General features: G+C 46.5%; 2 long non-coding RNA genes across 2 annotated transcripts; both read left to right on the top strand.

Annotated features, from left to right (window-relative positions):
• The first annotated feature begins 10,531 nt into the window (after positions 1–10,531).
• Positions 10,532–12,822, top strand: LOC111589265 (uncharacterized). The gene is made up of 3 exons (XR_002748262.2): positions 10,532–10,853; positions 11,827–11,871; positions 12,505–12,822. It is a non-coding gene; the product is annotated as an uncharacterized lncRNA (long non-coding RNA).
• Positions 12,823–15,008: 2,186 nt separating this feature from the next.
• Positions 15,009–19,436, top strand: LOC109939473 (uncharacterized). The gene is made up of 3 exons (XR_002748261.2): positions 15,009–17,486; positions 18,461–18,505; positions 19,139–19,436. It is a non-coding gene; the product is annotated as an uncharacterized lncRNA (long non-coding RNA).
• Positions 19,437–71,261: the final 51,825 nt, after the last annotated feature.

The raw sequence follows: 71,261 nt of genomic DNA, 5'->3' as shown, positions 1-71,261 counted from the left end.
CTAGTGCAAGTTTACATATGCAAGGGTTAAGTGCTACATATGTCGTGTGGTTGGAGATCCCCAACTAGGTATTAATCCATTCGGATTGCTGTTACTTTTCGGATATGAAGACTAGATCTTCGACCCTCATCATAGATTACAACTAAAACAAAACTCTAAGTTAAAATAAAGCTAGATTAGGCCAAGTGAATGAGCTAGAATATACCAATCTAGAGAAAGGTAATAACTTAACTTGAAAAGTAAAAGCTAGCCTAAGGATCAAGTGATAGTACGCTCTTATGCAAAACTTGAGTCATTGAACATTGATGACCTTTACCTTGACTCCCAAATCAGCTAGCTTTCCTTGAGAGTCTTTTCTTTAGTCGGGTCAGTCTTGCTGAGTGATTGTGTACTCAGGGTTTTATTCCCTATGTTGTTGCAGGAGAGGTTATTAACACGTTTGAATTCTGTTATGCTCACCATGGAGACCTTTTACTTATGTTTCGTTTGTATGTGTGCTTGTGGGAAGATGGCATCTTCCGAAGTGATGTAATAAGTTAGCACTTTGACTCTACCTTGGGCATGTAATAATAAACACTACTTGGTTTGTAAACTTAAAAGTTTGCTAATGTCTATTATCTTATTGTAAAGTCTTTCGCTCAAGTCCTATGTTTATGGTTGATGTTCATATTTTTATGTTGTATGATTATTGTAATGTTCACAATCACGGGTGAATGATCCTTGGAAATGAATGAGTTCATCAAAACTCGACACCTTGAGTAAGTTATCTGATTCACTTACATATCCATCTGAGGCCTTGAAGGCAAGCATTGGTGTACGTGGGCCCAATAATTTGGTTGGTTGTGACAGCTGGCATCGGAGCATTCACCCATTTTGTGAATAGTAAAATAATCTTTTGAACATTTCTTCAAAAGAATTTGAGTCCAAATGATTTTTGAAAAACATAAACTTGATTACATGCCTGGTAGTAGGAGTGGAAATAGTACTATGGTTAAGCTAAGGACTATTAGGTGGCTTAGCTTAAGATACTAACCACTAACCCACAATTAGGAAGGGCAATGCATACATGTGTAATGTTATTTTTGGAGACATTCAGTTTTGGATGAATCGACGACCAAGGTAAGGCGAGTTGTGAGAGCATGACCGAACAAACGTCGGTCTAGGGGAGTGCTTAATTACGGCGCTTGACTATATACATATTTTCATTTGTGTATATATGAAGGTTGCGATATGGAGTATTTACTTTTCTGGGGATCAGTACCCCATGGATGTGAATGGGTACAGATATGGGACTACTGAGAAGTGTAAATGTACTTGCAACAACACACCTACGCTCAGGTAAGAAGGTGAGTTACCACAATGAGTTGTCATGTGGTTAAAGTGTGGCAGCAGCGTCTATGCGTGGCTCAGCACTTAATGAGGAGTTGGCCTCCATATAGAGATATATGGAGTATAAACTATGACCAAGTGTGTGACTTGCAATCATGGGGAAATGGGATGTAATGAAATCTTTTATAGGTACACTGACCAAACTCTAGGAGATTGTGATTAGTTAACCTCGGAGTGAGTAGGACTGCCACCGCCATAACACGTGATAGCCCTATATGTTGGCAATAGTTGAGAGGCGAATAGGAAACGAAACATGCATCATGACATTCACTTCTTTAACAAATTTCCCCCCTTAAATTAGATGGTTACTAGGATATATGTGGGTTCAAAATTATTCTTATTAATCTTACTAATCCTTTGATCTCTTCTTTTATCATTATTCCTTAAAACCTAGAATGGTTCCTCCCAAGCAGACGCCCTGTATGCATACTGGACCACAAGGTGTGCCCAAGCATTAGATGGTTTCCCGTATGGTTGAGTCAGGCAGCAGCAGTCATGTGCCACCGTCGTAGGTGGAGCAGCTGCAGCAGTGCCTAGATGTGTCCTTCAATGAGCGATGTCTCAACATAGCCCATATTTCTGAGCTGCTAACAGAGAATAAACAACTTCAGAAGGAAGTAGCTGAGCAGAAGGGGTGCTTGGCAGCAAAACTGCGGTCAAGAGAGGCATCTTTTGCCCACGAGAACCACTTGATGGGCCATTTTCAAGACTTGGTGATAGCCTATAATGATCTCAAGGATTATGACCATGAACTGCATGAGTAGGTTCATCAACTTTACTACCAACTACACCCTAATGATGTGCCCGAAGCCACGGATGCAGTAGGTGGTGTGGTGTTAGCTGATGGGGGTGAGCCCGATGCAGACTTAGATATAGAAGCAACCCCTATGCTTATGCTGGTGGTGAGTACCTAGGTGGTAGTGATGTTTCTGAGGTAGCACTGATACAAAGGGTTAGTGTGGCATGTGTGAGGATGTTGTGACCTCTGTTGTAGGCATAGGGTTGTAAGCTATGCCAATTTTGGTATTGTAATGAATAATACTCCATGTACTAGTTTTATGTAATATATTTCGCGGTTATGGATGTATATTCATGAGCTTAGTTTTGCCTCAGATGCCTATGTGTACTCGAGGTTCGGATGGGGCCAGAACATCGCACGATGATGCAGAAACTAATCTCAATCCTCCACCGCCACCAGTTCCGCTTACGCTGGCAGACGTCATTGTTGCCCTGGTGAATGCCACTGCGGATAATGCTAGGGTCCTACGAGAACTTGCCCATAACCAAAACAATCTAGATGGGGTTCGTATCCACCAGAATCAGCAAAGGAATGCTACATACATGGAGTTCATGGAGACCCGTCCCCCAGTATTTGCAAAAGCGAAAGAACCTCTTGAAGCAAATAAATGGTTGCAAGTGATCGAGTAGAATTTTGGTCTTATTCAGTGCATGGAGGTGCAAAAGTCGTTGTTTGCAGCGCAACAACTTCGTGGGGTTGCCAGTACCTAGTGGTCAAATTTTGTTGCCATACAGCCCCCGAATCACCAAATTACATGGAATGGATTTAAAGAAGCTTTCCGAGCTCACCATATCCCAGAGGGAATTCTGCAAATGAAACTTGAAGAATTTCTGAGACTTAGGGAAGGGGCAGACACGGTGATGCAATATATTGGGAAATTTAATCACCTCTCTCAGTATGCTATAGAGCATGTCAACACTGATATCAAGAAGAGAGATTGCTTTATGAGGGGCATCAACTCAAAGCTGCAAAAGAAGATGGCCACTTGCTATGATCTTACCTTCAATCGAGAAGTAAGTGTGGCTATAGCTGTGGAGGAGAAAGCTCGGGTGCATCAGAATGTGAAGCGGGAATGGAAAGGTTCAAGTTCAGGGTTTTCTCAAGGATCGGCTAAACGCTAGAAGGTGGTGATCAGGACCGCTGGTCCTATAAATGCTTCTTATCGCTCACCTACCTATCTATTAGAACTCCCATTTACATCCACCCCACCAATATGCCAAACCAACTTCCACCAGCAAATAACCAAATTCCTAGCTTGCCTGCTCCCACTGGTTCAAAATATCCTTGTTATAACTGTTGGAAGGCGAGGCACTTTATCAAAGATTGTCCCTATCCACGATAGAGCAACTCCAACTTTCCAAAGTCAGTAGGGAATAATTCTCAGAATCAGAACAAGAATGCTCCTGCAAACAATACAAAAGGAAATGATAATAGGAGGACTGGAAGGGTATTCTATATGCAAGTTGATGTGACTCTTGAAGGACACCCTATACTTATGGGTACATTCTCCGTTGTCCACCATCCTGCTAAAGTACTTTTTGGTACAGGTGAGAGCACCTAGAGGGGGGGTGAATAGGTGATCCTGTGAAACTTAAACTTAATGCCACAAAACTTGGTTAAGCGTTAGCACAATAATTGCCAAGTGGCTAGAGAGGAGTCTCAACAAAACACAATAACCACTAAGATATCAATCACATAGATGGCACGGTGGTTATCCCGTGGTTCGGCCAAGACCAACGCTTGCCTACTCCACGTTGTGGCGTCCCAACGGACGAGGGTTGCAATCAACCCCTTTCAAGCGGTCCAAAGACCCACTTGAATACCACGGTGTTTTGCTTTGCTTTTCTTAATCCCGTTTGCGAGGAATCTCCACAACTTGGAGCCTCTCGCCCTTACACTTGAAGTTCATAAAGAAGCACGGAGTAAGGGAGGGATTAGCAACTCACACAAGACACAAAGATCACAGCAAATATGCACACACAAGACCCAGACTTAAGCTCAAATGACTAGCACACTAGAACGGAGCTCAAATCACTAGAATGTCGAACAAGTGCGCAAGAATGATGTGTGAGTGATCAACAATGCTCAAAGGATGCTTGGTGTTCTCCTCCATGCGCCTAGGAGTCCCTTTTATAGCCCCAAGGTAGCTAGGAGCCGTTGAGAGCATTTTAGGAAGGCTGATCTTGCCTTCTGTCGACTGGCGCACCGGACAGTCCGGTGCACACCGGACACTGTCCGGTGCCCGATTTCCTTCCAAAAGTGGCGCAGTCGACCGTTGGCAGCCTGAGAGCCGTTGGCGCACCGGACAGTTCGGTGCCCCCTTCTAGCCGTTGGCTCGGCCACGTGTCCCGCGCAGATCGCGCGGCCGACCGTTGGCTCACCGGACAGTCCGGTGCACACCGGACAGTCCGGTGAATTATAGCCGTACGTCGCCGATGAATTCCCGAGAGCGGCCAGTTCGCTCGTGCAAGCCTGGCGCACCGGACACTGTCCGGTGCACCACCGGACAGTCCGGTGCTCCCAGACTAAGCAGAGTCTTGGCTGCTCGAGCCAAGATATTTCCAATTGGATTTTTCCTGTTTCCAGCACTTAGACACAATACATTAGTCCATAAAACAATGTACTAAGTCTGAGAAACATACCTTTATCCTTGATTTGTACTTTGTCCACCATTTTACACTTAGGCACTTGTGTTGGACACTAAATCACCAAAATACTTAGAAATGGCCCAAGGGCACATTTCCCTTTCAATCTCCCCCTTTTTGGTGATTTATGCCAACACAACATAAAGCAAGTAGAACAAGTACAAAATCAATTCAAATAAAAACTCAAAATTGTTTTGATTCAATTTTGACATATATGGATCATCCTTTGCCACCACTTGGTTTGTTTTTGCAAATCAAACTCAAATTTCTATCTCTAAGTCAAACATACTTGTTAAAACATAAAGAGAGTCATTACAAGAGAAATTGATTCAAGATTTCAAAAACTCCCCCTTTTTCACATAATCAACATTTCTCCCCACAAGAAGCCAACTTTTGACAAGAGAGACAATAAAAGAGTTTTGACAAACCAAAAAGCTCTATTCTACTATTTTCAAAATCCCTCAAGTGGTAGCTGATCCATTTATCGCTTTGGCCTTTATTTTCTCCCCCTTTGGCATCAAGAACCAAAACGGGATCAATCTTGGCCCTTTAACCCCATTGCCTCACCAAAATCTTCAACTAAGAGCAAATAGGCAATAAGAGTATAAGGATGAACTTGGAAAAGTTACTCTTTTCATCGGAGTGCAATGGAAGTCTTGCATGGTCCAAGTCCACCTTTTCCCTTTCAATCCTCCTTTGAGACTAAAAGAAACTCAAGCACATGGTTAGTTTCAAAGGGTCAAGTTGTAACACACCTTCCCCTAAATATGTGCATCACTTGCACAAGGACTTGTGAGATCCGGGGAGTGCTTGTACAACTTGAGCACCACAATAAGCAAGAAAATGCAGAATGAACATGATCAGAGGCATAAACACATGTATGCTACAATTCAATCCAAGTTCCGCGAATCTAAGACATTTAGCTCACTACGCAGCCTGCAAAAGGTCTTCTCATCTAGAGGCTTGGTAAAGATATCGGCTAGCTGGTTCTCGGTGCTAACATGAAACACTTCGATATCTCCCTTTTGCTGGTGGTCTCTCAAAAAGTGATGTCGGATGTCTATGTGCTTTGTGCGGCTGTGCTCAACAGGATTTTCCGCCATACGGATAGCACTCTCATTATCACATAGGAGTGGGACTTTGCTCAGATTGTAGCCAAAGTCCCTGAGGGTTTGCCTCATCCAAAGTAGTTGCGCGCAACACTGTCCTGCGACAACATACTCGGCCTCAGCGGTGGATAGGGCAACGGAAATTTGTTTCTTAGAATTCCATGACACCAGGGACCTTCCTAAGAATTGGCACGTCCCCGATGTACTCTTCCTATCGACCTTACATCCAGCATAGTCGGAATCTGAATATCCAATCAAGTCAAAGGTAGACCCCTTTAGATACCAGATCCCGAAGCAAGGTGTAGCCACTAAATATCTAAGAATTCGCTTCACCGCCACTAAGTGACACTCCTTAGGATCGGATTGAAATCTAGCACACATGCATACGCTAAGCATAATATCCGGTCTACTAGCACATAAATAAAGTAAAGACCCTATCATGGACCGGTATGCCTTTTGATCAACGGACTTACCTCCTTTGTTGAGGTCGGTGTGTCCGTCGGTCCCCATCGGAGTCTTTGCGGGCTTGGCGTCCTTCATCCCAAACCGCTTTAGCAAGTCTTGCGTGTACTTTGTTTGGGAGATGAAGATGTCGTCCTTGAGTTGCTTCACTTGGAACCCAAGGAAGTAGTTAAACTCGCCCATCATCGACATCTCGAATTTCTGCGTCATCACCCTGCTAAACTCTTCACAAGACTTTTGGTTAGTAGAACCAAATATTATGTCATCGACATAAATTTGGCACACAAACAAATCACCATCGCAAGTCTTAGTGAAAAGAGTTGGATCGACTTTCCCAACCTTGAAAGCATTAGCAATTAAAAAATCTCTAAGGCATTCATACCATGCTCTTGGGGCTTGCTTAAGTCCATAGAGCGCCTTAGAGAGCTTACACACGTGGTCGGGGTACCGTTCATCCTCGAAGCCAGGGGGTTGCTCCACATACACCTCCTCCTTGATTGGCCCGTTGAGGAAAGCGCTCTTCACATCCATTTGGAATAACCTGAAAGAATGGTGAGCGGCATATGCTAGCAAGATACGAATAGACTCTAGCCTAGCCACAGGAGCAAAAGTCTCCTCAAAGTCCAAACCTGCGACTTGGGCATAACCTTTTGCCACAAGTCGAGCCTTGTTTCTTGTCACCACCCCGTGCTCGTCTTGTTTGTTGCGGAACACCCACTTGGTTCCCACAACATTTTGCTTAGGACGAGGCACCAGCGTCCAAACTTCATTCCTCTTGAAGTTGTTGAGCTCCTCTTGCATGGCCAACACCCAGTCCAGATCTAGCAAGGCCTCCTCTACCCTGAAAGGCTCAATAGAAGAGACAAAGGAGTAATGCTCACAAAAATTAACTAATCGAGATCGAGTAGTTACTCCCTTGCTAATATCACCCAGAATTTGGTCGACGGGATGATCCCTTTGAATCATCGCTTGAACTTGGGTTGGAGGTCCCGGTTGCGCTTCTTCCTCCATCATATGATCATCTTGTGCTCCCCCTTGATCACACGCCTCATGTTGATGAACCTGTTCATCGTCTTGAGTTGGGGGATGCACCATAGTTGAGGAAGAAGGTTGATCTTGTTCATTTTGTTCTTGTGGCCGTACCTCTCCAATCACCATGGTGCGTATTGCGGCCGTTGGAACGTCTTCTTCATCTACATCATCAAGATCAACAACTTGCTCTCTTGGAGAGCCATTAGTCTCATCAAATACAACGTCGCTAGAGACTTCAACCAAACCCGATGATTTGTTGAAGACTCTTTACGCCTTTGTATTTGAGTCATAACCTAACAAAAACCCTTCTACAGCTTTGGGAGCAAATTTGGAATTCCTACCCTTCTTCGCTAGAATGTAGCATTTACTCCCAAATACACGAAAGTACGATACATTGGGTTTGTTACCGGTTAGCAGCTCATACGACGTCTTCTTGAAGAGACGATGAAGGTAGACCCTGTTGATGGCGTGGCAAGCCGTGTTCACGGCTTCCGACCAAAAGCACTCGGGGGTCTTGAACTCTCCTAGCATCGTCCTCGCCATATCGATGAGTGTCCTGTTCTTCCTCTCTACCACACCATTTTGTTGTGGTGTGTAGGGAGCGGAGAACTCGTGCTTGATCCCTTCCTCCTCAAGGAACTCCTCCACTTGAAGGTTCTTGAACTCGGACCCATTGTCGCTTCTTATCTGCTTCACCTTGAGCTCAAACTCATTTTGAGCTCTCCTTAGGAAGCGCTTGAGGGTCCCTTGGGTTTCAGACTTATCCTGCAAAAAGAACACCCAAGTGAAGCGGGAAAAGTCATCAACAATAACTAGACCATACTTACTTCCTCCTATGCTTAGATAGGTGACGGGTCTGAAAAGGTCCATATGCAACAGCTCCAGGGGTCTTGATGTGGTCATCACATTCTTGCTGTGATGCGCTCCTCCCACTTGTTTACCTGCTTGACAAGCTGCACAAGGTCTATCTTTTTCGAAATGTACGTTAGTTAAACCTATCACATGTTCTCCTTTTAGAAGCTTGTGAAGGTTCTTCATCCCCACATGTGCTAAACGGCGATGCCACAACCAGCCCATGCAAGTCTTAGCAATTAAGCATGCATCTAGACCGGCCTCCTCTTTTGCAAAATCAACTAAATAAAGTTTGTCGTCTAATACACCCTTAAAAGCTAATGAACCATCACTTCTTCTAAAGACAGACACATCTATATTTGTAAATAGACAATTATATCCCATATTACATAATTGACTAACAGATAGTAAATTATATCCAAGAGACTCAACTAAAAACACATTAGAGATAGAGTGCTCATTTGATATTGCAATCTTGCCTAAGCCTTTCACCTTGCCTTGGTTCCCATCACCGAATATGATTGAATCTTGGGAATCCTTATTCTTGACGTAGGAGGTGAACATCTTCTTCTCCCCCGTCATATGGTTTGTGCATCCGCTGTCGATAATCCAGCTTGAACCCCCGGATGCATAAACCTGCAAGGCAAATTTAGGCTTGGGTCTTAGGTACCCAACTCTTGTTGGGTCCTACAAGGTTAGTCACAATTGTCTTAGGGACCCAAATGCAAGTTTTATCACCCTTGCATTTTGCCCCTAATTTCCTAGCAACTATCTTCCTATCCTTTCTACAAATAGCAAAGGAAGCATTTAAAGCATGATAAATTGTAGAGGGTCCATTCATAACTTTCCTAGGAACATGAACAATATTCTTCCTAGGCATATCTCTACCATGCATATAGGAAGAACTAGAAGCAAACATAGCATAAGAATCATAGGCATGTGAATCAAAAGCATTACAACTCCTATGAGACTGTCTTCTATCATTGTACATAAAAGCATGGTTCTTTTTAGTACTACTTGCCATAGGGGCCTTCCCTTTCTCCTTGACGGAGATGGGAGCCTTACGGCTTGTTAAGTTCTTGGCTTCCCTCTTGAAGCCAAGCCCATCCTTAATTGAGGGGTGTCTACCAACCGTGTAGGCATCCCTAGCAAATTTTAGTTTATCAAAATCACTTTTGCTAGCCTTAAGTTGGGCATTAAGACTAGCCATTTCATCATTTAACTTTGCAATAGAAGCTATGTGTTCACTACACGCATCAATATCAAAATCTTTACATCTATTGCAAATAACAACATTTTCTACACAAGTTGTTGATTTACTAGCTATTTCTAACTTAGCATTCAAATCATCATTAATACTCCTTAAGCTAGAAATTGTCTCATGGCAAGAAGATAATTCACAAGAAAGCATTTCATTTCTTTTAACTTCTAAAGCATGAGATTTTTGTGCTGCTACAAATTTGTCATGTTCTTCATACAGCAAATCCTCTTGTTTTTCTAAAAGCCTATTCTTATCATTCAAGGCATTAATCAATTCATTAATTTTATCTACCTTGGTTCTATCTAGGCCCTTAAATAAACATGAATAATCTATTTCATCCTCATCACTAGATTCGTCCTCACTTGAAGAAGCATAAGTAGAGTTTCGAGTACATACCTTCTTCTCCCTTGCCATAAGGCATGTGTGACGCTCGTTGGGGAAGAGGGATGACTTGTTGAAGGCGGTGGCGGTGAGTCCTTCATTGTCGGAGTCGGACGAGGAGCAATCTGAATCCCACTCCTTTCCAAGGTGTGCCTCACCCTTCGCCTTCTTATAGTTTTTCTTCTTTTCCCACCTTCCATTCTTCTTTTCCTGGTCACTATCATTGTCAGGACAATTAGCTATAAAATGACCAATCTTACCACATTTGAAGCAGGAGCGCTTCCCCTTCATCTTGTTCTTGTTGGGGTGCTCCTTGCGACCTTTCAGCGCCGTCTTGAATCTCTTGATGATGAGGGCCATCTCTTCATCATTAAGTCCGGCCGCCTCAATTTGTGCCACCTTGCTAGGTAGTGTCTCCTTGCTTCTTGTTGCCTTGAGAGCAAGAGGTTGAGTGTGATACCCAGTTTGCAAAGAAGAGAAGTTGGAGTTTATTCTTTCTTGTTTTTTTTGCTTCTCCTTTGGGTAGTGCACTTTTGGAGTTTGGAATTGTTGGGTAGCATTCGCTAGTAAAACAATAGAATTTTGGTTAGACTTGTGCGCCGGGGTCGGGAGTTGACGCGTGAGCGAGTTGGGTCGTGGTTCTTGATCCGGCCCACTAACCCCCCCTAACCCTAGCCGCCCCTTCCCCTAATTCCCTTCCCCTTGTGCAGCCGCCCCCCCTCTCTAGCCTTTGGCCTCCATCCCCTCCCCCTAATTCCCTCTCTCTTGTGCAGCAGCCCCCATTCCCTCAACCCTAGCCGCCACCCCCCTCCCATCTCCTCCTCTCCAAGTGATGTCCTTCCTCGCCGGATCTTCTTCGTGTGGGTGCAAGTTCCGATTGGAGAATTGGTGGGAGGAAGGAAGGAGGAAAGGAGGAACCCAAGGTGATTTTGTGATTAACTCTTGTTTATTTGTGCTGCAATTCAATCGATTAGATGTTTACGTATGCGAATTGGTAGAGGTGCTGTCCAGAAATTTTGTGGGTGCGCGAACAGCAGTAGTTCTAGCAGATTCTGGGAATTTTTCGTGGGTAATTAGTGGGAATCAGTGGGAGAATCATTTAGAGCTTTGTCATACCTTTCCAACGAGTACTTATGCGCTCGATTCGGAGTTATAATTTAGGAGATATCGTTGTTTGAATCCGGGTATGTTGCTGTCCAAAAAAACAGATTTTTCAGGTGGGTGAACAGCAGTAGTATTAGCAGTTTCTGGGAATTTTTCGTGGGTAATTAGTATTAACCAGTATTATAATCATGTAGGGCTTTGTCTTATCTTTCCAATGAGTACTTATGTGCTTGATTTGGAATTATATTTTAAAAGATATCGCTGTTTGAATCCGGGTATGTTGCTGTAAAAAAAACAGATTTTTCAGGTGGGTGAACAGCAGTAGTATTAGCAATTTCTGGGAATTTTTCGTGGTTAATTAGTGCTAACCAGTATGATAATCATGTATGGCTTTGTCTTATCTTTCCAATGAGTACTTATGCGCTTGAATTGGAATTATATTTTAAAAGATATAGCTGTTTGAATCCGGGTATGTCGCTGTCCAAAAGAGAAAAAAACAGATTACAGGGTTCATCTTATGAACTGTTTTGGGCTAATTAGATGTTGGAATTTAATTATAAATTGTATACAAAACTTGTGGGGAATTTTATGTAGATGCCTCTGAAGTTTTTGTTTGTTACCAATGCTGTCATAATTTTGAAGTTATGAAATTATTAAGCAGCGCCGCTGCAGTTTGGTGGGTGTGGGGAGAGATGTAACCCGCGGGCGGGGTTTGAGTTTGTGCGTAGGTGCGGCGTCGTTTATGAGCCTGGTTATGTGAAATTGGTGCACTAAGTTGTGTGTCAAAAACAGGTGGTGGACTTCCGGATCGTACTTAGGGATTTGCCCAAACTTCCGGTAAAGGCAACTAAATACAGTGGTGGTTGCTACCGTTTGGTTTGCATCCTATGCCTTGTCATTGAGTATGCATAAGTATTTTCTATGATGAAGTTTATTTGTTCGAAAGAATTAATTCTCAATTGTCTAATATTGAGGATGATCATGATTTGGGAATGATATATGTGGTTGATTCCCATCTTGGATGAAGTTGAAGTATCTTTTTGAATCATGTTGTATGAAGTGTTGTAGGCATGTCATGCACATCGCATAATCCATATTGCATTTTGAAGTTATGTCGTGATCTTATGGTCCGACCGTACCGGTACACTTTTAGCATCGTACGTTGCCCGAGGAGGGGTACGATGCGGCTTCATATCCTTAGAGGTATGAAGGCAGAAGTCATCCTTGCATTTGCAGACATTTGCACTCATGAGGTATATATGAAGTGTGACATTACTATGTTACTATTGTGGTTTCTACCTGCGAGGTGTGGTAGCTAGGTGTGTTGTACGTTGTATTCGTGCTGCACCTTCATAATAAGAAGGTTGCGAAATCAAATGGTGGTAAAACAATGTTCTTATGCGGTTAAACAGTTTGTTATTATTTTACTTGCTGAGATGTGTCATCTCACTCTTGCATTACTCAATGCAGGTACTTGATATATGTTGGGAATGAGGGGAGTAGCAGCACGTCCACTTTCACTCTCATATTAAGGCTGCCCAAGCGCATCCATGATTTAATTAGAAACTTGATGTCAAAGGATGTTTGTTTTTTTTACTAGTCATGCGCATTGGTTAATTCAGTTCATGTCGTATGTTTAACTTTCCTTTGCTAGCCGTTTAATAATACTTAGTATGTTTTTTGTCATGATACATGTTTATACACTGTTGCCCCCTCCTTTATGCTATTTTGCAAAGGAGATGTTGTCGAAATTTTATATACGGATGTCAGAAGTGTAGTTCAGTAGCATTCCGGGGTGTTTGTGGATTCCGGGATGTTACAGTTGGTATCAGAGGATAGGCTTTAGATTCTACGCAATTTGAAGATAAATTTGACACACTTGCACATATAGGAAGGGTATGGGTTCGTATATCTTTCATATTAGTATTTTATTGTATAGATGACTAGAACTTCCTTACTCCAAATTCCTTTATGGTTTGATGGGGTACGTCATTAATGACGTAATGCTTGATATGATATGTTATTTCTATTTAATATTGGTTTCTTGATGTGGTTGTTATTGAAGATATTATGCAAGTGAAGCTACTACTGTACTTGTTTTATATACATATTGTCATGATGTTTTTTTTTGATGCAATGTTTTCAAATCTCTGAGCTATTACTATCATATATTTCTATATGCTTGACTGTGGATGTTTTTTTCCAAAAGGATTCTTGGGTTCTAGTACTTGTAGGACCGATTGTTTATTGAGCTTGTCTATAGTGGGTCTAATCCGACTTGGTGTAGTGTGAAAACACTATATAATGTAGTTTTATGGTGTTGTTGAGTTTGATTGACTGTTGGGTTACAACCCAACTTATCAATGTAATATTTCCATGGGTGCAATGCTTTGCGCCTCACTTTTTTGGCTAGTGTGGCTACTTGCTAACTTGATCTTAGTATAAAATTGGTTTGTCTCTATAGAGTAAAGGCAACATTGTAATGTCTATGAAACCTTGAGACTGGTAGAACTCAAGTGAATTTGTAAGATGACGTGGATAGATAAGTTCAACCATGTTTACATGATAGGTTTTCTTATTGTGTGCAACCTTAGCAATAAATAGGGTGATTTCAAGTGGATTTTATGTCTATATTATAGTTGAAGAGGCATGCATGTTTTCCTTCCATGGTTTGTTTCTATAGCCATAAAGGTTATGCATATTTTTTTAGTTGTTGGAGGCTAGTCATGTGGACGATATGGACAACCCATTTTATATATATTTGTAATCGCCGACGATATATGGTAGTTTTATTTTTTTGATCTGTTCTTTACGCATGCTTGTTGAATTATTATTTGGACCGCTTTATCTTAAACAAAGTCAATGCTTAACTGGAAGTTGCTTATGTTTGTTAGTCATCTATCTCTATAATGATGTGGTTGTTGCACCAGATGGAGATTTTTTTTTCATATGAATGATGGTTTGATAGATCATGTATGTCTACTACTTTGAATTCATCCTATGACATCACGAGGTAGAAATTGTTCAAGTGCAATAATAGGAGGTATTGTTGTATGTGAGGTTAATCAAGGTAGTTTGATTAGGTGGATTGTCTTATTGAAGTCCAATTACTCCTGTTGAGCATAGTATCGTGTTATTATTTTAGTGTTGAAAGTAATATTTATGAAGCTTTTGCATGAGTCTGTATCAAGAAGATCATTAGTTTTTCTTGTTGTTATCCCTCCATTGCTTTATGAGTGTTGCACATTTTATCTCTTTTGAGAGGAGAAAAAAAGATGTTATATGTCATGAGCACCATTTGCTTCACGTCAACAAAATAGTTTTGGAGATTTCTATTAGTTGGATTCTAGTGTAATAACAACCATGTTTTATAGTGCTTGAGATGGGTATGTCAGGTGTTCCATACATTGTCGATACATGAATGTTTGACCTTAGTGGCGTTAACAAACGAGGATGTTGAATTTGTTGATTGTTGTGCTTAGTGTTCTAACCTATTTGGTAGAGTTTTATTTAAAGACTTTGTGGAGTTGCATCCCAATTTGGTAGTGGAAAATCCTAGTGTTGATTGCACCTGCCAGTGCCTTGGGTTTCATTTTATATTGTTTTTTTATTGTTGTTAATGTGTTGTTTGGTTTTGGGAGGCATTTTAAATTAGTTGGATGCTGAATCAGGCTTCACTTGTCTAGAATGTTTTGTAGTATGTTTTTTCATCTTTCCATAGGATGCTTAATCACCCGGTTTGGTCCAAACATTTGAGAGTTATGGGTTTCCTAAAACATCCTTATTGGTGTCTCTGGCAGAATGAGTCTTTAATTTTGAACGGAAGAGTAGACATTGAAGACAATATAATTTGGTCTTTGTTGGATTATGAAAGTTTTAGCAATTTTATGGTCTTTCCAACGAGTATTGGTTTGTAATTCTCATTGCATATAATTGGAGTTAGGTTGCTCTGAAGTTGTTGCACCGTTGTGTCTGAACTTTAGTTGTCGTTATAACCACCAATAAATCGACCACGTTTTGATAGTTTCATAGCCCAAAGTTGGGAATTCTCTTTAAGCAAAACTTTTAGTTCTTCTCAGTACCTTTTAAATGGGCATTTACTTGTAATTGTCTGTTAAATAGATTGGTAGAGGTGGTTGTCCGATTATAAGTCGAATCTCTAATGTGCAGTATCTCAGGCTGAGTTTAGCTGTAGGTCATGCATAGTTGAGGGCTATAAAGATAAATTTGGGTGCAACTTTATTGCAAAAGTCGTGGACAATTTTCAAAACTTTTCCAACGCGTGTTCGTTGTAGTTTAAGTTGAGTATAGCAGGAGTTATAGGTTTTTGAATTTTAGTTGTCCATTGTTTCAATCCTATCAGTTTTGCAACAAAAGTGTTGCATTGTTTTATCGGTTTGGAAACCAAATTCGAGACACTCATTATAATAAAAGTTTTAGGGAATGTTATAATCTTTTCAATGAGTTTATATTTGCAAAATTTTGTTAGCTGTAGGGAGTTATGATATAGTGTATAGAATGTGCTTGGATAAATATGTGGGCAGGCATAACATGCTTAAATTGATTCTTGTTTGCATGATGTGAGATTAGGCTTAAATGATTTAAAAAGTTATCATATTGCTTCTATACTTATATTTGTTCTAAGTGTCTCGTAATGAAGAACCTAAAATTATTAGTCTTTCGATGAACGATGAACGCTTTATCTTAGAAGAGTAATGAACCTCATAAAATCTATTGCTTGTTGTTGGGACTGCATGACCAGTTTTAGTTATGCAGCTAGTTCAATAAAGTAAACCATCTTTTCTGTAGAGATGTTATATATAAAAGTTGTAGCCAACTTCTTTATCTTATTTGTGTAAAAATTTCATGACCATAGGTCTAGTAGTTTGGGAGTTATGATTTTCTCAAGTCCAGTCTTGGAATCTGTCCAGATTTTGTACAGACTTCGAAACTGACCTCGTTTGCCCAATTTAAACTTCGAATAAGTTCTTATAAATTATAAATAAGTTGTAGTACTTTTCTTAATCTTTTCAACAAATTTTGGATCACCTTTTTTGGAGATCTATAAGTTAAGTTACAGCTGTTTTAAGTGTGATCTTTGAATCTGTCCAAATTTGGACAGCAGAGCCTTTCTCATGTCTTTTTGACCTTGATATGCATTGAATTAACATGATATGTTATAAATGAATTATAGACAATTCTATTAGATTTCTAAAAAGTCTAGGAGCACCTGAATTGGATGACTGAGACTCCAATTAGGGATTTTTTGAATTGAGTAGTTGAATTCTGTCCAAGTCTGGACAGAATTTACGTTTAGCATTGTTTGACCTTTCTATGTGTCAAATCTTGTTGTGATGATAATACCAAGGGTATAGTGGACTTTATAAGATTTCCATAAAGTCCTAGTCTACTATTTTGGATGCATATTTTGTGAGTTATGAGCAAAACAATTAACCACTGTGCTGCTGTCCAGAAATATGCAAGCATTAAGTTGCTCTCTTGAAGTTGCTCTTGTTTGGCTAAGTTTGGTTTAGGCTATAGGAACACTATATGCATTGCATTCATATATACATTCCTTGAAGTACTTGCATATGTCAATGTTGATTTGGTGTCAGGAAAGCTTTGTCCGAGGTATATAGGACTGTCTACTATCTTAGCCGAGTTGGCAGCTGGGCTTAGTACATACAATTGTCGGAATCTATAATCATAGTACACCATGTATTCCATGTCTTTATGTTGAGGAAGTATTTGAGGAATCCAGACCATCAAATCGAGCTAGAGTCGATTCCCTGTGTAGCAAGACCAGACTCTAGAGTGTCGTCTGCTGCGTATCTTAGAATCCTAGGAGCTTGAGGAGCTGATGTGGCAGAAGTACCCGAACTTTTCATTATGTGTGAGTTTTGTTGATTCATTAATCTTGCTTTTGTCGTTCCGATAAAAGCGTCAGAATTCGAGGTCGAATTCTTTTTAAGGGGGGTAGAGTGTGATACCCAGTTTGCAAAGAAGAGAAGTTGGAGTTTATTCTTTCTTGTTTTTTTGCTTCTCCTTTGGGTAGTGCACTTTTGGAGTTTGGAATTGTTGGGTAGCATTCGCTAGTAAAACAATAGAATTTTGGTTAGACTTGTGCGCCGGGGTCGGGAGTTGACGCGTGAGCGAGTTGGGCCGTGGTTCTTGATCCGGCCCACTAACCCCCCTAACCCTAGCCGCCCCTTCCCCTAATTCCCTTCCCCTTGTGCAGCCGCCCCCCCCTCTCTAGCCTTTGGCCTCCATCCCCTCCCCCTAATTCCCTCTCTCTTGTGCAGCAGCCCCCATTCCCTCAACCCTAGCCGCCACCCCCCTCCCATCTCCTCCTCTCCAAGTGATGTCCTTCCTCGCCGGATCTTCTTCGTGTGGGTGCAAGTTCCGATTGGAGAATTGGTGGGAGGAAGGAAGGAGGAAAGGAGGAACCCAAGGTGATTTTGTGATTAACTCTTGTTTATTTGTGCTGCAATTCAATCGATTAGATGTTTACGTATGCGAATTGGTAGAGGTGCTGTCCAGAAATTTTGTGGGTGCGCGAACAGCAGTAGTTCTAGCAGATTCTGGGAATTTTTCGTGGGTAATTAGTGGGAATCAGTGGGAGAATCATTTAGAGCTTTGTCATACCTTTCCAACGAGTACTTATGCGCTCGATTCGGAGTTATAATTTAGGAGATATCGTTGTTTGAATCCGGGTATGTTGCTGTCCAAAAAAACAGATTTTTCAGGTGGGTGAACAGCAGTAGTATTAGCAGTTTCTGGGAATTTTTCGTGGGTAATTAGTATTAACCAGTATTATAATCATGTAGGGCTTTGTCTTATCTTTCCAATGAGTACTTATGTGCTTGATTTGGAATTATATTTTAAAAGATATCGCTGTTTGAATCCGGGTATGTTGCTGTAAAAAAAAACAGATTTTTCAGGTGGGTGAACAGCAGTAGTATTAGCAATTTCTGGGAATTTTTCGTGGTTAATTAGTGCTAACCAGTATGATAATCATGTATGGCTTTGTCTTATCTTTCCAATGAGTACTTATGCGCTTGAATTGGAATTATATTTTAAAAGATATAGCTGTTTGAATCCGGGTATGTCGCTGTCCAAAAGAGAAAAAAACAGATTACAGGGTTCATCTTATGAACTGTTTTGGGCTAATTAGATGTTGGAATTTAATTATAAATTGTATACAAAACTTGTGGGGAATTTTATGTAGATGCCTCTGAAGTTTTTGTTTGTTACCAATGCTGTCATAATTTTGAAGTTATGAAATTATTAAGCAGCGCCGCTGCAGTTTGGTGGGTGTGGGGAGAGATGTAACCCGCGGGCGGGGTTTGAGTTTGTGCGTAGGTGCGGCGTCGTTTATGAGTCTGGTTATGTGAAATTGGTGCACTAAGTTGTGTGTCAAAAACAGGTGGTGGACTTCCGGATCGTACTTAGGGATTTGCCCAAACTTCCGGTAAAGGCAAGTAAATACAGTGGTGGTTGCTACCGTTTGGTTTGCATCCTATGCCTTGTCATTGAGTATGCATAAGTATTTTCTATGATGAAGTTTATTTGTTCGAAAGAATTAATTCTCAATTGTCTAATATTGAGGATGATCATGATTTGGGAATGATATATGTGGTTGATTCCCATCTTGGATGAAGTTGAAGTATCTTTTTGAATCATGTTGTATGAAGTGTTGTAGGCATGTCATGCACATCGCATAATCCATATTGCATTTTGAAGTTATGTCGTGATCTTATGGTCCGACCGTACCGGTACACTTTTAGCATCGTACGTTGCCCGAGGAGGGGTACGATGCGGCTTCATATCCTTAGAGGTATGAAGGCAGAAGTCATCCTTGCATTTGCAGACATTTGCACTCATGAGGTATATATGAAGTGTGACATTACTATGTTACTATTGTGGTTTCTACCTGCGAGGTGTGGTAGCTAGGTGTGTTGTACGTTGTATTCGTGCTGCACCTTCATAATAAGAAGGTTGCGAAATCAAATGGTGGTAAAACAATGTTCTTATGCGGTTAAACAGTTTGTTATTATTTTACTTGCTGAGATGTGTCATCTCACTCTTGCATTACTCAATGCAGGTACTTGATATATGTTGGGAATGAGGGGAGTAGCAGCACGTCCACTTTCACTCTCATATTAAGGCTGCCCAAGCGCATCCATGATTTAATTAGAAACTTGATGTCAAAGGATGTTTGTTTTTTTACTAGTCATGCGCATTGGTTAATTCAGTTCATGTCGTATGTTTAACTTTCCTTTGCTAGCCGTTTAATAATACTTAGTATGTTTTTTGTCATGATACATGTTTATACACTGTTGCCCCCTCCTTTATGCTATTTTGCAAAGGAGATGTTGTCGAAATTTTATATATGGATGTCAGAAGTGTAGTTCAGTAGCATTCCGGGGTGTTTGTGGATTCCGGGATGTTACATTGAGGCTCATTGATTGGACCATTCAATGCGTCGTCCACGTATCTTGCTTCCTTGATCATCATTCGCCCGCTCACGAACTTTCCAAGTATCTCCTCGGGTGTCATCTTGGTGTACCTAGGATTCTCACGAATATTGTTCACAAGATGAGGATCAAGGACAGTAAAAGACCTTAGCATTAGGCGGACGATGTCGTGGTCCGTCCATCGCGTGCTTCCATAGCTTCTTATCTTGTTGACAAGGGTCTTGAGCCGGTTGTACGTTTGGGTTGGCTCTTCTCCCCTTATCATTGCGAATCTCCCGAGTTCGCCCTCCACCAACTCCATCTTGGTGAGCATTGTGACGTCGTTCCCCTCATGAGAGATCTTGAGGGTGTCCCAAATTTGCTTGGCGTTATCCAAGCCACTCACTTTGTGGTATTCATCCCTGCATAATGAAGCTAGAAGAACAGTAGTAGCTTGTGCATTTTTATGAATTTGTTCATTAATGAACATGGGACTATCCGTACTATCAAAGTGCATTCCACTCTCTACAATCTCCCATATACTAGGATGGAGAGAGAACAAGTGACTACGCATTTTGTGACTCCAAAATCCGTAGTCCTCTCCATCAAAATGAGGAGGTTTACCAAGTGGAATAGATAATAAATGAGCATTTGTACTTTGAGAAATACGAGAGTAATCAAAAGAAAAGTTCGAATTGACCGTTTTCTTTTTCTCGTAGTCGTCGTCGTCCTTTTGGGAAGAAGAGGACTCATCGCTGTCGTCGTAGTAGACGATCTCCTTGATGCGTCTTGTCTTCTTCTTCTTCCCATCTTTGCGCTTGTGGCCCGAGCCCGAGTCGGTAGGCTTGTCATCCTTCGGCTCGTTGAAGATAGACTCCTTCTCGTTGTTGTTGACCACCATCCCCTTTCCCTTAGGATCCATCTCTTCGGGCGATTAGTCCTTTCTTGAAGAGAACGGCTCTGATACCAATTGAGAGCACCTAGAGGGGGGTGAATAGGTGATCCTGTGAAACTTAAACTTAATGCCACAAAACTTGGTTAAGCGTTAGCACAATAATTGCCAAGTGGCTAGAGAGGAGTCTCAACAAAACACAATAACCACAAAGATATCAATCACATAGATGGCATGGTGGTTATCCCGTGGTTCGGCTAAGACCAACGCTTGCCTACTCCACGTTGTGGCGTCCCAACGGACGAGGGTTGCAATCAACCCCTTTCAAGCGGTCCAAAGACCCACTTGAATACCATGGTGTTTTGCTTTGCTTTTCTTAATCCCGTTTGCGAGGAATCTCCACAACTTGGAGCCTCTCGCCCTTACACTTGAAGTTCACAAAGAAGCACGGAGTAAGGGAGGGATTAGCAACTCACACAAGACACAAAGATCACAGCAAATACGCACACACAAGACCCAGACTTAAGCTCAAATGACTAGCACACTAGAACGGAGCTCAAATCACTAGAATGTCGAACAAGTGCGCAAGAATGATGTGTGAGTGATCAACAATGCTCAAAGGATGCTTGGTGTTCTCCTCCATGCGCCTAGGGGTCCCTTTTATAGCCCCAAGGCAGCTAGGAGCCGTTGAGAGCATTTTAGGAAGGCTGATCTTGCCTTCTGTCGACTGGCGCACCGGACAGTCCGGTGCCCGATTTCCTTCCAAAAGTGGCGCAGTCGACCGTTGGCAGCCTGAGAGCCGTTGGCGCACCGGACATGTCCGGTGCACACCGGACAGTCCGGTGCCCCCTTCTAGCCGTTGGCTCGGCCACGTGTCCCGCGCAGATCGCGCGGCCGACCGTTGGCTCACCGGACAGTCCGGTGCACACCAGACAGTCCGGTGAATTATAGCCGTACGTCGCCGATGAATTCCCGAGAGCGGCCAGTTCGCTCGAGCAAGCCTGGCGCACCGGACACTGTCCGGTGCACCACCGGACAGTCCGGTGCTCCCAAACTGAGCAGAGTCTTGGCTGCTCGAGCCAAGACATTTCCAATTGGATTTTTCCTGTTTCCAGCACTTAGACACAATACATTAGTCCATAAAACAATGTACTAAGTCTGAGAAACATACCTTTATCCTTGATTTGTACTTTGTCCACCATTTTACACTTAGGCACTTGTGTTGGACACTAAATCACCAAAATACTTAGAAATGGCCCAAGGGCACATTTCCCTTTCAACAGGTGCATCCCATACATTCTGATGGAGATAGAATACGAGGCCTGATCTTCCGTGAGGTATGCTAACTTGATTGGGTGGAGATCTCAATGTTGATGATCTAAGGCTCCAAACGAATGACTCCTTGCAATCACTACACCACTGCTCTGATGGTTATCACCCGTGACACACGAGTGACCTCACCACAAAGGCTTATCCCTACAAGCACAATCAAGAACACAAGCAAGAACAGGTAGAACGCAACCAAAACTGAGTTGGGGTCTCACAAATTGATGAACGACGATACTGTTCGATGACATATATCATCTAAGAAAAACCCAAACCCTAATGTAGCGGTGGCTGCTGTTAAAATAAAGGTTAGGGGCGTGCACAACCCCTAGAGGTACCCCTAATGGGCTCTGTTGGTCACTTGTCCTCAAATGTTGTGAATCAAGAACAAGGCAACATAATTGTTAAGGATTAAGGACCTTCGTCCTTCGAAACATTATCTCCTTCCGGATATAATGATCTTCAAACGAAGGTTATGAAGGACAGACCTTCATCATTTTATGAGAAAAGAATTTATGGAGATAATAAATCTCATTCATCCATTCATATATTTATTTCATAAGATATGTACATGAACCTTAACAAAATTTATATTACATTGATACCTTTGGCTTGATTCGAAGGTGTTGACGCGAGAACAATTACAATCCAACGTGAACAGTACGGGGGTACTGTTCACCTATTTATAGGCACGGGACGTAGCCCGAGAAAAATACATTTATGACCTTTACATGTACTCATAATTGTAACATAAATCATTAGGGACTGACTAGTCTTTTCCTCTTCTGCTCGGCATCAAACTTGATCTTCGTCGTTACTTTAAGCCAAAGTTGTTGCTCTTCAGCTATAGCTTCGGTATTCATCGTTGTCGTTATCAGGCAATGTCTTCGTCTTAAGGGCCTTCGGCGGAGAAGAAGACTCCTATCACGAACCTTTACGACGAAGCTACTGTAGTATTTAATAGTACACTAGAAACAAATGATTAGCTATGTTTTTTAATACCTTCGGAGGAGGAAGGCCCCCAACAGTAGCCCCTCGTAGTATTATTTTGTTTCTTTGTAGCAAATTCAGACTGTGAAATGAACGAAGGCCTTTAGTCGAAGATTCGAAAAAACACCTTCCCTTAGCTAGAATAGTGAATCATTCTGTATCATGGGCCCCACCGCTCAGTGGTGCTTTGTGTATATATACAGGGGCTTGCACTGAGAATATTTTTCGTGCTATCTAGCTTTTGTGTTGTGATTGTCGTTTTAGCTTTCTTCTTTTGTGAGCGCAATTGTTTTTTGAGCTTCAGCTTCCTGGTGTGATCATCACCGAAATGGCCGATAAGAAAGCATAGACTCCGCGCTCGATGGTTTCTACGAGGCCATGGAGAGAATCAACATTGAGAAGATCACAGATGAAATGCTAGCTGGACTATCTAGGGATTCCAGCAACAGCGAGAGCTTTGATGTTGAAAGTGAGAACGAAGATGCCGAAGATCGGCCATGGAGGCCAAGCCATGTTGTTTTCGGGAAATCAACTGTCAGACAAGGGCAAATTGAGGCGATAAAGGGCAGATATTTTCATGATATATCCATACTGAGAGCTAGAGGGGAAAGCGTTGTTCCTCTTCCTGAAGTAGATGAAGTGGTAGTGTTTAAAAGTTTTATGAAGGCTGGACTTCATTTTCCCTTGCACAACGTGCTGGTTGAAGTGCTAAAGACATTTGAGATATACCTTCATTAGCTTACTCCCGAAGCCTTAATTAAAGTTGGAGTTTTTATTTGGGCTATGAGAAGCCAAGGGATGGAGCCAAATGCCAAGTGCTTCTACAATATTCATGAATTATCCTACCAGACAAAGGCAATTGGGAAGGAGCAGTATCATAATAACTTCGGATGTTACAACTTTGTGCACCGTTCTGATGTGAGGTATCTTGTGCCAACATTCCGAAAGAAATGGTCGGGCTCTTGGATGAAGCAATGGTTTTATGTCAAGAATGATCTGAATGAGAGGGAAGATGTGAGGGGTGTAATCCAGAGCCCTATACGGTCACACTTCGGCATCAGAAGGCCATCTATCGTGAGTGGGAACAAAGTGCAAGCATGCTTGATGGAGTTCAACATGATGTCTACTTACATTGGCACCAGAGATTTAGTTGAAGAGCATATTGCCTATAAGGTGTGGTTGCTTGTTAATGACTGGTAGATGCCGAAGGAGACTGTTGCTGGCTCCAGCGAAGGTGGTCTGGTTTATCTAAGATACACCTATCGATATAGAAGTCAATTTGACGAGCCGAATGATGAGTGGCTTGAGGCTGTTGAAGCTACCAGTGACGAGTTGTTGGGAGCTTATACGAAGGCAGAGGACAAAGCCATGACCACTGCCTTCGGCGCTCGCGGCAAGAGGAGGCTAAACAGAGTTTTTGATGTAATTGGATTTTTTATCTTGATTACTGCTTTCCTACCTGAAAACAAGGGTCAAAAAGAAAAATAGCAACTTCATCTTCTTCTGTCGCGCTTAAGTCGAAGAGAGCTAAGGTTTTGACTCGTAGGTCGAGGCCACATTCTTTAGAAAGGATAGCTGCAATGCTTGATACAGAGAAGATGGAGATTGCTAAACAGGCTAAAGCTATCCCCTTAGCTTCGAAGACAATTCTTGTTGTGACAGTTGAAGCTAGTGTCGATCCGGTAGAGGAGATAGAAGCAAAGAGCTCAAAGGTAGAAGAGCATCCGAAACTACTAAGTCCCCCAACCACGATGGGGTTGCCGAAGCTAACAACTGCTACAACAACGACTCCTAGGAAAAGGAGGGTGGCCAGTGTTTTGGATGTTGTTTTGAAATCTACGAAGAGGCCAACTCATGTTACTATTGAAGCTTCCAAGGACAAAATTGAGGATCTAAGAGAAGTGACTGCTGCAAGCGCTTCTCCTATTCACGTTGAAGCAGGACCTTCGGGAACTAAGCCAGTAGAGATGGCAAAGGAAAGTCTTTCGGAAAAGCCAACATCACCTATACCCGAAGCATCTTCTCAAGGTGATTTAGAATATATTGTTTGACATGCTTCAGGGAAACAACTATCGGAAGAGCAAATTGCTGAAGTACAACATTATGCAAAGGACCTAAAATACCCCCGAGGGTCCTTGGTATATGGAGGAAATGATGAAGATGACTTCCTTTACTATCTACCAAAAAGCAAGGAGATAAATATTTGTCGGGAGATGATGGACAACATGGGATATCCGAAGCTTGAGCTTGGCTTATCTACAATGATGAAGGACCAACTTGCAGACAACCTTGCTTATAATAGCTTGAAGGTTTGTATATTTTTGTTTCTGCATTTACTAATTTTTGTTAGGCGAGTTTTTAGCAAATGATTTGTGGTAATACTTATTAATATTTGTATTTTTTTTGTTTGTGAGGGTCTTATCTTGAGCAAAGCTTTGAAAGCCCAGAAGGAAGCAGAGGACGAAAGCACTCATATAGCTTTTGGAAACCTACGTTCGGAAGTTATAACGCTTAGGAATGAAGCTCTTAAGAAGGATAAAATCCTACTCTCCATGGTTGAGAGGTTAAAGTCTAGCGACGCTAGACTGTCTAGTCTTTCCAAAGCAGATCAGAAAATCAAGGAGTTTGAAAAGAAGCAAGAGAAAGATGCGAAGCACATTGCTGACTTAGAATATGCACTATCTATTTAGGTGGGACTGCATAGATCTGAAGTGCAAGGATTGGAGAAGAAGCTCGATGAATTGACTGAAAATTTTAATGTCGAGCAAACAAAATGCGAAATATCTGATACTGAACAGTTAAGGGTTCAGAAAAATGTCGAGGAGCTTCGTGAAGCGAAAGAGGAATGCTACAATGTCGCTATGGACTGTTGCAATAAGTTGAAAAATAGTTTTGCCAAAGTTGGCGCCTTCTCTATGGAACATAATTTTATTCGTGGTGATCCTGACGGGGTTATCCGGTGGATTAGCGGCGAAGCCGAAGCTTTTGATGAGATTCTTAGTGATAGAGGAGATTTTTGTGCCTTCGTCGGTTTTCGAGGAGCCGTTTCACTTCTTGAGAAAGCTGGCTATGAGCATGCAAAGACTATTATTCTGTCATAATTCTCGATCTCAACCAATGACATTAAGAACCCTTCAACCAAAGCCACTGCGCTGAGCGGAAAATTTTATTTCAAAGTCTGGTTGGGAGGTGGCCGAGAGATAGCCAACTAAGCTATTAGAAAAAATGAGAAAGAGTCTCATGCTGCCTTGGAAGAGGCAAGGAAAGTTGAAGAAGCTGTAGAGCGTGAAAGACTTATAGGTATTGTTGGGGGCCTTCCTCTTCCGAAGGTCCTCAAAAACATGACTAACCATGTGTTTTCAACAAGATATGGATTATTACAGGGAGCTTCGGCTTCAGGATGGAAGTTTTCTCCCATGGCAAAGGCATACGGGTGAAGATATAACCCGAAGATGATAAAGATGAACGCCGAAGCTATGGCCGAAGAGTAATAGCTTTGGCTTAAAATAGTGATGAAGAGCAAACATGATGCTGACCAGAAGGGAAAAGGACTAGCTAGTCCTTAATAATTTATGTTATGATCATAAGTAAATTTCAAGGACACAAATGTACTTTTACCCGGGCTGTGTCCCGTGCTTATAAATAGATGAATAGTACCACCGTCCTATTCACGCTAGATTGTAATCACTCTCGCGTCAGCTCCTTCGAACAAGCCGAAGGTATCAATGTAATATTAACTTTGTTAATGTGCATGTGTATATCATGAAATATAAATGTGAATGAATCAATGAATTATCTTCATCATCTTTATGTATCCTTATTTATTCATGAAATGATGAAGGCATGTCCTTCATGACCTTCGGAGGACGAAGGTACTTAATACTTAACAATTGTGTTGCCTTGTTCTTGATTCACAGCATTTGAGAACAAGTGAACAAGATTGGCACCCACCTCCGATGAACTCACTTCCACAACCTTCGGCAAGCATTCACCTTCGTCATGCCACTGAAGAAGGCAATAGCGCTAGGGGCTGCCCTGCAACCACTGGATACCAATCAAGAGACACTCTCGCTGAGAGAAGCTCGGATCCAGAAAAGGAAGGCTACCAACCCAACACCACATGAAGGGGAGTTGGACCAATAAATCAGAGACCTGGAAGCCATACATCAACAAGTGCAGAGGAAGAGAGAGAAGATGCTTCGGCTAGCCGAACTTCAGAGGAAGATTGACGAAGCTACTGAAGAAATGTGCCACATCACCCAAGATGACCAAGAACGAAGGCCTCAACAGAGAGAGCTTCGTCAAGAAAGTCCAATCAATGATGATGAATGGTATGATGACTTTCATCATGGTAACTTCGCTTTTGATGACGCTTCTCCTCTAGCAGCAGAGTTGTAGGCTACCCTATGGCCACCATCTTACAAGCCACTTCAGCTTCCCATGTACGATGGGCACTCGGATCTGAAGCAGTTTCTCATGAGCTACGAAGCAACCATATCCTCATATGGGGGCAACATGGCTGTCATGGTGAAATCCTTTGTCATGGCGGTCAGGAGTGTAGCTCAGACGTGGTATTCTTCCCTTCGCCCGAGAATGATCATGTCATGGCAAAAGATAAAGGATATGCTGGTAACTAGCTTCCAGGGTTTCCAGACAAAACCAGTAACTGCCCAAGCATTGTTCAAGTGTACGCAAGACCATTGCCACCGTCTGAAGGTTTCCCTTCAGCTGCTGCATCTCCTCCTCCCACAGGTCTGCCCCTGCCTTCAGACGGCGGACTTCGTCCGCCAGCAGACGCACGTTCGCGTGATCAGTCGCGCCCTCTTCTTTCAGCCCCGCACATCGGGACGTCAAGTCCGCCAACTCGGTGCTTCTCAGTGCCAGCTACTCGTTGGAACAAAGCAGCGCGGCCTAAATGCCCCATTCATGGCAAATAAAGATGGACTTGGCCATCAATCTCGTCATGACCTCCTGCAGAAAGAGAAACTCTCATCATCACACTACAAAGGGCAAAGAATTCCTAACTAGGAAAGCAACGCCCTTACCTGGGTCACCACCCTCAGCTCCTCCCACATCTCCCGCTCCTCGGTGTCATCGAGGACGAAGTACAGGTCACCCCCGATAGACATCCATGTCAGGGTCGGCCCTCCCCATATCGAGGGGTCCAGCGCGGCGCGAACAAGGTCACCACTACCCCCTGAGAGAGGAGGCTGGATGATGATCTCCTCGAACGACCCCCTGGGTGGCTCCGAAGGACTGGCCTCCTCGGTGACCCTTGCCCCCAAGCTTCGAGGATGGCGCGTAGGAGGTCGGAGATCGTGGGTGACGCCGCGCCCGGCGCCGTATCGTCCGCCTCCATCTCCTCCCCGGAGGAGATGGTGATGGCCTCCGTCGGTGACGCGGGGAGCGCAGGAACCACCTCGGCCGTGACGGTGCCGGGCTCAACCGGCGCCCAAGGAGCGGGCTGGACCACCTCAGTGCCCTTCTGGGTGGTCTCCTAGGCAGAATGGTGCCAGGACGAAGCCCCCACAGACGCACCGGCACCGCGCTTCACTGCCTTGATGACTGTGAAGGACAGTGCACGGGCTCGGCGCTTGGTGCCGAGAACAAGTCGATCTTGTACTCCCATAACTCTAGATCTTGTTCACCAGGGTCTTGAGCCTGTTGTACGTTTCGGTTGGCTCCTCTCCCCTTTTTATGGCGAATCTCCAAAGCTCACTTTCCACCAGTTCCATCTTTGTAATCATGCTGGCGTCATTTCCCTCAAGAGAGATCTTGAGGGTGTCCCATATTTGCTTGGCATTGTCCAAGCCGCTGACTTTATTGTACTCATCCCTACATAGAGATGCTAGCAACACAGTAGTAGCCTGGGCATTCTTATGAATTTGCTCATGAACAAATACGAGATTATCACAACTATCAAAATGCATTCCATTTTCAACTATTTCCCAAATGGAGAGAGAATAAACGACTACGCATTTTATGACTCCAAAAAGAGTAGTCATCTCCATCAAAGTGGGGGGTTACCTAGTGGAATAGACGATAAATGTGCATTTGAATTGTATGGCATGCGAGAATAATCAAATGAATAATTTTGATTAACCTTTTTCTTTTTCATGGACAAGTCGTTGTCATCGTCATCCCTTGGTGAAGAAGAGGAGGCTTTGCTCTCATAGTAGATGATCTTCTTGAAGCGCCTCTTCTTCTTCCCATCTTTCTTCTTGTTGTTTGAGCCTGAGTCGGTGGGCTTGTCACCTTTTAGCTCATCAACATAGAGAGTCTCCTTCTCCTTGTCGTTGATCACCATTCCCTTGTCTTTATGATCCATCTCTTCAAACGGTTAGTCCCTGAATGAAGAGTACGGCTCCGATACCAATTGAGAGCACCTAGAGGGGGGTGAATAGGTGATCCTGTAAAAATCAAGTCTAAACAACACAAACTTTGTTTATAATAAATGTTAGTGGGATTAAAACCAAGGTGATATGAATAGAGAGAAGAGAACTCTTCACTTGATTGTTCATTTAGGATATGTATTGAACTTAGGAACAATAGCGCAAGTGAATAAGTGAGAACTCTATGGAAGAAAATAATCACGATAGAAAGATGCACAAGTGACATGGTGATTTTATCCCATGGTTCGGTCAATGTCTACTCCACATTGTGGTGACCTCCTTCGGTCAAGGATTGCACCCAATCCCTCTCAAGTGATCCAAAGATCAAACTTGAGTACAATGGTTTTCTTCCTTTTCTCAAGTATTCCCTTCGTGAGGAATCTCCACAAGTTGGTGTCTCTCACCCTTACAAGATTCATCACAAGAACCACAAGAGTAAGGGAGGGAATAGAAACACACACAAGAACTAGAGTCGCAGCAACAACACGCACACAAGTCAAGAACTGAGCACACAAAACAACGCAGTGGAGTTACAACTCAAAGAAATGCTCAAATCTCTATATCAATGAATCGAATGAGTGCTTGCGAAGTCTAGGTGTTGTAGGATGTTCAATGGATGCTTGGTGTAGTGCTCCACGCCTAGAGGTCCCTTTTATAGCCCCAAGGGAGCTAGGAGTCGTTTGAGTTCTATTTGGAAGGCTCTGGTTGCATTCTGTCCGTGGGCGCACCGGACAGTTTGGTGCATCACCGGACAGTGAACAGTGCCTGGTTTCTTTCCTTTTCTGGCGAAGCTGACCGTTGCCAGCCACTGGTCTTGTGGCACACCGAACAATCAGGTGCAACCTTCTGACCGTTGGCAGAGCCACGTGTCACCCGCTGATCGCGCGGTCGACGTTAGCTGGGCACGTAGCTAGCACACTGGACAGTCCAGTGAATTATAGTCGTGACGCCCTGAGTTTTTCCTGAGAGCGGCCAGTTCGCTGAGCGCGCCAACCTAGGCACCAGACACTGTCCGGTGCACACTGGACAGTCCGATGCACCACAGGCTGGTGCAGATTTGGCTAAACTTAGCCAAACTTCTCCCTTTGAATTTTTCTTGATTTGAGAAGTTTTCTAGCACTTAGTAGAACATAGTTAGTACCAAAAACAATTTACTAAGTGTTAGAATCATACCTTTATTTTTCCATTTGCATCTATTTAACTCTTAGCTCATTAAAGTCATAACTCAATGTGTTGAACATTTAATCACCAAAATAATATAGAAATGGTCTAAGGGCATATTTCCCTTTCAGTAGGGAACCCCGCGCCCGAATATTTCAGACTTGCGTCCCGCGCACTGTATACCCGTGACACTGACAAGAGCAAATAAGCCCCTCGACTTTGGCTTATTGACAATTTCCCGTACACGATGAACCAGCTAGGGAAATAATAGAAGCACAGCAGGGTTCTCTTTGTACCTCAAAAACCATAGCAAGTCATCCCATCCTTTGGTTTGTTGCGATCAGAGTTGAACCTAGCAGGGGATATAAAGTTAACATGTTGTACACTTCTATTGCATGGCCACCACGTAGGGCAGGGGCACAGGGAGGCAGCAGCTGCGGCCAAACCCCCTCTGGACATCAAGCCAACAGATAGACAGACAGTAACTGGCTTGAACCCTCCTCTCCATTCTTATCCTTGGTGCAGCAAAGCCAACCTCAGGTGATCCCGCCCTGTCCAAGCCCTGGCCTCATCCATTTACTACCCCCTGGAAACCAGTAGAAACGGTAGTGGAGAGGGATATTTCCTTGCAGATATTTTTGCTCACGTCTGAACATGTTCAGGTCGACTCCTATACCAAGTTCACCACTTTTTTCTCCTAGAATTAAACAACAACAGGGGAACCATCTTTAATGAACTTTGTTCACCCACTAACCCCCTAACTTTTTGCTAAAGATACTATGAACCAGAATCTCACCAATCATTCACCAGAAAGCTCCAAATCTGGAGAAAAACACTGAACCATATCTACAGTCTACTGAACCAGAGCTGCACCCCTCATGTCTGACAAGGCAGAATTGAGAGCACACAACGCACAATTTTGTGTAGTACGAGATCCAACACTCCTAGAGACTTGTTCTCCTTCCTATAGTCGACCAACTTACTATAGAAACTTCAGCCAAAAACTACACTAATTGAGCACAAGAGCTCCAAACTAGACACCACACACTGCCATATAGTTTTTCAGTTACCGAACAAAATTCAGTTACTACAACCTGCCAGTCCATCTTAGCATCGATTTCTTTTTGATTTTGGTGTAGTACCAAGCCTTACAACCTATAAGAAGTTTGTTCTCCTTACTATGTACTACCAACTTGACACAAGCACCCTGATCCAAAACATTATTGATCAACATCTACAGGGCCCCAAAGTGACCAAGAACTCACTGTCATGGTTACTGATGTCTGAAGTCAGGCAATAATAACACCTGACAGCCCTCTTTCAAGCAAGCTTTATTCTCCTTTTTATGTAGTACCAAGCCACCTTCCCTTAAAAAACCTTGTCACTAATGTATGCTCTTCAAATTTTCTACTAAGAGTATAGCTGAATACCTCATAGATATCTCACAAAGAACCCCCAAAGTTGTACCGAACACACAAATTCAGCCTCTGAAATTGTACTAAGTTTGATATCCAGATTAAGACATTGGATCTTTGGACCACTGTTACTACCAGTTCTAAATGACTTTAGGGGTAGGACTCTTTACCAAACGTACACACCAATATGTGGTCTTCCACTTTGTTACAGTAACCTTGGTCTAGAACTGTATAGATTAGCTATTAACAAGCCTCCAAAGTGGCTTCACACTGCAAAAACTGAGGTTCTTAAATTCTAGGATTAAACATTCCACTTTGGATTAAACATTCCACTTTGGAACAAGGTTTACAAACAGTTCCATATGGTTTTAGGGCTGAGTAACTTAATCAAATTTATGCACTTAGTGTAATTCTACAGCTTTGCTACAGTGACCGCTTTCAAACTGTCTATAAATCAGAAGTTACAAGGGCCCCAGGATGGTTAGCTGCTAAAGTTTTTAAGAATTCAAAACCCTAGGTCAAAACTTGTTTTCAAGTGTTTCTTCACTTTTTGCTATAAAATTTGGAAATATCCACACATGAAACTTTTTTGGTTTAGAAAACTCTATGACTTTAATATTTTGACTTTTGGCAAAATATTATCAGATCATAAATTCCACTTTTGGGTCGAACTGAAGTTTTTCAAACTGGGTTTTCTATTCTCTGCTAAACACAATATCACACTCAGAGTTTTTCGTGGTTCTAGTGAATGCATTCTAGGTGTATTACAATACAAAGATGTCAATGCATATGATGTCATGTCAAGTTTTAGTACTAGTAACACCAGAGATGTTGCAGGGCCTCTCTTAATATGATACAGGAAGTTGACGTATTCTTCGGGCACAACCACAACACCAATAAGGCACTTGTGGTAGTTCTGCATTTGGAGCTTCACTACAGTAAAAACAAACATCTCCGACGGCCTTGTTATCTCCGACGGCCACGCAGGAGACCGTCAGAGGTAGCCTTATGTCCGAGCGCCTGGGCTGGCCGTCGGACACAACGCCCTGTCTCCGACGGCTGTCAGAGGGCCATCGGACATAAGGTTATCTCCGACGGCCCGTATTACAGCCGTCGGAGATAAAGCGATTTAACCGCGCGGCTAGGGAACACCATTTCATTTTCCATCTTTCCAGCGCATGCCACCGTCGTCCCCGTGCTACCTGCCGCCGCCACGGCCCTGCCGGCCACCGTGCTGCGCCCCGCCGTGCTGCCCGCCCCGCCCACCGCCGCGCTGCCCGCCCGCCGTGCAGCCCGCGGCCGCGCTGCCCGCCGTGCCCGCTGTGCTGCCAGCCGTCGTGCAGCCACACCGCCACCGCCACCGCTGTGCTGCCACACCCGCGCCGGTCACCCACGCAGTCGTCCCCGTCACCGCCGTGCTGCCCCGTCGCCGCCGATCGCAGCCCCGCCCACGCCGGAGCCCCGCCTGCCCCGCCCCACACTCTCAAGTGAGTAGTTTAAGTATTATTTTGTATATGTTAATATTGTTTTGTAGTTGCAATTTTTTTTGTTAAATAATTAGTATGTTAAATATTGTTTAATTTATTGTGTGCGATGGCCGAAATTTGATTATGTAATTAATTTAGTTTGTTTTCGTTTACTTAGTGGTGCTTAGATAATTTAAATTTTTAATTTCCGAGGGTAATTATTATGCCCTCGGAAATAAGGTCATTTTATATGATTTGTCACTCGTGATAATGTTATGTAGTGGTGTCTATATAATTTAAATTATTAATTTCCGAGGGTAATTATTATGCCCTCAGAAATAAGGTTATTTTATATGATTTAGGGTCCCATTAAATTATTTTCCTTGTATTAGTGTGGTTTATTAGATTAGAGGCGTGATTAACTTAACTAATCAAGTTAACATCTCGTATCTAGTATGGAGGAGGATCGTCGATGGATGTATGAAGGTTAGAAGAAAAGAGGTGCTCTATCAAGTGAGTGGGTTGCCAAGACTGACGCGTTTCTCGACCGTGCTTTTGCTCGGTCAGAGACTGGAACCGATGTTAGGTGCCCTTGTACCAAGTGTCGGAACATTTATTTCCTTGACAGGAGGACTATGTCGATAGATCTTTGCAAGAACGGTTATATGCCAGGCTATGAGGTGTGGGTGCACCACGGTGAGGACCCACCTCCTCGTATTGTATCGGAAGTTCAGTCACATGAAGAGGAGGACTACGATAGGATGGAAGAGATGCTTGACGATGTACGCCATGAGCTTCTAACCGTCGATTCGGAGAACCCCGGTCAACCCACCGAGTATGAGGATCCAGCTACACCTGAGGTTCAGAAGTTCTTCGAGCTCCTTAAAGCTGCCAAAGAGTCGTTGCATGAGCACACAAAAGTGACCGTCCTTGTATTTGTGACTCGACTTATGGCTATTAAGTCTAAGTTTGCATTCTCAAACAACTGTTACAAGGAGCTTTTGAACTTGATCAGTGATGTACTTCCGGAGAATCACAAGATGCCAAAGGACATGTATCAGTCTAAAAAGTTGTTATCTGGGCTCGGTATGGACTACGAAAAAATCGATGTCTGTGAAAATAATTGTATGCTTTTCTGGAAGGAGACCGCGGGTGAGAAGAAGTGTACTGTATGTGGTGAGCGTAGATTCGTTGAGGTTGAAAACGACGATGGTTTGACCGTGACTACGAAGATTGCATGTAAGCAACTTCGTTACATGCCTCTTATACCTCGGTTGAAACGTTTGTTCATCTCCAAGAATACAGCCAGACACATGAGGTGGCACAAAGAAGGGGTACGTGAGAATCCAAATGTCATGGTGCACCCAGCTGATACAGATGCATGGAAGGCACTAGATGCTTTTGATTCCAGCTTTGCTGATGAAGTGCGGAATGTCCGCTTCGGTTTGGCAACAGATGGTTTCTCGCCATTCAATCTAACTGCAACGTCCTACTCATGTTGGCCCGTCTTTGTTGTTCCATACAACCTTCCACCAGCTCTTTGCATGAAATATGAATTTATTTTCTTGTGTCTTGTAATACCTGGTATGGATCATCCTGGAACGTTTGGCAACACATAGGCACTAGTTTGGGATGCATTCTGGGTATGAATTGTTTATACTATTTTAGTTATTCCATATATGTTTGCTTTTATGATAACACTAATTTTTTTTGCAGAAACGGTACAAGTTGCCGGACGATGGATCATATGATATGAACGCTCGTTACGTGTTTGAGTATAACGCGAACGATGTCGTTGCAGATGCAATGTACTATGCACAAATTCAGGCTATAAAGGCATGGTACAGAGCAAATGCTGATGATCGACCGATGCCAAATACCAAGGCCGAGTGGTCATAAATTTACTTGACGGAGGAGCAATACCTAGAGGTAAACAGGTTGTTGCCTCTCATATCGCACGAAGCCATGTATTTGCTTGCTTTATTTAAAAAATTTCATGTAGGTGTCGGTGCTGTGGATGGCCACCCGATCAGACGGTTATCGGGCATTGTGCAGATGGTGGGCTTACCCTGAGTTTCGTGCCATTTCCGAAAGGAACAGGGGAAACCGTGGGACTGAGTCGTTCCACAACTACGGCGGTGATGGTCATGTGCGCTTGGCTAAGCGAATGGTAAGTCACAGTTTGTCGTAACTTTGAATCACATAGAAATGTGTCATTATAACTTTTATGTACAGGAAGTCAAATCCAGCCGTACGCCCACGGATGTGGAGGTGTATATGCAAGGGCATAGGGGTTCTGATCCTCAGAATCCTGATGTGTTATGCACTCAGACGGCCACCGACCGTCTAGTGAGTTTTTGGTACTCTATTATGTGTTTGATATTGTTTGCAAGGGCATAGGGGTTATGCACTTATATTTGATATTGTTTGTCTCCAGGCTTTGTATGGGCAGGAGATGGTTCAACGCCATGGGCAGGAGTACGATTGGAGGAGCCAGCCAATCGACCCTCAGGCAGCATATGCTAGCGCAGGAGGACAAGCCCATGGACGGTGAGATTATTTGATTTGGATTTCAATATTGTCATCATATGCTTGCGATTCAACTGAGCCATGAGTTACTATACTAAGTGCATGGTTCACTCTTGTAGGTTAGGTATTTTTGATTCTACGATTGATTCCAGAGAGCTGAGATGCCGTGGACGACAGTCCACATCGTCGTCTTCACAGTCGTCCCGTTCACGATCATCCGCCCATGAGATAGAGCTTGCAGTGTTGCGTCAACAGGCAGAGTACCATCAATCAGTCTTGAGGGAACAATTGGAGTACTAGAGGCAACAATCTGAATACCAGAGACAACAAGCTGAGTACCAGAAGAAGAGGGACGAGTATTATGCAAGCCTCCAGTCCCAAAATCAAGCTCTTCTCTCGGTAAGTTGAAGTAACATTTTGTAGCTTATTTTGCAAAACACATGATGTGTATCTTATTTGCTCAACAATGACTTGTATATAATTTGTAGCAACTAGCCCAACAAGCGGGCGTCCCGATGCCGACATATGGGATGCTGCCTCCAGACTTTGCACTGCCAATGCCAATGTTGGTGCATCTACCTCCGCCTCTGTCACAATTCCCTATGGTATGTACACATATGCGTGTGTGACATGTTCATAGATGTCTTATGTGTTTAAATGAACAACTGAGTGGTTACTATTTCATGTGCTTGTGTTATAGGGATTTTAGACACCACCCGCTTCAGTTGCCTCACCTGGAGATGGGTCTGGTCAAGACGACACATCACATTCGTGGGTGAACAACCTTTTCAACACGCAGAGTCCAGCCAGAGGAGGTGGCGATGGATATGAGTGATAGTGATGTAAAACACTTGTTGCAACCTTTCATGTGAAAGACTATCCGTCGAACAATGTCAGTTTAGATTTTGGACAACTATGTTGATGTAAACACTTGTTGCAACCATTTGGAACTATATGTCGTTATGTTAAATTTGTGAATGTGAATACTTATGTGAGTATATTTGTGAATGTGTATACTTATGTGAGTATATTTGTGATTGTGAATGTGTATATGTGCATGAAATCTGTTTTGTATTTGCAAATGTCAGATTTTTTAAAATTCAGAATTTTGTGCAATTTCTGGAATATGTTATATCCGACGGCCTAGAGTAAGCCATCGGACATAAGGATTTGTTATGTCCGACGGCTTAGGAAACCGTCAGAGATAATGGCTCGAGCCGTCAGACATAACCGAAGTGGGTTCCACAGGCGACAGGTAAAACGGTTGCGCACCCTTACCTCCGACGGTCGGATGCAGCCGTCGGAGATACATTATGTCCGACGGCGGCCGTCGGACATAACACTATTTCCGATGCGTTACGTCCGGCGGCTAGAAACCGTCGGACATAGCTTAAGTCCGACGGCTTAAGGCTTATGTCCGACGGCTTTGGCCGTCGGAAGTTACTTCGTTTACTGTAGTGCTTGTTTTGAGCATCAACCTGAAACAACATGATAACATTGTCATAATACTTCAAATACTTGTTATTGCGATTCTACTACTAGAGCACCATGTTTTAGTGGTTGAAGATCTAGAGAATTTTATCATTCATCTCTAGGTCTCTCATTGTCTCACCACAGAAGTGTAACTAAGCAATAATATAGTGGATGCCATTGTTGTAATCCTCCACTATCTTAAAGGTAAGGAAACTGAGAGTGGGCATTCCTATTGCACCTGCAAAAGCACCACATGCTTTTACACATCAAAGCACTCATGTTACTTTATCCATGGTACCAAACGGTCTTTCACCACAAAATACTTCATCTTCATTTTTAAGTGGTTGTGACACCAGAACAAGATAATAGCTTTTTCCTTCTCATGAAGCTACAACTCAATGTAATTTGATTTCAGAAGAATGATCGTCCTTTTAGTTGCATCGCCTCAGATGAAACTAGTAGTTGTCAGCCTAGGTCGGGTAGTTCTTACCGTTCGGGAAGAACTTCGCAAAGTTAGTTCTACTGCATTTGTCAATAGTATGTCATACAAAATTAACTTTAAGTTAATTAGGTATACCAATAATTTAAATAGTCATATAAAACCTATTTTAAGTATATATTGTTCTATTTATTATTTTTAATAGATATATATAGAATAAATAATTATAGGCAACATACAACCAATTAAATGTTTGCTAAAACTTTAAACAAACTTAGCAGAAATTTGTTTTAAGTTCAAAAATTATAGAAAAAATAGTTCTACATAAGAGACGAAATACAATCTGAAAAGAGAGTGAATTCATAGCCTAGGATGAAGGTGGTCCAGGCATAGCACAACATGCCTGGTTGGTGGCCCGCCAGACTTGGCCTAATGGGGTCTCATAGTGGTAGCCCATCGAGGCATGGCATGGCTGGCATCGCGAGCAGTTGTGAAAGCTCTCTTGTGAGTTTTGGTGTTTGGATGACAACTCAATTAAAGGACTAACAAGTGTACTAAGTGTTGAACAGGTGCTTAAGGTAAAGCCTACAGGGTTCAACACAAGTGAACAAATGTGATAGTCCAAGAACTGGATTATGGATACATGATGGACATCACAAGTAAGATGGACATTGCATAAAGTGAGACTCGGGTGCATAGCTCGGAGACAACTGATCAAGCCAAGGACGGAGGCAAGAAGAGCTTCGAGGTACCAAGTGCACGGGAGAAGGTCAAGGAGGCTGAGGAACCCAAAGCCAAGGGTGAAGAAGGAGGCTTGCAAAGTCAAGGGTGATCGAGTTGAGAACAGCTACGGCACATCAAGGATCACTACATAAGGACGTGACTTACAGCCAATGAGGTAACAGCTACAGTTATGTGGTGTAAGTCATAAGGCTCAAGATCAAGCTCTAAGGAGGAGATCAAGGTCACTAGAAGGAGAACAAGTGTCAAAACCAGAACTGGAAGCAGCCCAAAAGAGCTAAGTTCACTTTGATCTTTAGTTTGGGTTGTTCCTATGTTTGGAGATGTTCTATGTGACCTTTACAGGATGTTGGAGCCAAGTGATGTCAATCTAGATCAAGTCAAGCCGACTTGATGATTTATGAGTCCAACATCAAAGCTCAAGCATGTGAAATGCTATAGATGTAATGATTAAGAGAAGGTATGTTTCTGTACTTAGTACATTGGTTTTGTGGACTAATATACTTGTCTAAGTGTTAGAAACAGAAAGAAGAAGAAAAGAAGAGAGGTGCAAAGGGCTTGGCTATGTACAGCCAAGTCAGCTCAGTCTGGCACACCGGACTGTCCGGTGGTGCACCAGACAGTGTCCGGTGGTGCACTGGACAGTGTCCGGTGCGCCAGGCTGAACTCTGGCGAACTGGCCGCTCTCGGGAATTCACCGGCGACGTACGACTATAATTCACCGGACTGTCCGGTGTGCACCGGACTGTCCGGTGAGCCAACGGTCGGCCGGGCCAACGGTCGGCCGCGCGATCTGCGCGGGACACGTGGCCGAGCCAACGGCTAGATGGAGGCACCGGACATGTCCGGTGCGCCAACGGCTCCAAGACTGCCAACGGTCGGCTTCGCCATAGAAGGAAAGAAATCGGGCACCGGACAGTGTCCGGTGTGCACCGGACTGTCCGGTGCGCCACCCGACAGAAGACAAGATTTGCCTTCCTGGATTGCTTCCAACGGCTCCTAGGCCCCTTGTGCCTATAAAAGGGACCCCTAGGCGCCTCAAGCACTGTACAAGCGCAGCCAACCAGTGTAGACTTCACTCGAATCAATTCTCACTCTCCCTCTTGTGTGTAACTCTATAGTTTGTGTAGAAGGCACAGCTATAAGCCTTAAGAGAGAGGAGAAGTGCTGCTTAGAGCTAGAGCAAGGTCTTGAGCGTATCGTTACTCTACCGGGGTGCTGCCAAGAAGTTTGTAAGCAGCCGCGGTTCTGTTGTAACCCCACTCAATAGTGAAAGGCTCTATCTGTCATACTGACAGATCTGAGCAAACGGAGGAAGGAGTTGAAATAGACTCCAAGCCCAGGTGTGGCTAACTCCAACGAGGACTAGGCAAGCATTTCAGGCTTGGCCGAACCTCGGGATAAATCCTTGCGTCTGTGTGCTCTGTTCTGTATTGTACTCTGACTCTCTGTCTTACTCGCTTTTATATCTGCACTTCACTACTTACTTGTGGTACTAGCTTTCCTTGAAGTGCAGGATATTCGTAAGACAGGAACTTCAATTCCACTGCAACCTACTCGAAGGGTTCTTCACTCCACTGCGATCCTGTCTTCGAGTAGAGTAAGATTTAAGTTTTAAAGTGATAATTTTTATTCGCCTATTCACCCCCCTCTAGGCGACATCTAGATCCTGTTCCTGGGCCAAAGGGAACTTTCAAGTTGCACCGCAGCCATTAGGGTTTGCATATCCTGACGGCGACAAGCTAGCAGCATGCACGGTGGGCGCTACTAGTGGTGGCACGTGGGGCAGGTGTGATTGACGGTGGTGCAGTGGCACGCTCTACTAGCAGTTGTACAACAATGTTTGACCATGAAATTAAAAAGACAACATGTATCTAACAGCAAGGCTTAATCTAGAATAGATCTGCTAAATCATGGGTTTAGAGTGGATCAAGAACGACATATGGTGCTTCTTGAATAAGTGGATGGAGACGAAACCTGTAACATAAGATAATTTGGCGAGGCCTAGTTACTTACTAATTTGATGGAGAGTTGGTGTAGGTCATATCTACAACAAAGTTAGGGTACAGCGATGATGAATGACGTGTAGAGTATAGCGTCATCGTAGATCTTAGCTCCGAACCTTAGATCCTTCCGTCATCGATGCAGACATGAAAATATGTAGAAGAGTCACTCCGTGTTTTATTTCTTCATCGGCACAAACATAGAGAGACAAAAGACAAAAAGGTTATATATTTATTGTATAAAAATAGAGTTTATATTTAGTATTAAACAAACTCGACCTACGGGGTAAGACCGTCCCACGGTATTATATTAAGAAGACATTTTCACGCAGGTTGAGAAAACCCTCAAACTCATGCTCCACATATACACCATGGTACCGTAGCCCATATGAGAATGACCGTGACCGGAGTTGGGCCATAGACCTGTGGTTTGACGTGGAACATTCAAGGAGATTTTTTAACCACAACCTGAAAATTCACTCCCCGAGGAGCCGAACCTAGGACCTAATAAGGAGTGCTAGTTAGACCACGTAAGCAACTCGTATAAAGACTCTTTCGCCATATATTTAGTATATTAGATCATATAACTTTTTATAGAATTTTTTACAAGATATAAAAGCAAGGATGTGTTGTATGCTAGGTGGTGTTAGATAAGATGAATGTGAGGCAAAAGAATATGCAGGAGCAGTTATGCAGAATTTTTGGAGTTTGTGTCTTTTTCTTGTTCTGCTGTTGTTTACCTCTCAGCCATGAAATATCACAGCTTTTCAGCAATAATGCCCTGTAGACCACTTAACTTTACAATCATTTATCCATAGATCATGTGTGGATCAGAATAAATGACAATTGACAACACAGCCCGTTCATGCAAAATATGTCCCATGAGAAATGGATGCCTCTTTTTTCAAGCCTAGAAAATTGACCTGAAAAAGTCATCCCAACTTTTACTCGTCGGTTCCACTTCTTAAAAGGTCGCACACATCTCGTTGGAGAAGTCCTCACAACTTCACTCATGTTGAGAAATAGCTAGTACCGAATCAACTATCACCAATTGATGCAAACACTACACTAGCAACAACATGATCACTCTAAATTCCCCCAGTTACTACTTATCATATTGTCTAATTAGGTCCGTACATCAAAACCACCATAAATTCATAGTTTAACAGTCTACACTTTAAGCTATTTTGATGGAAAGTAAAGATACCTATGGAGGCTACATTTATAGTTTGCCCCTTTTGAATAGGATTGACAGATTTTGTAAATCACTTTAGCAATCAAAGGATTGTTTCCTTGCCGCATTAGTTGTAAAACTGGGAAGGCAGTACCAAGATAAACTACTGCATACACACGAATGTTTGGAATATCAGAATTAATATAAATATCACCAAATCCCACCAATGATGGAAAGAAACAATGCATCATAATCTAAGGGCTAGTTTGGAAACTCGAATCCCCTTCGAAATTGAAGAGGATTAGAGAGAAAATTAGTTCATTTCCAGCTCAATCCCTTTCAATCACGAAGGGGATTTGAGGTTCTTAAAGTAGACCTAAGAGTATTTCCAAAAACTCATTAAAATAACTCTCGGGTTTTTTTACAGAAAGGTAAAATGGGCCTCCCAAAACGTCATTTGTGAAACAAGCATTCTCTGGTTGAAAAGCTCAAATAAAAATAAGCTAGGCGGGGAAGAGATGTCAGGATGTGGCCTGCGAGCCAGCTGGGCCAGTCCGATGTCTGCTTGCGGACCTGGCAGCCACGCCATTCGTTTTCGCTGCTTGCTTGCTACTAGGCCCAGCCCATCATCCATTCGTGCGCCGCGAGAAGGCCGAACAGCACGCCAAGCCGCCTGAGGCTGGTGGGAAGCAAGAAAAACGCTCGCCGCGCGGTGGTGGGGAACGGAACGGATGGTGTGGTGTGGATGTGGTGTGGTGTCGGTGTCAGTCAGGCCAGCTTCATAAGCTAGTTTAAAGCATGTTGTTTCGTGTTTTAATAGAAGAGATAAAAAGGTAAGCTTTTAACTATGATTAATCTTATATACACAGATTTCAAAATTGTATATATAAAGATATCATCTATTCATATTAAAGATAAAATTATTAGAGAAATTAAGTTAGAGGTAGTAAGGGCATGTTTGGTTTATCTTTTTACCAGCTTTTCTGAGAATCTTATTTTATCAGTTTTTCTGAGAATCTTGCACAAGTGCATGGGCGGGTCCAGGATTTCGATGATGGGTATTCAGAATTTTAGCGGGCATAATTTTTTTTGACATCCTAAATTTGTTATCCATAGGAAACGAATAATTATCTATCGGACATAGATATGGTATAATTTGTTATCTACGGGTATGAGTATGAATATAATAAGATATCTATTCGTAAATTTTTCGTAGGTATGGATATACAACAGTATACATACCCGTTACCCGATGTGTACCTGACATTGGTACAGATTTATACCTACGAACGTATATGGGTACGAGTATGGATTTAATTTTGTCCCGTAGTTATGGATTTGTAAACCAAATACTCGTGTCCTAACCGCGCGATTGTTAACCCTAGTTACACGGTAGGGAAATGAAAAAGGCAAGCGAAAAGCGAAGTTTGGGACAAATAGTTGTAAGCCCATAAAACAATGTTATTTTATGTTTTTACAATATTTTAATGTATAAAGATAATATGTGTATATATACATAAATTTTGTTGCCAGAAAATAATGGGTATTCAATTGAATACCCTTGCTTCTACGTGGGCCCGCCCCTGTTGCTGTGGGGAGAATCTGGATGTGAAGAAAATTTCAGTATTGTTGGAATCATGTACGGAGAAAGATGAAGGTGTACTTATGATTCAGAATCTAGAAAGCAATGAATTCCTAACGGTGCAATGATTCGACTGAATAAGTGTTTATATTAATTTTGGGTGACTTTATCATATCGATTTTTATAGAAGATGACTGAAAAGCTAAGTATTTGATAGTCTGTAGCAGCTTTTGCTAGCTAGAAGTTAAAAAAAAATCTAAAACAAACAGAGTCTAAGTATCTTCTACTATTGCAGCAGTGGCCGGTGGGCCTTGCTGGAAGCGGCGGCCGCAAAATCGGTCGGCAGGCACTCTCGTCCATGCTCCCGTTCCGTCGTGCTCTGCGTTAGTCGTGCACACCGACGGCGGCCGCCGGGCTCTGCGTTAGGTGGCCAGGCCAGCACAGCTCGGGTCAAAAGACAGCCGACGCGCGCGTGTGCGTGCATGCATGATGTAGCCGAGCGAGATCGTATCGTTGAGACGGCGACGTTGTCCGATCCGCCGTGCCTGGTCTGCTCGCTTGGGCTAAGCGCTATCAAGCGGCATTCCGTGTGTATTATGATTGTGATAATATGAAAAAAATGGGAATCATGTACCTAACGCTTAGAGTATTTCTGATTTACTTATGTTTGGATTTGTTTGTGTCCACGTTTGTGCTTACATTTATGATTGTGAGTGTACTTGGTATGCATGGAAAGTTCAAGCGTGTTAGTCCCGCAACGGGATAAGTTTTTAACTTGCATTAGATACATTAGTAAGTTTATATCAGATATACAGTAATGTTGGACATTAACTTACACCCATTATTGTAAGATATGTCACCAACGGTTATGGGATCTCATCTCTGTCTCTCAAGAATTGAGATGAAAGTAGACTAAACATAAGAAAGGAAGACGATTTTTTATTTCTAAGAATATTGATGATTACAACATAGATCTCCTTCTCTATCAAAATTTAAAAGTTTCATAAAAAAAATCCATGTACAAACAGACTACGATTAGGGTTTCTCTTTCTATTTTCCTTTTAGGATAGTGTTTGTATACTTTACAACAACACTTACTTTTTAGATGTGTTTTTTTTTAGTAAAGACGGTAACTCCCATATATAGACTTTGCAGCCTAAGCTACATATATACAGCGACGGACTTGAGATTTTAGTGGCCCGGTGCAAAATTTTAAATAAAGGTCTTTCTAATTGTTTTTTGATATATATAAATGTTAATAATAAAAACACTACGATAGATCTAAAAATCCATATTAAGCAACATGTAAATAAAAAGATACATACTATGGATGCATGACTTCTAAACAACATGACTCAAAAAAGAAGTAAAATGATAAATGTTTAAAATCTAAAATCTAATTTACAATCCATTATTCCAGTAGTTGTCTAGGGCCAAAATAATATCTACACCTCAGGAATCGACGCATGACGTCAGTGTCAATAAACTAGCAACAAATGGAGTTGTTGGGGGCCTCTATCGCTGAATGTCCTCGAAGTGTTGCATTATGTACTAAAACATGTTTCATGTGCTATCAAAAGTAGCAAAGCCAACCTTGTAACACCCCAAAATCATGTCTTGGTGATGAGAAAAGTTCTTCAAAGAATTTGGATTTTAAAGTATGTTTTAATAAGAATTTTATTACATTTGGAATCGTTTCCTTAAAAATAAAAAATGACAACAATATATTGTAGATTAAATCTTGAAAACTAGAATCTGAATTTGAAATTCATATAATAAATAACTATTAAGATTTTCAATTGTTTACATGAGTAAATTGTTTTGTTCATGGATTATGTATTAGTATTCATTGAAGGGAATAGAATAATTAATAAGTCAATGAAACTTTGCATTTATGCTGGAAGTTTTTTGTTTGTGCATTTGATTTTGAAACCTTAACTCTGATTTAGATTTGTAATTTGAATGGAAATAAGCTAGAAAATAGAAAAAGAATACAAAAAATAGAGAAAATGACAAACCTAATTTTAGCCCACAACCCGACCTGAGCCCAACTGTCCTCCCGGTCCATCCCCTATACGAGCTGCTTACCCATCTGCATCTGCCAGCCCATTTTCCACACCGGCCACCCCGCGCCTGTCACTAACATGGTGGGCCCGCTCCGCAGCCGGTCAGCCATCCCCCACTCGGCCAGTCTATCCCAAGCGCCTGCGTTCTCCCGAGCATGAGTCCCTGCCGGGTAGGGCCACATTGTCGAAGTCATCCCTATCACTATGAATGGATCCCTCTTCTCCCTGTGACAGAAAACGCCAAGTCTGTGGCAACAAACCCCTGCTGATTTACTCTGGTTGTTGCCCACCAAGCATCACCTGGCAAGGCATGTTTGGGCTATAAAGTAGTGTCACATCCCTGTATCCCATAAAAATTGCGTAGCCATAGAGCCATCCATCCAGCGGGGCACCAGAACCTGAACTTGGACTATTCATGCATGGATGCGACTAGCGCACGATGATATTTATCGACGGAGTTCATCTCCACCGCAAACACTGCCTGTATCGAGGACATCCATAAATGGTCTCCCGATCTCCGATAAGTCATTTGGACTTTGTTCTACTGGACCTCCGTTTTGTGTAGCCATGGTTTTTGGTTGAATTTTGGCACCGGACCAACATATAGCTGTGGGCGGCGATGGCGTCGGTCAAGGCGTGCCACTGGCCGACGACAGAAATGGCAGAGTGGGAGGTGAGAGGCGAAAGGGAAATAGGGTCAAATCTTTTCCTAAATGATTTTGGTTGTTGAATTAATTGCCCAACATAAATATTTGGACTAACTAGTTTGCTCTAGATTATAAGTTCTACAGGTGCCAAAGGTTCAACACAAACCAATAAAAGGGTCCAAGTTAGGGTTCAAAAAGAAAAGAGCAAAAGAAACCGAAGGCTGCCCTGGTCTGGCGCACCGGACAGTGTTCGGTGTACCAGGGTGGATCAACTCGAACTTCCCACCTTCGGGTTTCTGGAAAAGTCACTCCGCTATAATTCACCAGACTGTCTAGTGTGCCAGCGGAGCAACGGCTACAGCGTAATGGTCGACTCCAACGGAAACCTGAAAAGCGCTACAGTGCGCGGACAGTTCGCGCAGAGTCAGAGCAGGCGGCAGAAGGCGCACCAGACAGTAAACAGTGACTGTCCGGTGCACCACCGGACTGTCTGATGGCCCAGGCTGTTAGAGCTCCAACGGTCGAACCCTAACGGTTGGGTGACATGGCTAGCGCACCGGACTGTTCGGTGCACCCATCGACAGCAGCCCAACCCCAACGGTTGGTTTGGTGGTTGGGGCTATAAATACCCCCAACCACCACCAGTTCAAGGTATCCAAGTTTTCAGCCGTTGCATTCAATACAAGAGCTCTAGACTTCACTCCAAGACACAAAACAAAAGATCAAATCCTCTCCAAGTCCCAACCTCATTCCAAAGACTTAGTGGCTTGTGAGAGAGAGACACTTGTGTTCATTTGAGTTCTTGTCGCCTGGATCGCTTTTCTTCTTCCCATTCTTGTTCTCAACACCTTTATAATCAAAGCAAGAGACACCAAGTTGTATGGTCCTTGTGGGGTCTAAGTGACCCAATTGATTGAAGAGAAAAGCTCACTCGGTCTAGATGACCGTTTGAGAGAGGGAAAGGGTTGAAAGAGACCTGGTCTTTGTGACCACCTCAACGGGGAGTAGGTTTGTAAGAACCGAACCTCGGTAGAACAAATCACCGTGTCACACTCTTCATTTTCTTGTGATTTGTTTTCGCCCTCTCTTTCGGACTCGACTTTATTTGTAACACTAACCCGGCTTGTAGTTGTGCTTAGAGTTTATAAATTTCAGATTTGCCTATTCACCCCTTTTAGGCGACTTTCAAGAGGGGTGCCCTGACCATCGATCAACAACACAACAACGACCTAGATTAGATCATGATTGTATTAAATCAGGAGCATCCGATCTACTATGAGCGGTACTGATCAAACAATTGTGTACCGTTTCGCTGATCTGCTATGAGTCGTTGGATCTAGATCCAAGGGCCCTGAGTGACGCGCATATGAAGCAGCCGATCTATTTTACAAAGAAATTCTGATGCTATTGGAAATGAGCTCGCGGTCCACGGTGTCACAAAGAAGCATCATGGATAGGTCCTATTTATTACAGTTTAGCCCCTGTTCTCTTAAATAATATAACTTGAGATCCATACTAGTTTTTTATTTTCACAAATTTATTCCGAATATGATTTTGGTATAAAATTAAGTCAATAAACTTACAAAATTCATAACTTCTTCGTTATAACTCTCATTTAGCCGTTCAAATTGCGATAGTTTCGTAATAAAATTGCCTACGCAATAATAGCATTATTTGTATCATATCACATACTTTTATAATTAGATATTTGTTTAACCTATGTTTAGTAGATTTATCTTGCTAATCAAAGTTAATCTATCTATAATTATAAACGGACTAAAATATAATCTATAATCAAGTTATAACTTATATTAAAGTTGAATTAGTTATTTCTTTGTAATATTTTTCTCACCTGAATTACATTAATTAACATAGAATATATTTTTACTATTTAAGCACTTGAAACTGCAGAAAATCATATCTTTTCAACCATAAATTTGATTTTAGTGGTTCTCGAACATACAATCTCATAGTAACACGTAGAATATTATTATGTGTTTTATTTCCATCTTTGGTGTAATGTTATTTTTACCTATTATTTGTCTATCTATATGTATTGCTACGAATAGAAGCAAGGTCACGAGGAACTTGAAGCCCAACTTTTGGGGAAGCATCTAGACAATAGGTTACCATAAGTAAAAGGCAAGTTGTGTCCTTGATCATATTCTTTGACCTAATAATGTTCATGATAATCATTGTGGCATGCTTAGGTTAACTTGATGGGACCTAATAGGTTACCTAGTTTTCTTTACCCTACACCTTTCATACAAATGAATTATTGGGTAGTCTTGCTATTGCTCTAACTGGTTTTGTGATTAATGCTAATTATGAATTATGATCATGCTCTATTATTATTATCAATGGATTCTTTATTGTTCATAATAAGATTATTTTGTTAATTGGAACATGAAGAAGCACCCAACAAAACAGTGCTACCACAAGGGTGGTTGAAAGCGAAATGTGCCTTTGGGCCATTTCTATAATGTTTTGGTGATTAAGTGCCCAACACATATTCTCTAAGTTCTAAATGTGCCAAAGATTGAAAAATTGCAAATCAAGGCATGAGGTATGTTTCTAGACTTAGTACATTTGTTTTTGTATACTAATATATTTGTCTAAGTGTTAGAAACAGAGAAAAGAAGAAAAGAAAAGAAATGCAAAAGACTTGGCTGGGTGCAGCCGAAGTCCAGCTCAGCTCGGCTTGGCACACCGGACTGTCCGGTGGTGCACCGGACAGTGTCCGATGCGCCAGGCCAGCCTCCGGTGAATAGGCCACTCTCGTGAAAAACCGGCGGCATACGGCTATAATTCATCGGACTATCCGGTGGTGCACCGAACTGTCCGGTGAGCCAACGGTCGCCAGCGCAACGGTTGGCCGCGCAATCCGCGGGCGACGCGTGGCCCGCGCCAACGGTCGGCAGGGGGCACCGGACAGTGTCCAGTGCGCCAACTGCCCCGGAGCTGCAACGGCCGTCTGCGCCAGAAAAGGAAGGAGATCGGCACCGGACCGTCTACAGTGACTGTCCGGTAGCACACCGGACTGTCCGGTGCGCCACTCGACAGAAGGCAAGGATGGCCTTCCTTGTTGGCCTCCAACGGCTCCTAGTTGCCTTGGGGCTATACAAGGGACCCCTAGGCGCATGGAGGAGTAACCCAAGCTTACAAGAAACATTTTAAGACTCCAACTTCACGCATTCGATTCTTTGAGATAGTGACTTGAGCTCCATTTGAGTAGTGAACTCTGTGTGTTGTGTTTAGAGCTCAAGTTGTGACTTGTGTGCGTGATTGTGCTGTGGATTTGAGTCTTGTGTGTGTTGCTCTCCCCTCCCTTACTTATGTGCTTCTTTTGTGATCATCATTGTAAGGGCGAGAGGCTCCAATTTGTGGAGATTCCTCGCAAACGGGAGAAAGACTAAGAAAGGAAAAATCGTGGTATTCAAGTTGATCATCGGATCACTTGAAAGGGGTTGAGTGCAACCCTCGTCCATTGGGACGCCACAACGTGGAAGTAGACAAGTGTTACTTGGCTGAACCACGGGATAAAAATCGCGTGTCTCTTGTGTGCTTTCTCTTTGATTGTCCGTGTTCACAAGAGCTCGTTTCAAGCTACTTAGCCGTTCTAACTTTAATAACTAACTGTGTGGCTATTAGTGTTGAATTTTACAGGATCACCTATTCACCCCCCTCTAGGTGCTCTCAATTGGTATCAGAGCCGTTCTCTTCATCTAAGGGACTAATCGCCCGAAGAGATGGATCCTAAGGGAAAGGGGATGGTGGTCAACGACAAGGAAAAGGAGTCCCTCTTCAACGAGCCAAGGGACGACAAGCCCACTGACTTAGGATCGAGTCACAAGAAGAGGGACGGGAAGAAGAAGAAGCGCATCAAGAAGATCATTTACTACGACAGCGACGCCTCCTCCTCTTCACTAAGAGACGACGACGACGATGACTCGTCTAAAAAGAAATCGGTTAATCAAAACTATTCATTTGATTATTCTCGTATTCCATTCAATTCTAATGCTCATTTGTTATCAATTCCACTTGGGAAACCTCCACACTTTGATGGAGAAGACTACTCCTTTTGGAGTCACAAAATGCGTAGTCACTTATTTTCTCTCCATCCTAGTATTTGGGAGATTGTTGAAAACAGAATGCATTTTGATAGTACTGACAATCCTGTTTTCATAAATGAGCAAATCCATAAGTGTCGGCGTTTCAAGACCGGGGGGTCCCTAAGCCGACGAGTGAGTGTGCTGCGTGCCCCAGCCCAGATGGGTCGAGCGCGTGGGCGAGCGCGAAGGGGGGAAAGGAGCGAGGAGGCCGGAGTCCGGCGAGAGAGAGGTGGGAATCCCGCGGCCTTCGTGTTCGTCCCGCGCCCAGGTCGGGTGCGCTTGCAGTAGGGGGTTACAAGCGTCCACGCGGGTGAGGGAAGCGAGCGGCCCCAAGAGAGCGCCTGTCCCCGTCCTCGTCCCCGCGCGGCCAACCTTTTCTAAGAAGGCCCTGGTCCTTCCTTTTATAGGCGTAAGGAGAGGATCCAGGCATACAATGGGGTGTAGCGGAGTGCTACGTGTCTAGCGGGGGGAGAGCTAGTGCCCTAAGTACATGCCAATGTGGCAGCCGGAGAGATCTTGGCACCCTGCTGGCGTGATGTCGTGGCTATCGGAGGAGCAACGGAGCCTAGCGGAGGGACAGCTGTTGGAACGGCTGTGTCCTTGCTGACGTCGCCCTGCTTCCGTAAGAGAGCTGAGAGCCGCCGTCGTCACGGGGCTAGCGGGGTGCCACATTGCCTATCTGGCGGAACCAGCCAGATGGGACACATGTCTTGTTCTCTGCGACCCGAGTCGGCTCGGGGTAGGGTGATGATGGCGCTTCCTGTCGACGTGGCTGGCCTGTGCCCTAGGTTGGGTGACGTGGAGGCTCCTCCGAAGCCGGGGTCGAGTCTGTCTTCCATGGCCGAGGCCGAGTCCGAGCCCCTGGGTCGGGCGAGGCGGAGGTCGTCAGCAGAGGCCGAGTCCGAGCCCCTGGGTCGGGCGAGGAGGAGGTCGTCAGCAGAGGCCGAGTCCGAGCCCCTGGGTCGGGCGAGGCGGAGGTCGTCAGCAGAGGCCGAGTCCGAGCCCCTGGGTCGGGCGAGGCGGAGGTCGTCAGCAGAGGCCGAGTCCGAGCCCCTGGGTCGGGCGAGGCGGAGTTCGTCAGCAGAGGCCGAGTCCGAGCCCCTGGGTCGGGCGAGGCGGAGTTCATCAGCAGAGGCCGAGTCCGAGCCCCTGGGTCGGGCGAGGCGGAGTTCGTCGTCTTCCGGGGCTTAGACCGAGTCCGAGCCCTTGGTCGGGCGGAGCGGAGTTCACCGTCTTCCGGGGCTTAGCCCGAGTCCGAGCCCTTGGTCGGGCGGAGCGGAGTTCGCCGTCTTCCGGGGCTTAGCCCGAGTCCGAGCCCTGGGTCGGGCGGAGCGGAGTTCGCCGTCTTCCGGGGCTTAGCCCGAGTCCGAGCCCTGGGTTGGGCGGAGAGGAGTTCGCCGTCTTCCGGGGCTTAGCCCGAGTCCGAGCCCCGGGTCGGGCGGAGCGGAGTTCGCCGTCTTCCGGGGCTTAGCCCGAGTCCAAGCCCTGGGTCGGGCGGAGCGGAGTTTCCTATGGTGCCTTTGGCAGGGCCTGGTTTCCTTTGCGTTAAATGCTCCTGCGACTTGGCCGGTCGGTGTGGCGATTCAGTCAGGGTTGCTTCTCAGCGAAGGCAAGGCCTCGGGCAAGCCGGAGATGTGTCCGCCGTTGAAGGGGGGCCTCGGGCGAGACGGAACCCCTTCGGGGTCGGCTGCCCTTGCCCGAGGCTAGGCTCGGGCGAGGCGTGATCGAGTCGCTCGTATGGACTGATCCCTGACTTAATCGCACCCATCAGGCCTCTGCAGCTTTATGCTGATGGGGGTTACCAGCTGAGAATTAGGCGTCTTGAGGGTACCCCTAATTATGGTCCCCGACAGTAGCCCCCGAGCCTCGAAGGGAGTGTTAGCACTCGCTTGGAGGCTTTCGTCGCACTTTTTTGCAAGGGGACCAGCCTTTCTCGGTTGCATTTGGTTCCGGTGGGTGCGCGCGAGCGCACCCGCCGGGTGTAGCCCCCGAGGCCTCGGAGGAGTGATTTCACTCCTTCGAGGTCTTAATGCCTTGCGTAATGCTTCGGCTGGTCTGGTTGTTCCCTCATGCGAGCTGGCCGTAGCCCGGGTGTACGGTCGAGGCCCAAGTTCTCGGGCTGGTATGTTGACGCTGTCAACGGTTCGGCCGGAGCCGGGTTTGCGAGAGCAGCCCCCGAGCCTCTGCACAGAGCGAGAGGGCGATCAGGGACAGACCCGGCTTTTTTACATACGCCCCTACGTCGCCTTTCCGCAAGGAGGAGGGGGGAGTGCGCCATGTTACCCTCGATGGGCACCGAACATGGTGTCTCCAGTGAGCTGCAAGCGGGTAATCCGAGTGGACGTCCATGCCCCGTTCGTTAGGGGTCGGCTAGGGGCCCAGAGGCACGCCCAAAAGTACCTGCGGGTGATCTGCCGGACCCGGTCCCCTGGCGACGGGGTCTGAGGGCTCGATGCCTCCCTCTGATGGGATTCCGTTACAAGATCGCTCCCGCTGGTCTCGTAAATGTCCTAGGGTACCTCGGGAGCGCAGCCCGAGCCTCGGTTATGTATCGAACGTACCCCTGGTCATCCCTCGCTCGGCGTCTGAGGCGACTGTGAACCCTTCGGGGGCCAGCCTTCGAACCCCTGATCAGTAATGGTCACGGAGCCCGAGTAGCCTGAGGCGGCCGTGGAACCCTTCGGGGGGCCGGCCTTCGAACCTCTGACCAGTAGTGGGTGTAGGGCCCACGCGATCTGAGGCGGCTGTTGAACCCTTCGGGGGCCAGCCTTCGAACCCCTGATCAGTAAGGAGGCTCGGAGCCTAGTTCCTTCACGGGGAAGGATCCCTTTCGGGGGATCCCCCTTTCCCGGTCCCTGTTGCAAGAGATAGAGAAAGAGGAAAAAAGGGAAAAAGGATACGAAACCGAACGACGCGGCGTACCTTTTTTGGTGCGGTTGTTTCGGCGAGGGCGAAGCGTCGCCTGTTGCTGCTGCCAGAAGCGCCACCTGTCCAGCCGTGGAGTTAATGCAACGGGGCGAGTAGTTGGCGGGGCAGCCGTTGCGCGTGCGCGAGCCGTTCGAGGAACGGATCACGGGCGCGTTGTCTTCACACCGTGAGAGGGGGCTCTCTCGCTGCCCCCGGATGGGACGTGAGCTTGGCTGTCGACGTGCCCGCTGCTCCCGCGCGTCTGCCACCGTCATTACTGCTGGCCCTCCTTTGGCCGCGTTGGCCGCCATGTCAGGCTGGCGCCGCTGGGTCGCGCGCTGGGTTGCCTCGAGTCGCGGTATTGGTTCCGCAATCGAGGAGGCACGGTGGTGGCGCAGGCGATGTAGTTGCTTGCATGCAGCATCCGGCGCGCCGGTTGCGCGACGCGTGGGCCTGGGCTTCCATGCGGGCGTGTCGGGAGTCGGAGAAGTGCGTCCACTTGGCGCGGTTGCACGCCGCCTGCATGGCTGCCCGCCTCTCTCGCCCGTTGGTCTGGGCAAAGGTGGAGGATCACTTGTAACCGCTGGGCGGTTGCGTGCACCACGCGCGGCGGTTTGGCTTCTTCTGCTCGGAGCCGGTCTGCATGACATGCGGGACCCAGCCCCCGCGCCGCAGGGGAGGGCTTTGAAGCGTGTTGGAGAAGCCTTAGCCCGTGACGGTTGGGAGCGCAAGCAGGGAGAGTTGCCTTCTTCCAGCGTCAAGACCCGAGCCTGCAGGGTCAAAGTGTCTTGTAGCGTGTGCCTTGTGTGGCCGCCGAGGCCAGAACACACACCCTCGCTGCGTTGTAAAGCTGCGTCCCTTTTCCTCTTGTTTCAAGTATCTGGACTTTTTGTCGGTAACAGGGATGTTTGTGCGAGCGAAAGTTGCTTCTCGCGGAAGGTGATGAGTGAGGTATCCGTATCCTAGAGGCGTGGGAGTCCCTCGGCTCGGTCGGCCTTGCCGCTTACGCGTACTTTCACCCGTCCATGAGGCCCTGTCACCGACTCGGTCGAGAAGGCTCGAAGGATCACTTCGGCAGAAGGGCTTCCGAATCGTAAAGACTTGTTCGATCCGCGGAGCCACTTTATCCGAACGCGAGTTACTTATCGCAGAAGGTGATGAGTGAGGTATCCGTATCCCGGAGGCGTAGGAGTCCCTTGGCTCGGTCAGCCTTGGCTGCTTACGTGTACTCCGTCGTTTCTAGGACCCACTTTTCGAAGTAGTCAAAAAGCATGGAAGATATTCTGGTGAAAGAGATCTTTTTTCGAGGAAAATTTCGACGCAGAGGGGGTTTCCCCCCTTTTTAGCCCCCGAGGGAGGGTCGGGCTTTGCCGAGGAGAGGCCGACCCTTCCTTGTTGACTAAACTTTGCGTGGGTGCGAGGTATATGCACAACTTGAAAACATCTTAAGGGTAAAAGCGATGTAGCTGTTGGATGTTCCAAGCGTTGTCGTAGACCTCGCCTTGGCTGTTGGCCAGCTTGTACGTTCCGGGCTTCAGAACTTTGGCGATGATGAATGGCCCCTCCCAGGGGGGCGTGAGCTTGTGTCTCCCTCGGGCGTCTTGCCGCAGCCGAAGCACCAGGTCGCCCACCTGGAGGTCTCGGGGCCGGACCCCTCGGGCGTGGTAGCGTCGCAGGGACTGCTGGTACCGCGCCGAGTGTAGTAAGGCCTTGTCCCGAGCCTCTTCCAGCTGGTCCAGCGAGTCTTCTCAGCTTGCTTGGTTGCTTTGACCGTTGTAGGCCCTCGTCCTCGGGGAGCCGTACTCCAGGTCAGTGGGCAAGACGGCCTCGGCCCCATAGACCAGGAAGAACGGCGTGAAACCCGTGGCTCGGCTCGGCGTTGTCCTCAGGCTCCAGACCACCGAGGGGAGTTCCTTCATCCATCGCTTGCCGAACTTGTTGAGGTCGTTGTAAATCCGAGGCTTGAGCCCCTGTAGAATCATGCCGTTGGCACGCTCTACTTGCCCATTCGACATGGGATGAGCTACGGCGGCCTAGTCCACCCGGATGTGGTGATACTCGCAAAAATCCAAGAATTTTTTGCCGGTGAACTGGGTGCCGTTGTCGGTGATGATGGAGTTCGGGACCCCGAAGCGATGGATGATGTTGGTGAAGAACGCCACCGCCTGCTCGGACCTGATGCTGTTCAGGGGTCGGACCTCGATCCACTTGGAGAATTTGTCGACGGCGACCAGCAGGTGCGTGTAGCCCCCGGGCGCCTTCTGCAAGGGACCGACGAGGTCCAGACCCCATACAGCGAAAGGCCAGGTGATGGGTATTGTTTGCAAAGCCTGAGCGGGCAGGTGGGTCCGCTTCGCATAGAATTGACACCCTTCGCAGGTGCGGACAATTCTAGTGGCGTCGGCCACCGCCGTTGGCCAGTAGAAGCCTTGCCGGAAAGCACTCCCGACGAGGGCTCGAGGCGCTGCGTGATGGCCGCAAGCCCCCGAGTGTATCTCTTGCAGAAGTTCCTGACCTTCGGCGATGGAGATGCATCGCTGGAGGATGCCCGAGGGGCTGCGGTGGTAGAGCTCCTTCTCATCGCCCAGCAAGACGAACGACTTGGCGCGTCGCGCTACCCGCCGAGCCTCGGCTTGGTCGAGGGGTAGCTCTCCTTGGCGGAGATATTGCAGGTACGGGGTTTGCCAGTCTCTGTCGGGCGTGGCCCCGCTTCGCTCCTCCTCGATGCGCAGCGCCTCGCCCTCGGGGGCCGAGGGTACCTCGGGTTGGACCGAGGACGCCTCGGGATGGGCCGAGGGTACCTCAGGCTGGGCCGAGGGTACCTCGGGCTCGGGCACGTCGTTGATCCTGATGGAGGGTTGGTGTAGATCCCGGGAGAAGACGTCCGGGGGAACCGTTGTTCGCCCCGAGGCTATTTTTGCCAGCTCGTCCGCAGTCTCGTTGTAGTGCCGAGCGATGTGGTTAAGTTCGAGCCCGTAGAACTTGTCTTCCAGGCGCCGAACCTCGTCGCAGTAGGCCTCCATCTTCGGGTCGCGGCAGTGGGAGTTCTTCATGACTTGGTCGATGACGAGCTGCGAGTCGCCGCGAGCGTCGAGGCATCGGACCCCTAGCTCGATGGCGATTCGCAATCCGTTGATCAGAGCTTCGTACTCAGCCACATTGTTGGACGCCGGGAAATGGAGGCGTAGCACGTAGCGTAGGTGTTTCCCGAGGGGTGAGATGAAGAGCAGGCCCGCGCCGGCTCCCGTCTTCATCAGCGACCCATCGAAAAACATGGTCCAGAGCTCCGGTTGGATCGGAGCCGTCGACAGCTGGGTGTCGACCCATTCGGCTACGAAGTCCGCCAATACCTGGGACTTGATGGCCTTCCGAGGCGCGAACGAGATGGTCTCGCCCATGATTTCCACCGCCCACTTCGCAATTCTGCCCGAGGCTTCTCGGCACTGGATGATCTCCCCCAGGGGGAAGGATGACACCACAGTTACCGGGTGAGACTCGAAGTAGTGTCGCAACTTCCGCCTCGTCAGGATCACTGCATACAGTAGCTTCTGAACTTGTGGGTAGCGGATCTTGGTTTCGGACAGTACCTCGCTGACGAAGTAAACCGGCCTCTGAATGGGCAATGCATGCCCCTCTTCTTGCCTCTCGACCACAATCGCGGCGCTAACCACCTGAGTGGTCGCGGCGACGTAGACCAAGAGGGCTTCTCCATTAGCTGGCGGTACCAAGATAGGCGCCTTTGTAAGGAGCGCCTTCAGGTTCCCGAGAGCTTCCTCGGCCTCGGGTGTCCAAGTGAAGCTCTCGGCCTTCCTTAAGAGGCGATACAGAGGCAGGCCCCTTTCGCCGAGGCGTGAGATGAATTGGCTCAGGGCCGCGAGACACCCCATGACCCTCTGTACGCCTTTTAAGTCCTTGATGGGCCCCATGTTAGTGATGGCTGCGATCTTCTCCGGGTTGGCTTCGATGCCCCGCTCGGAGACGATGAACCCCAAGAGCATGCCTCGGGGCACCCCGAAGACACACTTCTCAGGGTTGAGCTTGACGCCTTTTGCCTTGAGACACCGGAATGTCACTTCAAGGTCGGGGAGGAGGTTGGAAACCTTCCTCGTCTTGACTATGATGTCATCGATGTAGGCCTCGACTGTGCGACCAATGTGTTCGCCGAACACGTGGTTCATGCACCGCTGGTACGTCGCGCCCGCATTCCTCAAACCGAACGGCATGGTGACATAGCAGTACATGCCGAAGGGCGTGATGAAAGAAGTCGCGAGCTGGTCAGACTCTTTCATCCGGATTTGGTGATACCCTGAGTAGGCATCGAGGAACGACAGGGTTTCGCACCCAGCAGTGGAATCCACGATTTGATCGATGCGAGGCAGAGGGTAGGGAACCGTCGGACATGCTTTGTTGTGACCAGTGTAGTCTACACACATCCGCCATTTCCCCCCTTTCTTTCTCACAAGCACAGGGTTGGCAAGCCATTCGGGATGGAATACCTCTTTGATAAACCCTGCCGCCATTAGCTTGTGAATCTCCTTGCCTATCACTCTGCGCTTCTCCTCGTCGAATCGGCGCAGAGGCTGCCTGACGGGTCGGGCCCCGGCCCGAATATCCAGCGAGTGCTCGGCGACTTCTCTCGGTATGCCGGGCATGTCCGAGGGACTCCACGCAAAAACGTCGGCGTTTGCGTGGAGAAAGTCGACGAGCACTGCTTCCTATTTGGGGTCGAGCCCGGAACCGATCCGGATCTGCTTGGAGGCGTCGCCGCTGGGGTCGAGAGGGACGGCCTTAACCGTCTCCGCTGGCTCGAAGTTGCCAGCATGTCGCTTCATGTCTGGCACCTCTTTGGAGAGGTTCTCCATGTCGGCGATGAGGGCCTCGGACTCGGCGAGGGCCTCGGCGTACTCCACGCACTCCACGTCGCATTCGAACGCGTGTTTGTACGTGGGGCCGACGGTGATGACCCCGTTGGGGCCCGACATTTTGAGCTTCAGGTAGGTGTAGTTGGGGACGGCCATGAACTTCGCGTAGCATGGCCTCCCCAATATCGTGTGGTAGGTTCCTCGGAACCCGACCACCTTGAACGTCAGAGTCTCTCTTCGAAAATTGGAGGGCGTTCCGAAGCAGACGGGTAGGTCGAGCCGTCCGAGGGGCTGGACGCGCTTCCCAGGAATGATCCCGTGGAAAGGCGCAGCGCCTGCTCGGACGGAGGACAGACCGACGCGCAGGAGCCTGAGGGTCTCGGCGTAGATGATGTTGAGGCAGCTGCCCCCATCCATCAGGACCTTGGTGAGCCTGACGTCGCCGATGATGGGGTCGACGACAAGCGGGTATTTCCCCGGGCTCGGCACGTGGTCGGGGTGGTCAGCTTGGTCGAAGGTGATGGGCTTGTCGGACCAGTCTAGGTAGACTGGCGCCGCCACCTTCACCGAGCAGACCTCCCGGCGCTCTTGCTTGCGATGCCGAGCCGAGGCATTCGCCGCATGCCCTCCGTAGATCATGAAGCAGTCGCGAACCTCGGGGAACTCTCCTGCTTGGTGATTGTCACACCCGGTTTTAGAAGGCAAACCGAATGCGAACCATGTACGTGCCAGGATCAGTTATTCACGTACACAGCAGTTACATAATATGGACATCATCACACAGTGCTCAAAATAGTATTAATAAGGGAAATAGTCGATTACATCATACGTCTGAGACATCCATATGGTTCTTACAATAAATCAAAGTGCGGAAAAGAAACGTAGATAACGCGGCCTTCACAGGCAGCCGACTGGGGGTTGCCGCTAACCCACACCTAGAACTCGTCGTAGTCTTGGAACTCCTGGAAGTCTCCTTCCACAGCTTCATCTTCGCCTGAGCAGTGGTTGCAATGCTGACAACCTGGGGGGGGTTTGGTGTGTAGAGCAAGGGTGAGTACACATCAACATACTCAGCAAGCATCCTGTTTGGCTGTAGTGGACTAGCTTTATGTGGGGATAAGTCAAGCAGTTGCTTTTAGTTGGTCAGATTATTATTTACTAGTAGAAAGCCAAGTTTTAGCATTAACCCAAGTTATTAACCCGATGTACCCTTTCCAAACGGAAAGAATACCACTTACCAGCACCATAGTCATAACCAAAACCATCAATCTCATTGCCACCTGTAAACCAAAAGGTCTCTTATCAAGTACCACTAATCACTGGAGCTCCCTTGGCCGCTCATAACTGTGAGCACGACTGATATATCAGTTTCATAACACTCTGCAGAGGTTGTGCACTTTACCCACAAGCCGTGATTCGCTCTTGCCTCGGGCCGATCAAACCCTTAAACACTACCAAGGTGAATAGGCAGGGTTTCACTACGTAGCCTTTACAAAGATTCCCCGGGGCTGTAGCCACCCGTTAGGTTTCCTAAATGCACCGCACTCCTCCCCAAGGGGCGAACCCAAACTTGGCAGAGCGAGCCGCATACACCGAGCCCCATTGACGGCACGACGGCTAAGTGAACTACACCCCGGATCCTCTAATTATTCAGCTAAGGGCACCCCATTCCACCCTCATGGTTGCACTGTTTTCCCGGGCGGTCATCCATAGAACAGGTCCTTACGGAGAGGCACTCGAGAAACCGCTCGAGCCCCCTTGAATACCACAAGTACAACATCATAATAAGAGAAGGGAAAACAGCGTATCATAGATAATCTCATCATGTTCATTGATTAGAGTTGAGCAATAGCATAAAGCTAAACAGTAATAATCCAACCCAAATAGGTAAACAAGGACATGGATAACAAAAGCTAGTCAATCCTTAGGTATAAAGGTGTAATGCGGGAGGTGAATTAAATAATGAATAGGACAGAGATAGGTCAAAGGACACTTGCCTCCACCAACCGACTGCTGCTCAGGGGCTTCTCCTGCGAATTCCTCGGGCTCTTCGACCGGATCGTTCTCTATGCGAGCGCAAACATACATACATCCATCCACATATTTAATACAAAAGAACAGTACACCATACAAGGAAACAAATAAAGCGAATATGCATCAAGTATGACATTCGATATCGCATTTGTTATGGTTAGAAAGAAACGGGAAAGGGGTCTCGCAGGGGGGGTTAAATCTTATGCACTAACGATTAATTACAATTGGTTCTTAACAAAAGAATTCTGTTACATATACACTAATGGAAACCTAATCACTTTAAGTTGATCAACATTGCACGAGATAAACAATTAACTACATGAATCAACTAGCATAACGGAATTTTAAATTAAGCTTCATATTTCAATAACATTAACAATGCTTAGCCTACCTAAAATAAAATAACTATGATCACAGAAAGTAAATAAAATAAAATAAAAAAATAAAAAAAACAGAGGGGGGGGCGGTTGAACCGGCCCTAGGGGCGGTTGAACCGGCCCTAGGCTGGGCGAGCGGCTGGGCGCGGCCGGGACCGACCAGGGGGCGGCCAGGGCGCGCGGCCAGGGGCGCGGCAGCGGCCGGCTGGGGCGCGGCCAGCGCGCGGCCAGGGCGCGGCAGCGGCCGGCCAGGGCGCGACCGAGGCGGGGGCTGGGGGCGGCCAGGGGCCGGCTGGGGGCGCGGCAGCGGCCGGCTGGGGGCGGCCAGGGGCCGGCCAGGGGGCGGCCAGGGCGCGCGGCCAGGGGCGCGGCTGGGGCGGTGGCCGAGGAGAGAGGAGGGGAGAGGGGAGAGGGAGGGAGGAGGGAGAGAGGGAGGAGGGGGGGCTCACCGGCGTTGGGGAGCGACGGCGAGGGGCGGCCGGCAGGGGGCGGCGGCCGAGCAGGGGGCGGCGGCGGCTTAGGGCAGGGGCGGGTAGGGGCGGCGACGGCTTAGGGTGGGGGAGAGAAAATGAGAGAAAATGAGAGGGAGAGGGAGAGGGTTTAGGGAAAAAAGGGGAGGTGGGGGGGGCGGTTGGGCCTGCCAAGGCCCAAGAGGGGGCGCCAGGGGCGGCTGGGCCGGCCGGGGTCGGCCCACGGTGCGGGAGAGAGAGAAAAAGAGGAGAGAGAAAGAGAGAGAGAAAAAAAAAGAAAGAAAAGATCTTCTCCTCATTTTCGAAATCCGATCTTTCTACATGAATGCAATTGCGCTTTCAAAGCAATCAAAAGAAATGCAAGGTTCGGCATGGTGCATCAAACAACATAAAGTATTTAGGGTTTTTCTTACACGGGAATTCCAAACCGAATCCCGCTAAAACTTTGGAAAAGGTCAAGGTTTAGCGAGGGAAAAGAGAAAAAGAAAAGGTAACGCCCGAATTTGGCGAGTAAAGGAAAGAAAAAATTCAACTGCAAAATTCGGGGCGTTACAAACCTATCCCCCTTAAAAGAATCTCGCCCTCGAGATTCAGGGCTGGCTAGCAAAGAGCTCTGGGTACTTGGCCATCAGATCATCTTCACGCTCCCAGGTTGCTTCTTCCTCAGAGTGGTGATTCCATCTGACTTTGCACATTCTGATGGTCTTCCTCCGGGTGACTCTATCTGCAATCTCAAGGATCTGAGCTGGCTTCTCAACGTAGGTCAAGTCCTCCTGGACTTCCAGACCTTCCACTGGCAACTGCTCTTCTGGCACACGCAAGCACTTCTTCAACTGAGACACATGAAAGACATTATGCACAACAGACAAATTCTCGGGCAAACTGAGCTGATAGGCCACTTCTCCTCGTCTTGCAAGAATCTGATACGGACCAATGTAGCGGGGTGCTAGTTTGCCTTTCACTCCGAATCTTCTGACTCCTCTGATCGGTGACACTTTCAGATAAACAAAGTCTCCGACTTCGAAACTCAGCTCTCTTCTTCTTGTGTCTGCATAGCTTCGCTGCCTCGATTGCGCTATCTTCAGATTCTCTCGAACCATCTTGATGTTCTCTTCGGCTTCAAGCAAAATGTCTGGCCCAAACACTTGCTTTTCTCCAGGCTGATCCCATTGCAACGGAGTTCTGCAACTCCTTCCATAAAGCGCCTGAAATGGTGACATCTTCAAACTGGCCTGGTAACTGTTGTTATAGGAAAACTCTGCATAAGGCAATCGCTTGTCCCATCCGGACTGATCTTGCAACGCACAGGCTCTCAACATATCTTCGAGAATTTGATTGGTCCTTTCAGTCTGGCCATCTGTCTGCGGGTGATAAGCTGAACTGAAATTCAGATGCGTGCCCAAAGCTTCATGCAACTGCTGCCAGAAATGAGAGGTGAACTGTGTTCCTCTGTCTGACACTATCTTCTTTGGCACACCATGAAGACAAACGATCCGAGACATGTACAATTCTGCCAATACTGCACTGTTGTAGCTGGTCTTGACAGGTATGAAGTGGGCTGACTTGGTCAAACGGTCCACCACTACCCAAATAGAATCGTAGACGGCTCGAGTGCGAGGCAATCCGACTATGAAATCCATACCAATTTCATCCCATTTCCACTGAGGGATCTGCAACGGTTGCAACAATCCAGCAGGTCTCTGGTGCTCTGCCTTAATTCTTCGGCAACTATCGCACATAGCCACATGCTCTGCGATTTCCCTCTTCATTCCGTACCACCAGAATTTCTTCTTCAGATCCTGATACATCTTCTCACTACCAGGGTGAATCGAATAAGCTGTCTCATGAGCTTCCTTAAGGATCAACTCTCGAATAGACTGGACATTGGGAACACACAAGCGATCTTTGAACCATATCACGCCTTCTGCATCTTCTCGAAAATCTTTGCCTTTGCCATCTAGAATCAGTCGCCGGATCTCACTGATTTTCTCATCATTCTTCTGTGCTTCTTTGATTTCGCGCTCCAAGGTAGGTTCCAACTCAACTGTGACTCCTCGCGAATTGTTCAGAAATCCGAGACTCAACCTGTCGAACTCCTTGGCCAACTCATAAGGCATCGGGCGAGCGACCATCAGATTGACTTGACTCTTTCTGCTCAAAGCATCTGCCACTACGTTTGCTTTGCCTGGATGGTAATGAATCTCCAACTCATAGTCTTTGATCAGCTCTAACCATCTTCGTTGCCTCATGTTCAACTCTGACTGAGTGAATATGTACTTCAGACTCTTGTGGTCTGTGTAAGCATCGCATTTCTGTCCATACAGATAGTGCCTCCATGTCTTCAGTGCGTGAACCACTGCTGCCAACTCTAGATCATGGATTGGGTAGTTCTTCTCATGAACCTTCAGCTGTCGGGACGAGTAAGCCACAACTCTTCCCTCTTGCATCAACACACATCCCAAACCTGTGTAACAAGCATCACAATACACCGAAAAGGGCTTGTGCACATCAGGCAAGACTAGGACAGGCGCTGTAGTCAACTTCTCTTTCAGCGCTTCAAAGGCCTCTTGACATTTCTGGGTCCACTTGAACTCAACTTTGTTGCCTAGCAACGCTGTCATTGGTTTCGCAATCTTCGAAAACCCTTCAATGAATCGCCGATAATATCCGGCCATTCCAATGAAGCTCTTGATTCCTCTAGCATCTGTTGGCGCTTTCCAGTTCAGAATGTCTGCCACTTTCTTCGGATCCACAGCCAATCCTTCCTTGTTGATTATGTGACCCAAAAACAGGACTTCGCTGATCCAGAACTCACACTTGCTCAACTTTGCGTACAACTGGTGCTCTCGCAATCTCTGCAATACCATCCTCAAATGATCCGCATGCTCTTCTTCGCTTTGAGAATAAACCAGAATGTCATCAATAAATACCACCACAAACTTGTCAAGGTAATCCATGAATACACTGTTCATCAAGTTCATAAAGAATGCTGGCGCATTGGTCAAACCAAAAGACATCACTGTGAACTCGTACAACCCATACTTGGAAATGAATGCCGTCTTCGGAATGTCCGAAGGTCGGATCCTGAGCTGATGATAACCTGACCTCAGATCAATCTTGGAGAACACACTGGCTCCTCTCAACTGGTCGAACAGATCTTCTATTCTGGGCAAGGGATACTTGTTCTTGATCGTGACCTCATTCAAAGCTCGATAATCAATACACATCCTCTTGGTGCCATCTTTCTTCTCCACAAATAGGACAGGGGCGGCCCAAGGCGAGGTGCTTGGCCGAATGTAACCTTTCTCTGACAGCTCATCAATTTGCTTCTTAAGTTCATCCAACTCTGGTCCAGATATTCTGTAAGCTCTCTTAAAGATAGGGGCGGTTCCAGGAAGAAGCTCTATAGCAAACTCAACTTTCCGCTCTGGCGGCATACCCGATAAGTCCTTTGGAAACACATCTGGGAATTCAGACACAACCTTGATACTTTCAATTGGGTCTGCTTCACTGCTATCAACAGCTAGCTGATAACAACTTCCTTTCTTTGGCTCAGGCGGGACTAGCTCGGTCACCACTTCCTCTCCTAGTGGGGACACCAACTTGATTGTCCTTTTATCACAACTGATAACTGCCTGATACTTATCTAGCTAATTCATCCCTAGGATGACATCTATTCCCTGAGTACCCATTACTATAAGGTTGGCGGGAAACGCTATCCCCCTTATTTTCACACTTATATTCAAACAAATGCTATCGGCTCGAATTCTACCACCGGCTGAGTCAATTTGAATGGGGGTTGACATGGTAGTAATTGGAAGATTATGTGCTTCTACCCATGATGCAGTAATGAAAGAATGCGTTGCTCCAGTATCAAATAACACTTCTGCAATATGGGAGTCGACTGGGAACATACCTACTATCATGCCGGGGGTCTCCTGAACTGCTTCAGCTTCCAAATGGTTCAGCCTTCCATGATTATAGCGCGGCTGAGAACGGTTGCCTGCTCCAGGCTGAGGCACATTCTGCTTTGCTGGGGCATTGGGGCCTGACTGCTGCTGGGCTGCCTTCTTCGGACATTGCATCACCCAATGGCCTTGCTCTCCACAGTGGAAACATGCTCTGTTTCCAACCTGAGCTGGTGCTGCTTGACTGTTCTGCTGATTTGCTGGGGCAGGAAGGCGAGGTGCCTGCTGATTCTGCCTCGGAAACTGACCTCCTGACTGGTTGCTCTGACGGTTCTGGTACTGATTCTGAGGATACTGCCTTTGAAACTGCTGATGCTGCTGAGGTGGACGCTGGTTCTGCCTGAACTGCTGAGGTTGATTGCCTGAGAAACGAGGACGATTGCTGCTTCCAGGCTGGGGTCCACTGATCTTGCGCTTACGATCCTCCATCTCCTTACGCTTTCTTTCTGTCATGATTGCTCTATCAATCAGGTGCTGGAATGTCGGGAAAGTGTGATTCATCAGTTGGTACTGCAGAGGGTCAACCAAGCCTCTCAGGAAACGGTATTGTCGCTTGGCGTCAGTGTTGACATCTTCAGGAGCATAGCGAGACAATTGCAGAAACTTGTCCCGGTACTCACTGACAGACAATGGCCCTTGCTTGAGAGCCAGGAACTCCTCCTTCTTCACTGTCATCAGACCTGCAGGGACATGGTACTGACGAAAGCTACCTCTGAACTCTTCCCAAGTGATGGCGTCAGGATGGGCATGGGTGGCGAGGTAAGACTCCCACCATGACTGGGCTGCTCCTCTCAACAGACGGGGACCATACAGAACTTTCTCCCTGTCATCGCACTGAGCGGTGTGCAACTCCCGCTCCACAGTGCGCAGCCAATCTTCAGCATCCATGGGGTCAGAAGAGTGAGCGAACGTTGGGGGATGACCTCTCATGAATTCAGCACACTTGTCTCTGGGCATCTGAGGCATCTGAGGCTGGGGTGGTGCTTGCTGCTGTTGCTGCTGCTGCTGCTGAATGGCGGCCAAAGTCCGACCGATAGCTTGAACTGCCTGAGTCTGCATCAGAAACATCTGCTCGATGGACATCGGGGGCGGGGGCGGCAGCTGCTGCTGCTGGGGCACCTCCTCCTGTTGAGCGGCTCGCTCCTGCTGAGCACGCCTTCCTCCTCTACGCCTGTTCTCTGACATCTGCAGAATGCAACTACACATCAGAACTGATCTGGCAAATCTTGCAGCATAAGAGAAGAGAAGAGAATTCCTCAACAGCACTGAACAGGTGAGCATCTTCACTGATCTCCAACACAGACCACACACCTTCTCAGATAGAAAGGAAAGTGGAATAAAAGGTTTCCCAACTATATAACTAACTTTATTAACATAATAGGTAAACCAAAATGCAGGGGATACCCACACTCTGGTGACAATCATTACAAAGATCCAAACCAAACATAGTTCATCATGACAAACATAAATGCACAGGATATAGCAAACTACCCTGTCTAACTAAGACTAACTAAGACCGAGATTAATGCTAAGACTGAAGCTTCTACGTATATATATTTCGTATTAATTACAAGATCCAACTCTAACGATCTATGGTTCTAGAGTTATCTTGGTCTTGCAGTCGGGATTGCCATAAGACTGGTGTCCACGCTGAGGTGAGCGGTACGGGTGCTGAGTCCCAACGGGAGCAGGGGAACCACCATCCAAATAACGACGTTCCGCGCGCTCAGCCCGCAACAGGGCGATCTCAGCACGAGCCCTACTCAGCTCGTCTAATGCATGGTCCAGCTCCGTGTTTAGCACGGCGGCTAGGTTGACTGTGCTGCTCAACCTAGGATTGCCCTCACCGACAGGTGAGACAATCACGCCTCCTGTGCTGCCAGATGGACGGCGGGGGTAATACTTCAGGTTAAGACCATCAGCTGCCCCACCGAAAACCGAGCAGTAGTGCGAAAGCGCACGCCGTGCAGCATCTTGCATGGCTGCCTCAGCTGAGTCCCGCTCAGAAATAGAATAGTGCTCTGAGCAGGCCTCTGCACCCTGGAGACTGTCCTCCGGGCAGCGCACCAAGCAAGTTGCCTCCCAGCGGTCCGGGTAGACCCCGCGACTATGCTGGTAGACCACACAGCGATACTCGACGGACCAAGTATGCCGGTCAAATGCCCGACGTAGCAGGGTGTCGAGCGCATCGTGGAAGTGACACCCGCGAGCAGCGTCACGAGTGATGGGTCGAGCAACCCATCCTTCCAGCTCAGGGTTAGCAGAGAAGTCGGTGTCGTGGCTTGAGCTGTCGTCGCCATCTCCGTCGTCTGGGTCTCCTCCAGCAGCTACTCCAGAAGCTGGGACGCCCAGTGGTGGTGCAGGGGGCGGCTCCAGAGGAAGCACAGGGGAGCAGCTCCTCACAGACTCTATCTCCTGGTGGAGCGAGAAGGAAGAGCTCTGCTGCTCCTGTCGTCGACGCTCCTGCTCCTCACGCAGGCGGTGGTGTAGTCTCTCCAAGTGGCTGGACTGTCCGGCCACAGGACGGCGAAGCGGACGCTCAGCAAGGCGGGAGGGTAAGAAGGGGATGACTGACTTTCGTGCAGTGTGTCTAAGTCGAGCCATCTACAAAAGACATCGCAAGCAAAAGGGTGAGAACAGAATTAATATGACCAGCAAGTAATAAGTAAATGAAGGATCAGAATGAAACAAAAAATTTTTTTTAGCAAGGTATAATATATAGTAGAACATAGGTTTGGTCGGTAGGACCAACTTTTGAAGGGATATCAAAGTCAAGGTAGAGACAGAGGTCTATAGTCCTTAGAACGACCATTCTACTCTAGGTTAGCGGTCCTACAGTCAGCACGGCTTTGATACCACTTATGTCACACCCGGTTTTAGAAGGCAAACCGAATGCGAACCATGTACGTGCCAGGATCAGTTATTCACGTACACAGCAGTTACATAATATGGACATCATCACACAGTGCTCAAAATAGTATTAATAAGGGAAATAGTCGATTACATCATACGTCTGAGACGTCCATATGGTTCTTACAATAAATCAAAGTGCGGAAAAGAAACGTAGATAACACGGCCTTCACAGGCAGCCGACTGGGGGTTGCCGCTAACCCACACCTAGAACTCGTCGTAGTCTTGGAACTCCTGGAAGTCTCCTTCCACAGCTTCATCTTCGCCTGAGCAGTGGTTGCAATGCTGACAACCTGGGGGGGGGGGGGGGTTTGGTGTGTAGAGCAAGGGTGAGTACACATCAACATACTCAGCAAGCATCCTGTTTGGCTGTAGTGGACTAGCTTTATGTGGGGATAAGTCAAGCAGTTGCTTTTAGTTGGTCAGATTATTATTTACTAGTAGAAAGCCAAGTTTTAGCATTAACCCAAGTTATTAACCCGATGTACCCTTTCCAAACGGAAAGAATACCACTTACCAGCACCATAGTCATAACCAAAACCATCAATCTCATTGCCACCTGTAAACCAAAAGGTCTCTTATCAAGTACCACTAATCACTGGAGCTCCCTTGGCCGCTCATAACCGTGAGCACGGCTGATATATCAGTTTCATAACACTCTGCAGAGGTTGTGCACTTTACCCACAAGCCGTGATTCCCTCTTGCCTCGGGCCGATCAAACCCTTAAACACTACCAAGGTGAATAGGCAGGGTTTCACTACGTAGCCTTTACAAAGATTCCCCGGGGCTGTAGCCACCCGTTAGGTTTCCTAAATGCACCGCACTCCTCCCCAAGGGGCGAACCCAAACTTGGCAGAGCGAGCCGCATACACCGAGCCCCATTGACGGCACGACGGCTAAGTGAACTACACCCCGGATCCTCTAATTATTCAGCTAAGGGCACCCCATTCCACCCTCATGGTTGCACTGTTTTCCCGGGCGGTCATCCATAGAACAGGTCCTTACGGAGAGGCACTCGAGAAACCGCTCGAGCCCCCTTGAATACCACAAGTACAACATCATAATAAGAGAAGGGAAAACAGCGTATCATAGATAATCTCATCATGTTCATTGATTAGAGTTGAGCAATAGCATAAAGCTAAACAATAATAATCCAACCCAAATAGGTAAACAAGGACATGGATAACAAAAGCTAGTCAATCCTTAGGTATAAAGGTGTAATGCGGGAGGTGAATTAAATAATGAATAGGACAGAGATAGGTCAAAGGACACTTGCCTCCACCAACCGACTGCTGCTCAGGGGCTTCTCCTGCGAATTCCTCGGGCTCTTCGACCGGATCGTTCTCTATGCGAGCGCAAACATACATACATCCATCCACATATTTAATACAAAAGAACAGTACACCATACAAGGAAACAAATAAAGCGAATATGCATCAAGTATGACATTCGATATCGCATTTGTTATGGTTAGAAAGAAACGGGAAAGGGGTCTCGCAGGGGGGGTTAAATCTTATGCACTAACGATTAATTACAATTGGTTCTTAACAAAAGAATTCTGCTACATATACACTAATGGAAACCTAATCACTTTAAGTTGATCAACATTGCACGAGATAAACAATTAACTACATGAATCAACTAGCATAACGAAATTTTAAATTAAGCTTCATATTTCAATAACATTAACAATGCTTAGCCTACCTAAAATAAAATAACTATGATCACAGAAAGTAAATAAAATAAAATAAAAAAAATAAAAAAAACAGAGGGGGGGCGGTTGAACCGGCCCTAGGGGCGGTTGAACCGGCCCTAGGCTGGGCGAGTGGCTGGGCGCGGCCGGGACCGGCCAGGGGGCGGCCAGGGCGCGCGGCCAGGGGCGCGGCAGCGGCCGGCTGGGGCGCGGCCAGGGCGCGGCCAGGGCGCGGCAGCGGCCGGCCAGGGCGCGACCGAGGCGGGGGCTGGGGGCGGCCAGGGGCCGGCTGGGGGCGCGGCAGCGGCCGGCTGGGGGCGGCCAGGGGCCGGCCAGGGGGCGGCCAGGGTGCGCGGCCAGGGGCGCGGCTGGGGCGGTGGCCGAGGAGAGAGGAGGGGAGAGGGGAGAGGGAGGGAGGAGGGAGAGAGGGAGGAGGGGGGGCTCACCGGTGTTGGGGAGCGACGGCGAGGGGCGGCCGGCAGGGGGCGGCGGCCGAGCAGGGGGCGGCGGCGGCTTAGGGCAGGGGCGGGTAGGGGCGGCGGCGGCTTAGGGTGGGGGAGAGAAAATGAGAGAAAATGAGAGGGAGAGGGAGAGGGTTTAGGGAAAAAAGGGGAGGTGGGGGGGCGGTTGGGCCTGCCAAGGCCCAAGAGGGGGCGCCAGGGGCGGCTGGGCCGGCCGGGGTCGGCCCACGGCGCGGGAGAGAGAGAAAAAGAGGAGAGAGAAAGAGAGAGAGAAAAAAAAGAAAGAAAAGATCTTCTCCTCATTTTCGAAATCCGATCTTTCTACATGAATGCAATTGCGCTTTCAAAGCAATCAAAAGAAATGCAAGGTTCGGCATGGTGCATCAAACAACATAAAGTATTTAGGGTTTTTCTTACACGGGAATTCCAAACCGAATCCCGCTAAAACTTTGGAAAAGGTCAAGGTTTAGCGAGGGAAAAGAGAAAAAGAAAAGGTAACGCCCGAATTTGGCGAGTAAAGAAAAGAAAAAATTCAACTGCAAAATTCGGGGCGTTACAGTGATCTTCCTCTTTGTCGTCGTCGCGGGCCTTGCCACCCTCCGCGGGTGGCCCGGCCTTGTGGAAGTGGCGCCGAAGCATGACGCACTCCTCGAGGGTGTGCTTGACGGGCCCCTGATGATAGGGGCACGGCTCCTTGAGCATCTTGTCGAAGAGGTTGGCACCTCCGGGGGGCCTCCGAGGGTTCTTGTACTCGGCGGCGGCGACAAGGTCTGTGTCGGCAGCGTCGCGTTTCGCTTGCGACTTCTTCTTGCCTTTCTTCTTGGCGCCGCGCGGGGTAGACGCCTCGGGAGCCTCTTCCGACGGGCAGCCCTGGGGCTGCTTGTCCTTTCGGAAGATGGCCTCAACCGCCTCCTGGCCAGAGGCGAACTTGGTGGCGATGTCCATCAGCTCACTCGCCCTGGTGGGGGTCTTGCGACCCAACTTGCTCACCAGGTCGCGGCAGGTGGTGCCGGCAAGGAACGCGCCGATGACATCTGAGTCGGTAATGTTGGGCAGCTCGGTGCGCTGCTTCGAGAATCGCCGGATGTAGTCCCGAAGAGACTCTCCCGGCTGTTGCCGGCAGCTTCGGAGGTCCCAGGAATTCCCGGGGCGCACGTACGTGCCCTGGAAATTGCCGGCAAAGGTTTGGACCAAATCATCCCAGTTGGAGATCTGCCCCGGAGGCAGGTGCTCCAACCAGGCGCGAGCAGTATCGGAGAGGAACAGGGGGAGGTTGCGGATGATGAGGTTGTCGTCGTCCGTTCCACCCAGTTGGCAGGCCAGGCGGTAGTCCGCAAGCCACAGTTCCGGCCTCGTTTCCCCCGAGTACTTTGTGATAGTAGCCGGGGGTCAGAAACGGGTCGGGAACGGTGCCCGCCGGATGGCCCGGCTGAAGGCCTGCGGACCGGGTGGTTCGGGCGAGGGACTCCGATCCTCCCCGCTGTCGTAGCGTCCCCCACGCCTGGGGTGGTAGCCTCGGCGCACCCTTTCGTCGAGGTGGGCTCGACGGTCGCGACGATGGTGCTCGTTGCCGAGGTGGCCCGGGGCCGCAGGCGCGGTGTTGCGCGTGCGTCCGGTGTAGACCGAGGCTTCCCGCATGAATCGGGAAGTCGCGGCATGAGGTTCCGAGGGGTATCCCTGC

The sequence above is a fragment of the Zea mays genome, chromosome 5 (assembly GCF_902167145.1).
Source record: "Zea mays cultivar B73 chromosome 5, Zm-B73-REFERENCE-NAM-5.0, whole genome shotgun sequence".
NCBI classification, from domain to species: domain Eukaryota; kingdom Viridiplantae; phylum Streptophyta; class Magnoliopsida; order Poales; family Poaceae; genus Zea; species Zea mays.
The sequence above is the reverse complement of the archived record's forward strand: the minus strand, read 5'-3'. Positions and strand labels throughout refer to the sequence as shown.